We start from the raw sequence: 72,089 nt of genomic DNA on the forward strand, positions 1-72,089 counted from the left end.
TGCACCTATTAAACACTGTGGATATATATCAAACTAATTCTCCAGAACTCAGTTGAATATAAAGAGGCAATATGGAGGATTCTAGGGCTTGTAAAAGAGTTGGACATGACTTAGCAACTAAATGACAACAACACAACAACTAGTAGTGAACGTTTAGGAAATTTTGAAATTATTTTTGAAATTTTGTCATGGCCCATAGGCCAATTAGCTCAGTGAATGTAGTTGCAAATATACATATATCCTCACATATATTTTACATGTGTGTGTATGTATGTGTGTGTGTATACCTGTATACACATAAGGTTGTCAGCTTAGATTTTTCTTTTAGAAAATGAGAAGTACTAATGATGTCATCTAGCTGCTGGGAACACAACAAAGATAAAGGCATCCACTGACTGATCTGCTCTCAGCTTTTCCTTTTGTTTGCCTGGGCACTGACTGATCTGCTCTCAGCTTTTCCTTTCCTTTGCCTGTGTCACATGCCCCATGTGGTAAAAGAAAGGGCAAAGCAGCTGTGCTGAGATGGTAGACATTTATCTCATGCAGAAATCATTTTCTCTGAGTGGCATGATGGAAAAGGACTTCTATTTTGTTTCAGAATGAGCCTTTCAAAGAAACACATCCTGAACCCAGTTAAATACAAAAATTTATATGTGCAATCATGACTACAGTCCTTAATAAAAGAAGGGGAAAGTTCAACTGTTAAGTCTCATAAATAGATACATTTGACGTCATTTGAATGAAGAAGCATCACAGAATGTTTAGAATATTGACACTGGAGATGGAGTGAATGACTTCAATCCTACCAACTGTGGTCACATTTCTTAACTCTCTACAAATATCCATCATCTGTAAACTTGGGGAAAACTTACCCTTAAGTATAGAGAATGAAATCTTAATTATAGAAAATTAAATAAGCATATATGTTCAACCTTAGAGAATTAATAAGTATATATATTAAACTTAATTCACAATATAGTACTCAAACCAAAGCCTGCTACATAATAAGTTCTCATTGCTGTTTTATTTATAAAAATATGTAGATTTGTCCATTTATGACATTTTAAATCTCTTAACCCTTGTGAGGGTTCTAACTGTTCCAGATCCAATCACCTACTACATATCTGGAAACTGATGAGAGTAAAACATTAGTAGAAAAATATGAAGTATATTTTATGAAGTATAATATATGAAGTATATATTATGAAGTAAAAATATGAAGCATATTATTTCTATTTGTGTTTGTTATTAACATTTCAAGTATATCCTGAAGTAATTAAAGTTTCATCTTAAAAGAGAAACTGAATTTATATAATTTGATATCTAGTTGATATCTAAGATTGAATATCATATATCTACAATTTAATTTTTACTAATATAATGGTACTGCATTTTTTTCCATTTGGGGGCTTATAGAAAGGATATCTTTCTTCATCTATGAATTTTAATAGATATTTACATCAAAGAGCTCCTCAGAAATACTGCCTATTGGGAAACAAATTTGAAAGATTGTAAAATTAATCCAGTAGGTTCCCTATATCTCTTCTTTCTTCATATGCAATTTGCATACCAAAAATGATTATTAAATTCCACACAAATGTCAAACATTTAATATAGCTGTAATTGTAATCCTGATTAAGTATCTCACATGATGCACAGTTCGTAATGTTCATACATATATAAACATATATACGCAATATGCAGTATAACACAAAAGAATAAGAGAAGTCAAAAAATATACAATTCTAGATCCAGATGAGATGGAATAAGCACACTGCTCCCTGTGCTTAACACAGCTATAAAGCCTGGGTTGGCAAGAGATCTGCTATTTAAGGACTCCAAAAATTTAATACTAAATTGCAGATTAAGTGAAGACCCCAAAGAGCTTTCATTTATGCATGTTTTTATCTCCTGATACTTACTGTATTAGAAATTAAAACTAAGAAATTGTTAAAACACAAGTTATATTCCATCAGAACTATGGAATGTAGCTAATATTCCATAGCTATCAGATTAGTTATGTTATCACCACATATCACAAGCTTCTGGAAATGTTCACTGTGATTTCATATAAAAAAAGAGTAAAAAGTGCAGGTAACATCTTAATGATACAGGAAACTATATCCACCACACTTTGAGAACTGCTGTCTTGCATGTGATGGATAAAGAATACATATTATTTTGATACATACATGCAATATTCACCTGTGAAACAAAGATTCACACATATTTTAAATACTAATTTCATACTAAAAATTTAAAAAGAATACTCTATGTAAAAGCTAAAAAAAAATTTTTTTTTAAATGACATTTCTAAGTAATACAGACACATGTCATTTGATGTCTTTTCCCCAGTTCTGGTTCCCAGCATTCCTTTCTAAGGCTTTCCATTTACAGAGGATCATGGTAAAGTTAAGGAAGATATAAAACCCTTTTACAATTGGGATTACATTGCCATTGAGAAAGAACTCACTTTAATCAGTTAGGTTGTTTATATATAAAAAATTCTACATCAGGTTCCCCTAATTTAGGGACCAAATTCAATACTAACAAGGCCATGTCTGGGATGGTAGAGATGACTAAAATCAGTATTCAGATATCCTTGAACAGTCTCAAGTTTTCTAGAGTTAAATTTCTAGTTATCCAATGACTATTCGGAAAAAGACAAATGGTTCAGCATTTATTGAGGAACATCTGTGAGAAGATAGCAGATATTATGTCTATTAAAAATTACAGACTTAAGATGACCTATCTAGAGTAATATTTTTGAAACCTGCTGGAAAGAATATTATGTAGATTACCTTTGATTTTTTTAAGAAAGCATTGATTTTTAATATTTTTTTAAAAATCAGTAAAAATCATTTTCCTCACTTGGCTTTAAAAATGTCAGGGGCTAGAAATTTTCAATACTCAAATAATACTTCTGATTTTTTTCAAAGAAAATTTAACTTCAGCAGAAGAGAAATTATACATGTATAACCATTTTAGAATTTTGAACAATATAAACAAATATAGCATACATGATAGAACATAAGTGGATTTGGAAAATATTAAAATATAAATGTTAATTTATGACTTTAAAAGATCTTAAGATATTTTAGGCATGGTCATGGACTTTGGCATCAAGGGAAGGTATAATCTCTTCAATAAATGATGCTAGAAAAATTGGATCTCCAATTTTTTTTGAAAGGATGAAACTGGACCCTGATACTGTACACAAAAATCAATATAAAATGGACTAAAGAGTTGAACAAAAGTTCTGTAATCAGAAAACTACTGGAAAAAAACAAAGGCAAGCTTCTTGAGGTTGGTCTTGGAATTCATTTCTTGGCTATGTCACCAAAAGTATAGGAAACAGCAGCAAAAATTAAAAAGCCGGACTTGTATCACACTAAAAACTTCTGCAAAGCAAAGAAGTAACAAAATGAAATGGCAACCTACAGAATGAGAGAAAATATTTGCAAAATATATATCTCATAATGGGTTAATATTCAAAATATATTTTTAAATTATACAACTCAATTAAATAATAATCCAGTTTAAAAATGGGCACAGGAAATGAATAGCTATTTCTACAAAGAAAGCATACAATTAACAGGCATACAAAAAGATGCTCAGTGTTACTGCTGCTGCTGCTGCTGCTGCTGCTAAGTCGCTTCAGTCATGTCCGACTCTGTGCGACCCCATAGACGGCAGCCCATCAGGCTCCACCGTCCATGGGATTTTCCAGGCAAGAGTACTGGAGTGGGGTGCCATTGCTAACATCAGGGAAATGCAATGAGTTATCTCACCTTACATCTGTTAGAATGGCTAATATGAAAAAGACAAAAGAGAACAAGTTTGGCAGGTTATGAAGAAAAGGGAACACTCGTACACTGTTAGCTGAAATGTAAATTAATGCAACCACTAGGAAAAACATTATGAAGACGCCTCAGAAAAATTAAAAATAGAAGTGTCATATGATCCAGCAATTCCACTTCTGGGTTTATACCAAAAGGAGTGAAATAAGGATCTCTAAAAGATATCCGCACCTCTATGTTCATTGCAGCATTTCTCCCAATGGCCAAGAAATGGATGCAGCCTAAATGTTTCTTGATGATAGAGAAAATGTGGCATATAAACATATGGACTATTATTCACCTTTAAAAAAGAAGGAATTTTTGCCCTTTGCAACAATATAGATGAACCTAGAGGACATATGCTAAGTGAAATTAGCCAGACACAGGTGGATAAATACTAGGTGATACCACTTACATGAGAAGTCTAAATAGTCAAACCAGTAAATGCAGAGTAGGTGCTGGGGTAGTGGGGGAAATAGGGAGGTATTAGTCAAGGAGTACAAGTTTCAGTTATGTAAGATGAATTAAGTCCTAGAGGTCTACTGTAAAATATAATGTCTACAGTACACAATACTGTAGTATATATTTAAAAATTCACTGAAAGTAGTACTATATTAAGTGTTCCTATAAAAATTGATAATGATAAATAAAGAGGGCAGAGTGAGATATTGTAGGCAATGAATATGTTTATGATATTGATTTTGGTGGTTCTTTCACAAATGTATGGTTGTGTGCTAAGCTGCTTCAGTTGTGTCCTACACTTTTGTGACCCCAAGGACTTCAGCTGCTAGGCTCCTCTGCCCCTGGGATTCTCTAGGCAAGAATACTGGAGAGGGTTGCCATGCCCTCCTCCAGGGGATTTAGGTGAGATATTTCAGGTAATGAATAAGTTTATGATATTGATTTTGGTGGTCCTTTCACAAAGGTATACTTAGGTATATACTTAAACACTTGGATACATTAATTATATACAGTTTTTTATATGTCAATTATACCTCAATAAAGCAACTTAAAAAACATATTTTAACTGCCTAATTTTGTTTCTAATCAAACAGGTAAGTTATTGGTTCACTGTCATACAGGAGGACTAAATGATATGTACTCACTAATCTGATAATAATTCCAGAGGACAGGAAAAATCAAAACTGGTAGTATGACTATAGTCCTGTTTTGCCAGGTTAAGTAGTAGAAATAGGGAAGAAAGGAATCGAAGTCCAAACACATTACATATCTTATCTTGGTTATCTTTGTTATCCTCAGTGAAGAGAGTCATGTCACTTTTGGCATCGTTTTTGCAATTTGATAGTAATATTAATAGTTTGCACAAAGTCAAATGCAGACATCCCCAAAATATTTTCAGTTCAGTTCAGTTGCTCAGTCATGTCTGACTCTTTGTGACCCTATGAATTGCAGCATGCCAGGCCTCCTTGTCCATCAGCAACTCCCGGAGTTCACCCAAACTCATGTCCATCGAGTCGGTGATGCCATTCAGCCATCTCATCCTCTGTTGTCCCCTTCTCCTCCTGCCCCCAATCCCTCCCAGCATCAGAGTCTTTTCCAATGAGTCAACTCTTCGCATGAGGTGGCCAAAGTACTGGAGTTTCAGCTTTAGCATCATTCCTTCCAAAGAAATCCCAGGGCTGACCTCCTTCAGAATGGACTGGTTGGATCTCCTTGCAGTCCAAGGGACTCTCAAGAGTATTCTCCAACACCACAGTTCAAAAGCATCAATTCTTTGGCACTCAGCCTTCTTCACAGTCCAACTCTCACATCCATACATGACCACTGGAAAAACCATAGCCTTGACTAGAGGGACCTTTGTTGGCAAAGTATTGTCTCTGCTTCTGAATATGCTATCTAGGTTGGTCATAACTTTCCTTCCAAGGAGTAAGCATCTTTTAATTTCATGGCTGCAGTCACTATGTGCAATGATTTTGGAACCCCCCAAAATAAAGTCTGACATTGTTTCCACTGTTTCCACATCTATTTCCTATGAAGTGATGGGACCAGGTGCCATGGTCTTAGTTTTCTGAATATTGAGCTTTAAGCCAACTTTTTCATTCTCCTTTTTCAATTTCATCAAGAGGCCCTCTAGCTCCTCTTCACTTTCTGCCATAAGGGTGGTGTCATCTGCATATCTGAGGTTACTGATATTTCTCCTGGAAATCTTGATTCCAGCTTGTGCTTCCTCCAGCCCAGCATTTCTCATGATGTACTCTGCATGTAAGTTAAATAAGCAGGGTGACAATATACAGCTTTGATGTACTCCTTTTCCTATTTGGAATCAGTCTGTTGTTCCATGTCCAGTTCCAACTGTTGCTTCCTGATCTGCATACAGGTTTCTCAAGAGGCAGATCAGGTGGTCTGGTATTCCCATCTCTTTCAGTTTATTTTGCACAGTTTATTGTGATCCACACAGTCAAAGGCTTTGGCATAGTCAATAAAGCAGAAATAGATGTTTTTCTGGAACTCTCTTGCTTTTTCGATGTCCAGCGGATGTTGGCAATTTGATCTCTGGTTCCTCTGCCTTTTCTAAACCCAGCTTGAACATCTGGAAGTTCATGGTTCACGTATTGCTGAAGCCTGGCTTGGAGAATTTTGAGCATCACTTTACTATTTAGCTAGTTTCAAACACTTTGAACATGAACAGGGACCAATCTAGCTTGAGGCTGTTCAGTGAGAAAATCATTCCTGGAGAAACTGAATAGTCAAAGGGAAAAAACAAAAAACTCTAGATTTTTGGGGTATCTGCAAAAAAAAGTTCAGTTACAATGCATTAACCCTACGGTGAGGCACACAGATCAACAAAGCCTGTTGCTGAAATCTGCTACTTCACTGCATCTTAAATATATAAAAACAGGCTATCTAAGAATCACCAGATACCTAGGGGAGGTCTCAGGCAACAGAGACAAAAACAAGAGAAAAGCAAATCATGGAAAAAATAGATGATAAAATGGAAAAAATAAAGTGGAAAAGATAGTTGATAAAATATTGGGAAAAAATAAAAACCCATAATTAATATCCTCCGAGACATAAAAAACTATTTATAAAACATGAATATAAAACTGTAAGAAAAAGTATTTGGGGTGGTGGGCAGGAGTTGAAGACATAAATAGCAAAAATTTTAAATCAAGTTTAGGTATGAAAGATAAATTGAGGAAAATCTCTCGAAAATTAAAAAAAAAAAATACCAAGAGGGGAAATAAGGAACAAAAGGTATGAAAGGCTAGAGGGGAAGGAAGAGGGAGAGAATTGAAATGAAGAGAAAGGTGAATTTTGAATACTCTATTAAGAAGGAATAAAGGTTTACTTTGGCTATTGTCAAAAGTTCAGAAATAAAATAAGTAAAACCAGTTCATCACCAAAGTAGTAAAAGTTTTCTGTGCACACACTGGAAAGACAGTTTGAAAACTGGACACACTCAAATACTGAATGAAGCTCTGGGTAAATGATTAAAGACAATGACTATTTTTTATTCACAGTGATTGGTTACAATCTTAGAATTTTCTTAAAGAATAGAGAATAGGTTAGTGGCTACCTCATATCAATTTTGGGAAACACACTATGTTGTCCTTATGATATCAAGACACATAAACAAGAAATTAAATGACCTAGACAACCATCATGATGTGGTCACTCATCTAGAGCCAGACATCCTGGAGTATGAAGTTAGGTGGGCCTTAGGAAGCATTACTACCAACAAAGCTAATGGAGGAGACAGAATTCCAGCTTGAGTTATTTATAATCTTAAATGATGATTCTGTTAAAGTGCTGCACTCAATATATCAGCAAATTTGGGAAACTCAGAAGTGGTCACAGGACTGGAAAAGGTCAGTGTTCATTCCAATCCCAGAGAAAGGCAATGCCAAAGAATGTTCAAACTACTGCACAATTGTGCTCATTTCATATGCTAGCAAAGTTATGCTCAAAATCCTTCAAGTTAGGCTTCAGCAGTACATGAACCTAGAACTTGCAGGTGTACAAGCTGGGCTTCAGAGTGGTAGAGAAATCATAGATCAAATTGCCAACATTTGTTGGATCATGGAGAAGGCAAGGCAATTCCAGAAAAAACACATCTACTTCTGCTTCATTGACTATGCGAAAGCCTTTGACTGTGTGTTTCAAAACAAACTGGAAAATTCTTAAAGAGATGGGAATACCAGGTCACCTTACCTGATTCCTGAGAAACCTCTATGCGGCTCAAAAAGCAACAGACACCCAGACATGGAACAACTAAGTGGTTCAAAATTGGGAAACGAGTACGACAAGGCGGTATGTTGTCACCCTGCTTTTAACTCATATGCAGAGTACATTTGGGCTTCCCTGGTGGCTCAGTGGTAAAGAATTCATCTACAGTGTAGGAGATGCAAGAGACGGCAGTTTGATCTTTGGATGGGAAATATCCCCTGGAAGAGGAGATGGCAATGCACTCCAGTATTTTTGCCTGGGAAGTCCCATGAACAGAGGCGCCTGGTGGGCTACAGAACCATGGGGTGGCAAAGAGTCAAACAAGACTTGGCAAGTAAACAACAGCAACAAAGCAAGAAACGACCCGGGTCAAGTTAATATCATGAAACAAGATAAATTAAGCTTTGTAAAACTAAACTGACTTTGTTTGCTCTGGAATTTTCAAGGCTGCTTTTCCATTTGTGCTTAACATTATTGAAAAGAGACATTATACGTGCAGCCAATGTTGGGCTCACTAAACACCAAGGCCTCTATAGTCTAGAGGAAACTAACTAAGGAGGTTATTATATATTTTCTAAGAATGAAGGAAGAATAAAGGGAAAGGGAAAACTGAAGCATGCCTACTGAATCTCTATGTTCAGTTTCACAGCTCATGAGTGCTAACCATCTCTTCTATGTAATACAGACAATTTTTTGAGAGAGTCCTGAAAGTACGATTTGCTAAGTTTGGTTCAGTTTTAATTACAAATGGAGATAATGCTCTTATTTTGAGAGACCACTCTGTATCCCAAATTAATCAACCCAACTCTATGGTTATTCCAGGCCTCAAAACTTCTCTAAAGAATGGATTGTGAATCTTCAAACTCTAATCCAAAACAGCTGGTGCTGGGAAAGATTGAAGGCAGGAGGAGAAGGGGATTACAGAGGATGAGCTGGTTGGATGGCATCACCGACTCGATGGACATGAGTTTGAGTAAGCTCTGGGAATTGGTGATGGATAGGGAAGCCTGGTGTGCTGCAGTCTACGGTCGCAAAGAGTTGGACACAACTGAGTGATTGAACTGAACTGAACTGAATTCAAAACAGGTCTCTCCATCATATACCATATTGAAACATCTTGATATCATTTGAAGCTAAAACAGACCTGTATATTTTAAAATTTTTTATGAGTCCAAGCTTACATGCTCAATTGCTTCAGTAGTGTCCAACTCTTTGAAACCCTATGGACTGTAGTCCACCAGACTCCTCTGTCCGTGGGATTCTCCAGGCAAGAATACTGAAAAGGGTAGGGTAGCCCAAGGATACCACCAAATAAACAAGCAGCTTTCTTTCAAATCTCAAAGCTTTTTTTTTTATAGGCACAAGAGATGATAAAGTTTAATGTGATTGATCTCTGACAATTTGGTCTCTCAATGAGGGAGTTAACCTTGCAGAACTGCTGGGAGGGTGCTATGGGGTGGGAGGTGATCAAGAATGGTTCACAAGATAAACTAGCTATGGCTACTAAATTTGGATCCCATTATGATAACCAACAGAGAAGGCAATGGCACCCCACTCCAGTACGCTTGCCTGGAAAATCCCATGGACGGAGGAGCCTGGTAGGCTGCAGTCCATGGGGTTGCGAAGAGTCAGACATGACCACACGACTTCACTTTCACTTTTCACTTTCATGCATTGGAAAAGGAAATGGCAACCCACTCCAGTGTTCTTGCCTGGAGAGTCCCGGGGACGGGGGAGCCTGGTGGCTGCCATCTATTGGGTCGAACAGAGTCAGACTTAGCAGCAGCAGCAGCATGATAACCAACCATGGCGGAGGAATAAGTGGTGCTTCCTCAACCAAGATTAATGAGAAAAGGAATAGGGCTGACCACCAAGATTATGACACCTCTCACTGCATGACAATCAAAAGTTTAACTGGTATGGCATGAGGCCAATGTAATCAGAATAGATGCTGCAAATAGAAAGAATTCTAAAGATTTCTCCTCCAGTTGGCCCTATTTGGCGGATCAAGCCCAAACACTTGTCTTGGTACTGCCATGAAAGTTATTAAGGTTACTAATTAGCTAAACTTAACATAGGGATATTTATAATCAAATAAAGTATAAACTGGGGCTTCCCTTGTGGCTCAGATGGTAAAGAATCTGCCTGCAATGTGGGAGACCTGGGTTCAGTCCCTGGGTTGGGAAGATCCCCTGGAGAAGGGAAAGGCTATCCACTCCAGTGTTCTGGCCTAGAGAATTCCAGGGACTGTATAGTCCATGGGGTTGCAAAGAGTTGGACACAACTGAGTGACTTTCACTTTCCATCACACTTTACAAAGCGTAAATACCTGAATATTCACAATGCATGTAGATTGGTCCCATTTTGTACAGGTATTTAGTGGCAAGGGCCAATAGTACTGATACATAATTCACTACATACCTAGGAGTCTAACACATCTAAAACATTCTAGACACTTATATGTTTGATATAAGACCCTTCACAGCATTTTATATAATAGAAAGAGTAAATAAAATATATCATGACACAATTATCATATGAAGTATTATGCAGCCCTCAAATAAATTTTTGAATGAAATAATTTCTATATGAAAGCAGGATACTAAATTATGTCAATGATCTGAGTCTAATTTTATTAAAATTACAAATACACATGGACATACTAGAAAGAAATATGTTATGTTATAGTGTTCATTAATGTGTGGTAGGTTATTAGTAACTTTTACATATTTTATTTGTATTATCAAAATCCTAAGTATTATTATTTTGCAATTTGATATTTTTTAGAAACACTGAACATTAATTTATACAATTAGTTTGCTATTTATACATATGGCACTAATTCTATATGTTACTTTGCCAAATTGACCTTTTAGTACATTGGTTCCCTCATCTTCAAAAATCATTTGACTTAAAGGATCTAATATCTCTTTAAACACAAAAATTCTCAGAATATCTAAATATAGAAGTGTCAAGAAAGCCCTAGGTTTATAATGTATTGCCCTAGAATCACTGCTTGGACTTGGCACTTTGCTATTTTGAACTCTGAACATGATCATGTCTTAAGTCATAATAAATGATCTTATTTTTCATCCTATCATTACATGAGTTTTGAACACAGCTAAGAAAGTACAAACAAGAGCACAAACTGTTGGGCAGTTGCTCTCTTAATTTTTCTTTATATTATTTTAAGTAATATTCTCATATAAAAGTCCATATTGTCAAAGCTATGATTTTTCCAGTAGTCATGTAGGGATGTGACAGCTGGACCATAAAGAAAACTAAGCACCAAGTAATTAATGTTTTTTGAACTGTGGTGCTGGTGAAGACTCTTGAGAGTCCCTTTGATGTCAAGAAGATCAAAGCAGTCAATCCTAAAGGAAATCAACCCTGAATATTCATGGGAAGGACTGATGCTGATGCTGAAGCTCCAATACTTTGGCCACCTGATGCAAAGAGCTGATGAAACTTTTTTCTTCACCATTATCTGATTACAAATGAATATACTTGTGATCACGCTAATTCACTTCAGTTGTGTCTGACTCTGTGACCCCCCCCCCCCCCATTGACTTGACTCTGTAGCCCATCAAGCTCCTCTGTCCATGGATTTCCCAGGCAAGAATACTGGATTGCGTTGCCATTTCCTCCTGCAGGGGATCTTCCCGACCCAGGGATAGAGCCCACATCTCTTGTCTCCTGTATTGGCAGGTGGGTTCTTTAGCACTAGTGCCACTAGCTTCCCCAAAATTCTGGTGCAAGAGTTCCCATGTGTCCAAGGGCAGGCTGGTAGAGTACGATCTTCCCAGAAGAATAGAGACCACACAAATAAATGCAACTCCTGATCTGGTATGATTTTAAGTGATACTACTTTGCAAATGAATTCAGTTCACCATCTGAGTTTGCAAATATGTTTCTTTGCATATTTCTTCAATACCAAGCAGTTTCTTCCTTGTACCACAAAACAAGCAAAAACAAAGAAAACAAAACAAACAGAACTAAGTGCACATCATTACTGGAAAGATTAATACTAAAGTTTTCTTTTTTAAAAAATGTACATAAAATGTTGAATTACCATGAATACTAAACTAATGAAAGTAGAGGTAACATCTAACAGAATCATAAGTAGCTGCCATATGTTATGTTTTCAATGTTGAATTCATTGGTGACTTGACTGCAGGTGATAACAAGCAAGCAGTAATGTGATCAGAGGAGAAAGCAAGCAAAGGGCAAACATGATAAAGTGTAATTAAGTAATTGAGATTTTTCTCTATTGACCTTATATGCTATCAATAATGAACTCAGATTAACATGTGACATTCTTACTATAATGATTCACTGAGAAGAGGAAGATATTATTGACCTTCTGTGGGGTTTTGTTTGTAATGAGTTACTTTATTTTGTTTAAATTTGGGATTCATAAAGGGGTATAACACTCGAGCTCACCCTCTGACTCAGTAATAAAAAATTTGTTTTTCGTAAGCATGAGACCTTATAACCTGAATATGAAGTTCCTCCATTAACAGGGCTTCAAATTGTTCTTGGAGTTTATTCAAGTGTCTCTTCTCTTGTTTTTGCTTGTGATACATCCAAAAAAGTTAATGTTTTCTATTAAAAACTGTTAGTCTAATGAACTTGATTCCTTTTAGGGCTTTTCATTATATCTTCTTGGTTAGTAATCTTATAATTGCTTGTGCTTACTTTTAAGTAAGCTTGATTAGCAGTCATGTTATTTACTTTTAAAAAAGTCCTAAAGTTGTCTATATTTCATTACTGCTACTGCTGCTAAGTTGCTTCAGTCGTGTCCGACTCTGCGACCCCATAGACAGCAGCCCACCAGGCTCCCCTGTCCCTGGGATTCTCCAGGCAAGAACACTGGAGTGGGTTGCCATTTCCCTCTCCAATGCATGAAAGTGAAAAGGGAAAGTGAAGTCGCTCAGTCGTGTCTGACTCTTAGCAACCCCATGGACTGTAGCCCACCAGGCTCCTCCGTCCATGGGATTTTCCAGGCAAGAGTACTGGAGTGGGGTGCCATTGCCTTCTCCACTATATTTCATTACTTCCTTTTTATTCTGTAAACCACTGAAATATGGTGTCCATTCCTAGCATTTCAATAAAATTGTCCTTTCTAAGATTGGTAATGGGTTTTTTACTTACTAGACCCTCCGGAAACTGTTAAATATTTAACTGATAGCAAGAACAAATGTATATTAAAATGTCTCTTGTGCTCAGATTTCCTGGATTTTCTTTGAAACCTAATAATTATCTCTCTAGATAATTGTTTGATATTGGCCAAATAAGTAGAAATTTTATGCCCTAAATTTAACTCTTTTGTTTTGTTGGTTTAGATTTGGGGTAAGTAAAAATTGTTTGACTTGTGCAAAGTGAAGAATCAAAACAGATAAGCTCATCAGATGGTGACTGATAAAGCTGTAGCTCCAAGTTTAAACCTCAGGAAAAGATTTAGCAAGATTTAGCCCTGTGCCTCCTCCCAGGGCGACAGTAGCCAGGGATGCAGCAGCCTGGTCACTCCCTTCCTGCTCACTGAAACAGAGCTCTGGAGCACTCCTTCTCTCTCTTTCTTGTCTACTTGTCCCTCACTGCTCCCCCCAAAAAAGGGAACTACTGTACCACAGGGCCCTGAAACTACATAGCGCAATACTACTTTACTTCCACTTAACTCACATCCACCACTAGGCTTCGGGTTGCAGTTAAGATTATGGGATATATTTTCTGTTCAGTGACTTCCTTTCCCTTCTAGGATAGGGAAGTAGAGGTCATAATAAATTAGACATGGTATTGAACTCGAAGGTCTGGGTGAGTACTCCTTTCCTTGTCATTAGATGCAAAAAATAAGACAGGATCTTATGACCTAAGTGCTAAGTGCAAGACTCTGCCCCACAACCACAATTTCTCACACCTCTTACAGCTATAACACCACTGATCACATCCTCATTAAAAGTCTCTCCCTCCTTAGTTTTAGAAATATTACACTTCTGTTATACATGGTGCTCTTTGTCCTTTCCCACTTTCAGTCTCACTAGTGTTTAATGAGCTCATTAAACACTGGGGTCTCTTATTTCCATGCTTGACCCACTCCTCATGCTCCAAACTCAATACTGTAAGTCTGTTTCAATATATTCAACTTTTGTGCATATTTCAAGTTTTCTCAACAGGTATGTAGGATCCACTGTCTCAGGTTTGATACCCCCAGGCATCTCACACTTGCCTAATCTAACTAGACTTTACTCCTAATCTCATTCTGTGATGTCTATATGTATGCACTGTCATCTATCCAGGTTTTCAAAATGAAGCCATTCTTAAAATAATCCCCTCCCTTTTTCCTCCCCCAAATCTGCTGTCACCAAGCAACATCTATATTTTTACTTTTTCCTATCTCTGGAATGCCTCTTCTCCTTGCCGATTCCACTAAACACGATCTCTCTCGTTATTTTTCAGGAAAGTATTTTTGTCACTAAAATATCTCCTTTCTCTTCCTACTCTACAAATCACTCTGTCACAATTTAGTCCTTCTTAAAGCAAGAAGTGACTTAGTATGCATGCAAAGCAAGAGCTTAATAGTGTCTTTTTCATACTTAAAATTGTATCATACTTCAGTCTCCAAGATCAAACCCAATCTCTTCAGCACAGTGTATGACCTTTAACTTGTGGTTCCTGCCCAACTTTTCCAGAATTGATTAGTCTAGATGCTGATAGCTCCTGTAACAAATTGTAATGACTTTTCTCACTCCAACTTTCTTTCTCTTCCCCGTAACTGACAAGGTGAAAATTTCTAATCCATGGGCAGCTTTCATTCACACAGTGTTTCAGGGCCACAAAACCTCTGTTTTGTAGTTCTGTCATCTCTTAGGGTCTCAGCATAAACCAATGGAAGAGAAACAGTATGGTGAAGGCCCACCTGCTGCTTAAGATTCTTAGCTTGGAAGTAATAACATTTGTTTCTTCTCAAACTCTGTTGGCTGAAATTCAGTCACATGTTAGTTGGCCAGTTCTCAGTAACAGTTCTATACCAAGGAAGAAAGAACACAAACTTTGGTGAACAGTTTACTTTTTCTGCGTTAACACAGACTGTCTCTTTCCATTCCGTGTCTTGCTCCCTCGTGCACTGCAGCCATGCTTAACCCTCATAATCCTGAAATACACTATGTCTCTTGGCATATATTGCTGCCTTTTGCTCATGGCTATCCTCTACTCATCTTTAAAAAACATAGCTGAGAAATCTTTTTGTGTAGAAAACTGTTACGGAACTCTTATTTTTGGATTAACAACCTCCTCATGTATTCTATATTTTTTTGTTGCAATAGGTTCTTGGAAAATCTTGATAGATGCAGTTATGTACATCATAATTTCAAAAATGTCCATTTCTCTTCTCAGTGGGACCTGAAAAAATATGAGTATTAAAAATGAAGCCTGACTCATTTAGACCATATTAAAAATTTATGAAAATATTTTTTGGTAAAGTCAAATTTATGATTTTATAAGTAGCTGTTATCATACATCTGGCAATATACAGTTTGTTAAACAGAAGCTTTTTGTTATTTTTAATCATATGTAAAAAACCTATAGAAGATGGTATAAAAATCACTTCCTTAGTAACTCATTACTTATCTTTCTGAAGAGATACAAGTGAGGCCATATAATTGAGTTCTGCCCAAGGAAATGTAGACAGAAATATGTGTATCAATTTCAAACCTGGCCCATAAAAACCTTTCATAGGCAACAACTTCTCCTTTCTTCTGCAAACTCAATGTCAAAGCCCAGAAAAATCTCAAAAACCGTACATGAAATTTCCATGAGCCTGGGTCCTTGAGTGATGCTGTAAAACAGAGCCCCAAGTCCACCAATAGGGAACATTTCCATTTGGCTGTTGTGTCATGAAAAAACAAAACAAAACTATGTCATTGATATTTTGAGGTTGATAATACCATCAGCATTATCCAAAATTATGCCCAGAGTTAATGACTAAAGAATTCATATATGGTGACCTCTTGGAAAATTAAAAATCTTTGCTTACATTAATAACTCAAAATAGAAAATTTTGTCTAATGGTGAGCCTGAGGTACCCATATTTCAAGACCTCCTTATGCTGTTTCCCAGGAAATCTATTATACCAACTTCACCTTGGGGCTGCGGCACTCTCTTGGAGCTACTGGTTACAGCAGCTGGCCTAAACAGGAAAACAAAGAGCAAAAGAGAGGATTTTAGAATATGTTTAAGATTTTCAGCGGTACAATGCTAAGATTACTTCATATTAATGCTGTGCCATGCTAAGTTGCTTCAGTCACATCCAACTCTTTGTGACCCTATGGACTGCAGCCCACCAGGCTCCTCTGTCCATGGGATTCTCCAGGCAAGAATACTGGAGTGGGTTGCCATGCCCTCCTCCAGAGGATCTTCCTGACCCAGGGATTTGAACCCATGTCTCTTAAGTCTCCTGCATTGGCAGATGGGTTCTTTACCACTAGTGCCATATGGGAAGCACACTTTTTATTAATACTCTTCAACAGCTTAAACAGAAAGCAAGAATCATGAAGAGTTACAACCATGGTGTAAAATTATTAAGACATAAACCCCATCCAGGTAGAAGGGGACAGCAATATAGAAACTTGCTCATTTTGAGTAAGAAATCAGGTGAAAAACAAAAATAAATACTCTTGGTGAGTCCACAACCACAGGCCAGACTTCATAAAATAAAACATCTGGACTATGTAAGTCAGGGTCAGTGCTACAACTCAAAGGGGTCATCAAGTTCTTGGGATCTTCCCACAAGTCCTATATGTGTGTGTATATATGTGTGTATATGTAAGTGTGTATTCTTTGGAGGGAATGATGAAAGCTGAAGCTCTAGTACTTTGGCCACCTCATGCGAAGAGTTGACTCATTGGAAAAGACTCTGATGCTGGGAGGGATTGGGGGCAGGAGGAAAAGGGGATGATAGAGGATGAGATGGCTGGATGGCATCACCGACTCCATGGATATGAGTTTGAGTGAACTCCGGGAGTTGGTGATGGACAGGGAGGCCTGGTGTGCTGTGATTCATGGGGTCACAAAGAGTTGGATATGACTGAGCGACTGAAATGAACTGAACTGAACTGATATATGTATTTGTGTATGTATATACAGGCTTCCCTGGTAGCTCAGCTCAGTTCAGTCGCTTAGTCATATCCAACTCTGCGACCCCACGGACTGTAGCACGCCAGGCTTCCCTGTCCTTCACCAACTCCTGGAGCTTGCTCAAACTCATGTCCATCGAGTCAGTGATGCCATCCAACCATCTCATCCTCTGTCGTCCCCTTCCCTTCCTGCCTTCAATCTTTCCCAGCATCTGGGTCTTTTCCAATGAGTCAGTTCTTCGCATCAGGTGGCCAAAGTATTGGAGTTTCAGCACCAACATCAGTCCTTCCAATGAATATTCAGGACTGATTTCCTTTAGGATTGACTGGTTTGATCTCCCTGCAGTCCAAGGGACTCTCAAGAGTCTTCTCCAACACCACAGTTCAAAAGCATTGATTCATCAGTTCTTGGCGTTCTTTATAGGCCAACTCTCACATCCATACATGACTACTGGAAAAACCATAGCTTAGTAGACAGAGCACATATATATATGTATGTGTGTGTATATATACATGTAAATATGTATATACACACAATTATATTTAAAATTAGGTAGGAATGCTTTTCTAGAAATCTTCAAGATTTTTCCTCAGCCAAATCTGAGAAATATGCCAACATGTGCACCAATAACAGGCAAAAGAGACAGGCTGGTGTCACCATGATTGTCCACCAATCAAAATTCATACTTCAGACTAGGACCCTTGTTCCATGAATGCACTGCTCCCCAATATCTGACCAAAATAGGATATCTTAACCAAGTGGTTCTTAAAGTGAGGTCCGTAGGATAACATTATCAACATCACATTTGAATTTATCAGAAAAGCACATTCCAGGCTCAATCCCAAACTACTGACTCAGAAAATTGAAAATAGTGCTTCACAAATTGAGTTTTAACAAGAATTTCAGGTGGTTCTGATGCACATTAAAGCTTGAGAACCACTAGTTTACCCTATAAAAGCAGATGCTGAGTTTTGGATAGGCAACTAATAATTTATGCTATGCATAGACATTTTCTAATTAAAGATATTTTCTAATTAAAAGTACTTTTCTTTAGAGATCATAATAAAATGAAAGCAAATGTAGTTAAAACAAAACAAAAACCAAAGCTATTAAAAGTACAAGAACAACAAGAAAATGTTAATGTACAGAGGGGAATAAAATCTTAACATGTTTGAGAAAATAGGAAGAGGCAGATGTAACTATTTTATAATAGGAAGTTATAGTGTGTAAAGAGGGGTGTAAGAAGAAAGAGATTCAACTTAGCACCACAGAATCTCCGAGAGACTGTCCTAGAGACTGAAGACTTCCTGATTTCAAACAAAAGGGGGAATAAAGCTGAAATTATAGATCAAAATGAGAAATTCTTGGAAATCCATATTCAAGAGGCTGAAGCACCAACCCTCATTCTCTATTGCCATGGAGAGAATGTGGCAATGGTATAAACCAACCGTAAGCAAGATGATGGAGACAGAAATGGCAACCCACTCCAGTATTCTTACCTAGAGATTCCACGGACGGAGGAGGCTGGTGGGCTGCCGTCTGTGGAGTAGCACAGAGTCGGACACGACTGAAGCGACTTAGCAGCAGCAAGAGCAGTAAGCAGATGAAGGAGATATCTTCTGTTAAAAGAAAACAGAACGTCTAGAGATTCAAGAACAATATTCATAGAAGAGGGGAGATTGAAAAATAACATTGTAATGCAACGTACTGGATCTCTACAGTTTTCCTATTCCTTCTGCAATAGATAATTAGCAATCAGAGAGCTAAAAGGCAAGGTACATCTCACTTCTTTTCTCCATATTCGGCTTTAATTGTTTAGAAGGTCATGTGTCACTTTGGTAAATGAAAGTGTGAATTGAAAAACAACAATGAATCTTTTATTTTAACAAATATTTTCTTGGTGTGCCTGTTTGCTAGTAGGAGCGCTGTAAACAGTAAACATTCTAAAGGGCTCTTCAAAGGAGTTAAACGCCATTTAGTGGAAAGAGAGAGACAGGAGCAGAGAGAGCAGAGACCAAAACAGAAAAAGGCTTGTTGCAGGAGATAAACAATCGCAACTCGTTGCCCTGTGTACTCTACTGCTCTCAGCTTCCCGGCTGGAAAGCTACTGGACTCTAAAGGACAGAGGTCGGTCAAGGCAACCGTAAAGGAAACTCCGCGGAACTCCGCACCCAGAGTGCCCCCGGAGGCGGCCACTCCCTGTTAATGACTTTGTAAGTTTCCAGCTGATTTCGATCTCCCAGTTCCTCGCGGACCTGAACCTCAAGACCTAAGTATTTGGAGCCGCTCTAGGGGCAAGGAAAGCAGCCTACAGCCTCTCCTCGCCGCACCGGGGCGTCGGTCCAGCCCCCAGGTCTCGCGCAGAGACGCGGAAGTGCCCAAGTGAGGAAGAAGGCGGGAAGCCCTTTTGTTACCCAGAATTTAGGAAACGAAAGTAGAAACCACGGGTTTCGTCACCGACGTCGCTCAGAAGACTGGGTAACTCCAGCCAAGGTTGTGTGTAAGGAGCACGCTCGATCGCCAAGCGTTGGAAGCAGAGCACAGGCTCCGCTCCCGGGTTCCCGCAGCTCCTCTCACCGCAGGTAGCGCCGGATCAGCTGTGCAGACAGGTGGGCGGGCACCCGGCGCGGGGCAGCGAGGGTTCCCAGGGTGGGGCGGAGGGGCGCTGGGGCACTTGGGAGCGAGGGGCGCGAGCGCAGGCGGGTTGCGTTTGCGCTGAGATTGGGGGTAGAGGGTGGGGGTTGGGGCCCCAGCGGCCTAGAAAAGCGACCGCCGAAGCTGAGCAGGAACTGAGCCCGGGGTCCGGGCGTCCCAGTCCCATCCTGGCCAGTCTCAGAGTCTTTCCAAGGTCAAGGTATTTTCTTCTTGAAACCTCCTTGTAGGTTCGAATTAGCTTAGTCCATCTCTTAACTTTGGCCACCTCATGCGAAGAGTTGACTCATTGGAAAAGACTCTGATGCTGGGAGGGATTGGGGACAGGAGGAGAAGGGGACGACAGAGGATGAGATGGCTGGATGGCATCACTGACTCGATGGACGTGAGTCTGGGTGAACTCCGGGAGTTGGTGATGGACAGGGAGGCCTGGCGTGCTGCGATTCATGGGGTCGCAGAGTCGGACACTACTGTGCGACTGAACTGATCTCTTAACGAGCGGAGCAGCGCTGGGTCGTGACCAGAACCTGAACTCAAGGGTTATCTCCCAGCATTTGAGGGAAATCAAAGGGACGATTAATAGAGCCTGCTAGCTGTCTTTGAACAGGAAGTATTAATCAGGATTGTGGATGGAGGCAAAACTATGCTAGGCACCCGGAAACACAGGAAGAATTGCCAAGACAGGTGGTTTATCACGTAGAAGGTAAAGTAGGAATCCACCTGCCTGACTTGAACGTGTCTCTACTACTTGATATCTGTGGACTCCTGGGCACTTTCCTCCTACACATTCCTTTCTTGGCTCATATCTGAAATTGGGTAACGATCAAAAGTTACAAGAGTTAGAGTATGATGTATAACTTTGGCACTGCAGAATATGCTCAGTAACGTTAGATTTATTACATTTAATATCTGACCAAGCCCCTGCTTCTCCAGGCTCACTGTCTGGTTCCCATGTGATTTATTCAGACAGCTCTTCCAGCAAGTCCTGGCACAGCCACTTTCCAGTTCCAGGAACAGGCAGGCAGTATTTCTCTTAGTTTAGCAGTCTGAGATACATGGTCAATGTATGTGTCACTTGCTTAGTGGAAAGTATCAGGCGATTCAGGATACCCTTCTTCCTGGAACTTTCTTGACAATAGAACTTTCTCTTAATAGTGCCCTGGCAAGTATTAGGATTGTAGGGCTTTGAACGCTGAACAAGCACAAAGAAATGGAAAGGGAAATGAGTAGGTTTCTGCATTTGGATAGAAGTATCAGGTAAGATGGCTGAGTCACAGGTTAGCCAACCTTCACATCTGATTGGTAACTGTTCTTTCTGACCAAAGGGAATGAAATAATACTGAACACACTTTTGAATCAATCAACAAGCACCAATTAAGTGTCTTATCCTGACAGTCCATGTGCTGGCTTTTGAAAGTTTAGAGAGACAGAAAACCTGTAAGAACTGCTCCCTGTCCACCTCTCCATTTTCTTGTCTAATGATCTCTTTCTTTGCTCTGCCACCCACAGATCTTCATAACCTTGAATGAGCCAAGCTCTCTCACTCCAGCCACAGGACTTCTACCCATACAGTTCCCCCTGCCTCCCTGCCTCAATGCCTCGCCCCCCAAACACACACACATACACACACACACACACACACACACACACCTCCCTAACCTGGTTGATTTTAAACTGCCTTTGGCACTCAGATCTCACTTTTTGACAACCCACCACCACCATCTAAATTAGTGCCCCCATAACTCTTTTTATAGAGCCATTATTTTTATTCATAACACTATTATTTGTAATAATATGTTAATTGTCCATCATTTTGTCCTAATGATTGTTATAGTGCCTTCCATGCTCTGTGCCTTCCAGCAATATTCCTGGAAAACGGGCACAAACTTTATACTGAGTGAGTATTTACAGACATATGTATACATATATATATGTGTGTGTGTGTGGATTTATTTATGTGTGCATGTGTGTGTATGCTCTTGCATTTTCTTTCATAGTGCTAACTTTAAAAACCAAAGCATTGTAGTTAAACAGTGCTAACTACTGTGTTTACATTTTTCAAATTTTGAAAATAAGTGTTTACAGAAAAACTCTTGCATGCTATCCACCTTACCTAAGAAAGATACCATAAAGAAAGTCTTTTAACAAATTTCACTGGAACTTGGCAATTTGGGAGAATGTCCTTTTTTTTTTTTTTTTTTTCTCAATGAGTCAAGGACATAATGGCAAAGGAAATGAATCATGAATCATTTAAATGAGCTAGATGAGTGAGTGAGTGAAGTTGCTCAGTCGTGTCCGACTCTTTGTGACCCCATGGACAGTAGCCTACCAGGCTCTGCCGTCCATGGGATTTTTCCAGGCAAGAATACTGGAGTGGGCTGCCATTTCCTTCTCCAGGGGATCTTCCCAACCCAGGGATCGAACCCAGGTCTCCTGCATTGCAGACAGACGCTTTACCATTTGAGCCACCAGCTAGATAGTGAGGTATATAACATTAAGTAACTATCTGTGCCGGGGTCCAGCCCCAGCAGGATCCAGGGGTATCCTCAGGATGATGGTATAGGCGATAAGGAAAGTAAAAAGAGAGAGAGAAGCTTGATCTTCTTGGTTTACACAGAAAGCCAATAAAGCTCCTGTGTTCCAAGGAGTCATCCTGAAAGAAGAACAGAAAGAGAAAAGGAGAGAAAAGGAAAAAGGAATGATACGGGGAGACCAAGCTTCGGTGAGCGAGGCCCATAACTTTATTTTCAAAAGGAACTTTTATATCTTGACTTGTACATAGAGGGAAATGAAAGATGCAAAGTCATACAGAGTCAGCCCAAACATTACATCTGTTTTGTCTTTATCAAAACCAGGATTTTTTCTGCATACCTTTCCCACAAACAATGTTGTGTACAATATCTTCTGGCCTTGGAGGCCTGTGGACATTTTATGACCCTTTTTTGATAAAGGCTGATCAGCCAGAAAACTTGTTTTCCCTTAAAGTGTTTCTTCTTTATTTCTCCCAGCCTCAGAAAGTACTAAACAGAGTTACATTCTCACTGAGCAAAGGTGCAGTGGGTCACAACAAAGAAAGAACCAATTAGCTCAAAGGTCTGTTGTGGTTAATTCCAAGGCTGCTACTTGTTTTTCTTACATTCCAACTACGTTAACTAATGCACTCCCAGGTACACAGTGGATAAGGGGTATGGGCACTTGGCAGCAAGCTTTGGCCCAATAATGAAGCCCTTTACCAGTACTATCTATTCTAATAATTTTTCATCCCTTAAAGGACTCTATGCTCATTAGGACTTTTAGAATGTTTTGGCCTCCCGTGCCTTTCAAGGTTGGGGAAGAGTATGGATAAACCTGTCAGGCAAGCTATAATGCCAACAGAAGGGTGAAAATAGAAATATTCCTTTCATGCCCAGGAGACTTATTAATTAAAGCCCTAAGTTGACTTTTTCCAGAGAAAGGTGGTTGGGGATAGCCCCCTGTTAATGACAGAAGAATTGGTGAAAGGCACAAAATAGTAAGACAGACAGATTCTAGTTTTGGGGTAGATGCTCGAGCAGATTCAGGGGGTCCCTTGAGGCCTGATCCGCCTTTGCCTGTCAGATTCTCTCCGCATGACCTTTGTCATGGGTGGGATCTCCCGTGGTGGCTTCCGGCATATCTGGGCTTAGTTTCCTCATTTATAATCTTTCCGGACTTTGTTTCCTCATTTATAAGGAGGAAAGGAAACAAAACAAATTTGTGAGGGAGCTATAAGTTGCCAGGGAAAGGTTTTTCAGGAGTAATAAAGCAACCAAACTAGGATAACTAACATAAAGATTAGTTTATGTGTCTTTGGTCTCTTTGGTTTAGTTGTTTTGTAGGACACTTGACCACCTGTCAGATGGCACCAATTGATGTAATGCCTATGATTTTCTTCAAGGTTTACTGTTAAATGCTATTCCAATGTGGTTCTAAGTATATTTGTTTTCATTTCTTGAATCTAAAATACCGCAGTGGTATTTTATAGATAGGGTTCTTCCCTGGTGGCTCAGTGGTAAAGAATCTGCCAGCTAAATGCAGGGGATGCAGATTTGATCCCTGAGTTGGGAAGATCCCCTGAAGAAGGAAATGGCAACCCACTCCAGGATTCTTGCCTGGAAATCCCATGGACAGAGGAGCCCGGCAGGTTGCAGTACGTGGGGCTGCAAAGGAATCGGACATGACTTAGTGATTAAAAAACAAAACACATTTTATAGATAGACTCCTTCTCATCAGGTTCCTTGCGTTGATAATAGCCTCAGCCATCCCACTCTGTGCCATCTTGGATGCGCATGTTCTGATGTACTCAAATCCACACCAACATCTTGGCTACCTATTTGTGTGAACCAACCCATCTGTGTTTGCTCCATTTGCCCTTTACTAAAACTACAGTTCAACAAATGAAATGCTTTCCCTTTAGATGTTAACCTTTTAAATGTGTAAATTTTACCTGCAAACATAGCTGAGCAACATGGAAATTGCTTGATTTGTGACTTACCTCAGCAAGTACTGAGTTCTCCACTACCTCTGTGTAATTCCTTGCCTCTCCCTTAGTCTAGTACCTGATTTTCACTTATTCATAGGAAGTTAAGGATATAGAATTCTGGGATTGTGCTTAGAACAGTAATGTTTTCCTAAAATAATAACACATATTCCCATCCTGGGACTTGGAGAAAAATGTCAACTGGCTTGGTTTTAGGCAATTAAGAAGTAGATTTGGATAAGTAATCCAAATCTAGTTAATACCTAGTTTATAGGCATAGTAGTTTCAGAATCTTTCAAAAGTTAGGGATATTTACCCTTTGAATTGCAGGTTATATTTTAATATTTCTTGACACAATAAGATAAAAACTTCAGAACCCCAAGAGATGGGTCAAAGGGTTTCCTGGAATATGAATTGTGGGAACATAACTGTATATGACCTGCACTATTTCTCCTTCTCCCTGGTAGAAGTTTATGATTAATATCCCAGAGCATCAATAGAATAGGTCTGATAGACTAAATCTGACAGAGATATGCTTATATGTGTATAGTATATGATGCTTTAATTTTCTCAGATGCTCTCATTGAACAGGTTAGGAGTGTGTAGTAATCCAATTATAATTTGAAGTTCTGTATTTGTCCTGAAGCAGTTATGATTCCAGTGGTACAGTATATAATATGATTTCATTAGAGATCTTTTTCTACTACTACAAGATAAATATGATTTTCTTGGAAGTCTTTCTGTGATTTGTTTCTTACTAGGAGCAGTGGAAGACATGATTTAAAAGTTATATTGAATTAAGTAACTAATTAATTATTCCAGGACACAGCCCAGTCATTTCTAAAACTGAGTGATGTTATTTATATCTTGTAATAGACCCATTAAGTCTGTCGTTTTACCTTGAAACAGCAAAGGAGACCAGACAGGGATGAACATGGGGGATGTCTTTAGTCCACAAGTACGTTGTTGTACCTGGCACATGTACAGGTTCCACTGTTACTTCACATTTTATACCAGAGCTTATGATATACCATTTTTCCTGCTTGAGATATTATGAAATTGTGAAAATTCTAAAACCTACAGAAAATTGAGGACCCAGATTTTGTTCTGTCGTTTTACCAACAGATATTCATCCTCACAAAGCTATAGGTTAAGACTCAGAGTAATGTGACCTGGTGAAAGTGAAAGTAAAGTCACTCAGTCGTGTCCCACTCTTTGCGACCCCATGGACGGTAGCCTACCAGGCTCCGCTGTCCATGGGATTTTCCAGGCAAGAATGCTGGAGTGGGCTGCCATTTCCTTCTCCAGGGGATCTTCCCAACCCAGGGACCGAACCCGGGTCTCCTGCATTGCAGACAGACGCTTTACCATCTGAGCCACCAGGGAAGCCCAAATGTGACCTGGTAGGAAGGGAAAATGTAAGTATGAGCAAATTAGCTCTGAGTCTATTTAGTTTCCCTTCCTTGGATTTCTGTGTAAGGAGGGAATTATCTCTGGCTTCATGAAAGGTAAACACCCTTATATTCACAGTTAGTACCCATTTAGCAAGGATTTGGGAACTTATTTCTCTGTTATTTAAGAGCCTCCACCTATTCCTAATGTGATGCACAGCATTTGTGTATAAATTTCCTCTCTTTGTAGCACATTCTTTATTTCTGATGACACTGGATTTCCCAGGATCAAACAACAAAATGATAAGAAATACACTGTAAATTAAAACAATTTTTTCCATTTCAAATGGATAGACTTGCCCTCCAGAAACAATGAATTTTTTTTTTTACTAATTTAGTGATTTTCTCATAAAAATAAATTATTTAATTCTAAAAATAATATCTCCAGGTATTATTTGAGATTTTTCCTTGAACTGAGTTTCCTTCTGGCCCTTTAGGAAAGGGAAGAATGACTGAAACAATACTTCCTTAAAATTACTTAGTTGATTAAAGAGCCATAAAACATTTTTTAAAGACTAATCATACTTATAAAGTGATCCTATGAGAAACAGTGGTAAAGTAAAAACTTGAGCTGTTTAGACTAGTGTGTTAACTAAGGGATACTACCCATTTCTACTCCAGAATGTATTAGGTTTTAAATTTTTGTATATGTTAAGGAACTCTTAGTACATTTGAAGATAATGAGTATGAATTTCAATATACACTCTTTGATCACAGAAATGAATGTTGACAAAAGTAATCATGGCTTATTGTATATAAGAATTTAGTCTTCTTTTTTAGTTCATGTGATAGAACATAAAACACTAATATGGCCTTTGAAAATTTTTGGCATACGTTGGTACTTGTGTTTTTTAGTTTATTGTTCACTGTTCTAGAATAACTGCAGAAAAGCATAAGATGTTATTTTTTTGTTCTTTTGGCCTGAGGAGGTCCATAGCACTTGGTTTCTGACCAGTTAATGCTAACAGGAGTTATTATTGTTCTAAAAAAATCCAAAAAATCAACACTACAACAAGAAACATATTTTTTTAACTTTTCCAAAGCTAAGAAAACCCATTACTGAACTTCTTGAGTATATATAATTAAGAGGTGACTATAATTGGAATATATTTAAGAGCTTTGCTGTATTATTAAAATTTACGCTTATGACAGGCAATGACAAATCAATAATTTGGAAGAGAGGAAGGATGCGGTTTCTTCTCGGGAACACCAGATTTTAGTTAAGGATATGGAAGGATCAGTTGGCTTTTACTTATCATTTAGGGTAACACAGTAGTTGGAGTTATTAAAGGGGCAGCAAAGACTGGAGAGGGCCTGGAAAGGGCTGAGCTGATTCATATTAGTGTGCAGGTCCCAGAGAAAACAGTCAAGTAGCAAGTTTTTGCCTAAGGTGTTAATTATAATTAACATGCATACCGGGATTGGGATTTAAGGTAGAGAGGTGGAAAAAGTAGTGACTAGGTAATAGTGGGAAAAACTAGGATGGATCAAGTCACTAGAAGACAAAAACAGCTTCTACAACCTCTGGGTGTACGTTTTTAGGCTAAAAATCATTAATTGATATACAAACAGGGGGCCAGGCCTTCTCAAATTTGCTATTCAAGCTGGGCAGAAAATATCCTCAGGGCCTGGGATTTCCAGAGATATCTGCAATAGTGTGACCCGATAGCTAACCTTTCTCCCTTTCATGGTGGACCACAGCTGGAGCCCAGCACTGTGGCTCGGTCCTGGATTACATGCTCCCTGTAGGTTGTGTAGATTGGAAGGCTCAAGTTTTTAACTGGAGGGCCTTGGGCTCACAGTGTTTCTTTTCTGTCTTCCTTCCTCTTTGGACCCTCTCCTCCCAAGATTTTTAGAAATCGTTCACCATCCTGGACTGACCCACAATTTCTAAAATCCTACTCAGAAACACAGCAGTGGGAAACAAAGTCAAGACCGAAGGGTTCAAATGACCAGATTCTCAATGGTTAGATAAATAGAGGAGTATCTTGTGTGTACATAGTTTCCGGGTATCCTTTTACATATATTTGACCTATATATTTATATCAGGTCTTCTTTTTCAGAACTGTTTAAATCATGGACAAGCAAAGTAAGTAATCTGTTTATTTTCCTCCTATAATATTAAATCTCTTGTTAATGTATTACTTGTCAAAATGTTTTATTCAGTTTCTGAAAGAATAGAATTTGATTTGTGTTGTTTATGTTCCAGAACCCTCAGTCTGGGGCAGTGTTTTGACTATAGAGAAGATGTACACAAATATCCACTACCACTAACTTTCCCTTTAAAAATAAAAAAGCCTTAGATAAACCTATGAAATTTTAGGCTTAAAAAAAATGAAATCTTAGGTTTACTGGAAAATATATAATTTAATATTACACTTCATCTGAATCAGGTTTCCCTTTTCTTTGTACATTTTATATACAAAAAAAAAGACTATTCAAGTCATATTATTTAATAAACAATGGACTTAATATGCCAGGGCATTGTAATAAAATGCTCAGGTACATCCCCAATATATATCTCATAAAATACACATTTGAATAGGTTTAAATAAATATGTCTTTATTTTCTGGCTTTTTTATTTCCTCAAGAAAATTCTAAGATGAGTATTGGCCAAACATGTAATAAAAGACTTTGTCTTTCAAAAAATCTAAGTTTCTGAAGAGAAAAAAAATCAAATTGGGAAAAAAAATCCTGTCTTCAGAAGGATCTCTATTCTCTATCTTTACTTAGATAACCAAAGAGATGTTTATCTCTACCACAATGCCAGCCTTGCTACATATATCAGATCCTCTTTAGGGCCAGAAACCTTGACTTTCTTTCACAAAGTTTCATGATTTTTCTTAATATATGCTATATTAATTTAATTAACAATACTAAAAACTTTCAGAATGTAAATTCATATAAAATTAAGCTATTTTCTTTGCTGTAAGCTTTAAGATGCTTCAAGTCACTTAAATAATTGATTGGGTCATGGTCATAATTACCTTTTAACTCTTCAGCTTCATATATACAAATGTATGAATTTGTGTGTATACATGTACATAAGTAGAATGTATATGTATGTGTGTGTGTATATATATATATATATATATATATATATATATATATATACACTGATACAGAGAAATAACAATAAAATAACTTGTTGACAATATGAAAGTCCTATGATTTTTTAAGTTATTCTAAGTTACATTGCACAAATGCAGAAATACATCCATAATTCATTTGTTCTTTGATCTACTTGAGCACTTGCCCATTCACTTATTGTTTTTCTTTGTATAACTCCCCCCTGGAATTCCTGAAACTGGGATTGTTGCTCTGATACTGAAACCCCAGAGATCAGAGCCTCCTAATTTCTTGACTCTGTCAGCTCCTTGATTTGTGTGTGTATTTACTGTTGTTCAAACAGCGGTACCTGGTAAGAAGTGCCAAAATGTGACATACCATTTAAGGATGGGTCTCGAAGTCACACTTGTAGTGTGTTTCCTTGAGATCTGTTGAGTCTTACTCTGTGAGGGGGCTGTGGGCAGAGCCTGAGGAGCTAGAGAACTGGAGCTGGCCCACTCACCTGAAGCCAAGACAAGCAAAGAAGAGATGGTTATGACAGAATGACTTGTGATATTGCAGTGATGTGTAATAATTTGGGGTATGCTGTGGTCCATATGGGGAAAAGCCCTAACTCAAGTAGAGGATTTTCTGTTGCCTGAATTTGCACAGTATCCATGGACTCCATTCAGCTGAAGTTATTATAAAGCCAATAATGGGAAAAAAAAAAAGAGGGTAGGAGTAGGGCATAACCCAGTCTTCCTGTGATATCATATGACTTGAGTGGTCTTTCAAGGCACATGATAGAGAAATATACAGGAAATGTGTCAGATTGAAAGTCTGGTCAACTTTTTATTCTACATTCATGCTATGTTCCCATTATTCAAAAACAAACTATTTTGAATTTACAGTTAATAAGCCATAGGAAAGAAAGGAGAACATTGCATAAACGGAGTGTCTGAAAGTGAAAGTGAAGTCGCTCAGTCGTGTCCAACTCTTTGCGACCCCGTTGACTAGCCTACCAGGCTCCTCTGTCCATGGGATTCTCCAGGCAAGAATACTGGAGTGGGTTGCCATTTCCTTCTCCAGGAGATCTTCCCAACCCAGGGATTGAACCCGAGTCTCCCACATTGCAGGCAGACACTTTAGCCGAGTGTCTACTAGACCATAAATTCCATAAAGGCAGAGCCAGTGTAGCCATTGAACCTAACTGAGGGCTGACACATGACATGCTAATAAATACTTATTTTCTGGCCAAGGTGGTTGCTAAAGGAATGACTAGACAAATGCAGATATGAAGAAATAGGAAACTGAAAAATTTGTACATACATTGAGATTATTGAAAGCACACTGATTCGCATATAGCAAAATGTAATATGTTTGTTTATTGTAATTAACTCAGTTATGATTTTTGTCAGTCAAAATCAGTCAAATACTAGGAATTTCCTATGGTATAAACTTAATGGGATAGTTCCAGAGTAAGTATTAAAAGGATATTTAAATACTGAAGTACATGTAAATATTTAAAACATAATTCTTCAAGCAACAATTAACAGATTAGATCAGTCGCTCAGTCATGTCCAACTCTTTGCGACCCCATGAATCGCAGCACTCCAGGCCTCCCTGTCCATCACCAACTCCTGGAGTTCACTGAAACTCACGTCCATCGAGTCAGTGATGTCATCCAGCCATTTCATCCTCCGTCGTCCCCTTCTCCTCCTGCCCCCAATCCCTCCCAGCATCAGAGTCTTTTCCAATGAGTCAACTCTTCGCATGAGGTGGCCAAAGTACTGGAGTTTCAGCTTTAACATCATTCCTTCCAAAGAAATCCTGGGGCTGATCTCCTTCAGAATGGACTGGTCGGATCTCCTTGCAGTCCAAGGGACTCTCAAGAGTCTTCTCGAACACCACAGTTCAAAAGCATCAATTCTTTGGCGCTCAGCCTTCTTCACAGTCCAACTCTCACATCCATACATGACCACAGGAAAAACCATAGCCTTGACTAGACGGACCTTTGTTGGCAAAGTAATGTCTCTACTTACCAAACCCACATCCAACTAGTGTCATTTATCTGTTTCTCCAGTCTATATGTGGTTTTAAAACAATCTATTTTTTCCTCATAACAAAATCAAAATATGGAAGAGAACACTCATCAGACTTTTTTGAGACATAGAAATTCAGTACCAGTAACTTAGCTGCCTATTTTATTCAAAGAGAATTTGAATCAGGATTCTACTGCAAATTACCTTTGATAACAGGCACCACTTTTGTTAAGTGAAGAATCCACACGGTTTCAATACAACACGAAAGCATGTAAATGAAATTATCTAAGAACTATGCATTTTTCTGATATGTATATATATTTTTAAGAAGATATATGTTTACCTTTTGTTGAATTACAGATGTGCAAATGAATCCTCCACACCCAGGAACAAATTTAACAGGTGAGTATCCCCTTGAATATCCATCAGCAGCATTCCCAGGTAAACATTGGCTTAAAGAATAAAAAAAAAAAAATTTATCAGTTATGGACATTCCCCAAAGGATGTGTGTGTGTGTGTGTGTGTCTGTATGTGTGTGCCTATCTCTGTGTGTATTTTAGTAGTGTCTTTTATTAAAGGGGCAATAATGAAATTGACAGTGTAGTTCTTGATTTTTTCTTTGATTATATGTTTTCATAAAGATCATTAAAATATTTTTTCTATACAGGATAGTAAAAATATAGTGTTAATAAAAACAGTAGTGAGTTGACAGTAAATGAAATACAAGGTTGCACATAAATTAAAAACCAAAATACACATATTAAGTAACAGATTTTATTCATTCTCCATTTGTTCTGAAAAATATGGTTATTCAATCACATGTAGGAGATTTGTCTATGGGTATTTCTGAGTTATTTATTATCTGGAGTTAATTGTGTTCGGTGATTGTCATGCAAAAGAGATGACTGCTTAAGCATGGAAGCTTCACTCAACTGAAACATAGCTACCCGGGATAATTCTCACTTTCATTTTGAAACACAAGAATGTGAAAGCTTTACTTTTATATACATACTCAACTGTGCCTTGCCTTTCTAAGAAAGGTAACTGAGTCATATCACTACATACACCAAGGAATATATTATTTCTTTTGAACCATTGCCTAGAAGGCTTCAGAGATTTTCGTTTAGACAAACGCAGTCATCAACATTTCCAGAACTTTACCAGATGGCAGAGTTCATTTGCAAGTAGGCAGGCTACATCTTGAGAGACCAGGACTTAGGATCAAAAGGGATCCAGTTTGGCCACAAGGGTTTATGCATTTTGTATTCTACTCTGAGCAAGCACATCTCCTTGGAGCTGAGTGACTTGTTTAGCTGTCTAGCCAGGAACCTCTCAGTGGAGCCTGGATCTCCTCCAGATGTTTGTGTTTAAAAAAATGTGAAGTAGAAAGACTGCCAAGGTTCTAAGATAATAGTTCTCAGAGGTGCCTAGGCTTAAGTATTACTTGTTAACTGTTGAAAACCCTAGTACCGGGGCACCATCCCAGGAAAATTGAAGCAGAAGCTCTGGTTGTGGCACCCTGGGATTAGTAACTTTTTAATTTCCCAGGTGATTCTAATGTGCAGCCAGGGCTGAGAACTGCTACTTGAAAATTTTATATGGTTGGTGTTTAGAGAATTATTAGCACTTGGGGGATATTTTAATCCACCCATGGCTAAATAACAGTAGATGGTACATAATTAGGTTCTAACCAGACTGGCGAGCTTGTGAGAAAAATAGCTCAACTTTATTTCTCAAGTCTAAGGCTCATGTAGCACAGGTCTTTTATGATAATGATGCTAACAACAGTGATGGATTAAAATTGAGAGCTAATCATGCCGACTGTGGATTAACTCATTTAATTGTCAGACAATATTAACAGGGTAAATACTATTAATTATCACCATTATGCAAGTGCAAAAACAGGCATAGAGAGACTGGATCAGGCTTCAAGTTCTGGCTTCTATATTTAATCACTGTGTAGTGGTTTTAAGCAAGTTGCTGTGCCTCCAAGCCTCAGTTCTTGTGTATAAAATGGGCATAATATTTTCTAATTCAGGTGGTCTGAGGATTAAATGAGACTATGTGTAAAACACCCAGCACAATGCTTTACAATTAATAAATGACAAATATTTGCTATTATATTAGTAATATATTAAATCAGTTGGGCTTTAAGTAAATCAAATATTATTTCAGGTAATTCCATATGCCTATTTAATCCATTGATTTGGAAAATAACTATTCTCTCAAAGAATCCTGTGAAGATTTAATAATGCTAATAATGTAACCAATTAATTCACATCTCTCCCTCACTGGCTTCCTATGGTTTGATCTTTGCACTATAGTCAGTGCTGTTTAAAAATAGATATGTTAATGTTACAGACAGTACCTAATGGGTGAGGCTTCCCTGGTGGCTGGCTCAATGGTAAAGATACCACCTGACAATGCAGATGATATGGGTTCAATCTCTGGGTTGAGAAGATCCCCTGGAGAAGGAAATGGCAATCCACTAAGTATTCCTGCCTGGGAAACCCCACGGACAGAGGGGCTTGGTTGGTACAGTCCATGGGGTTGCAAAAAAGTTGGACACAGGAACTGAAAACAACCAACAACTATTAAAATATTGTAGGACACAATTTTCTTCGAAGTTATATTCCATTCCTATGGAACAGTTCCTCTGTGGACTATTCATTTAAATTATAAAGTTACAAAGCTTCATATTTGTAATCACAAATTCATGTGGAATAGAATAAATACTTATTGAATTTCTTCCATGACTGTGCTTAATAAATACTTGAGGCAATTTTGCCTGCTAGAAGTTTTTACCTTCCTTGATTCTCAAGTTATATTTTCCAGAGAGTTGCTAAATTGTGAAATTTAAATTTGGAATGTAAGTATCATAATTAAACTTTTTTTTTTTTTTTGTCTATGTGGAGGGTTTTAGGAATGGAATATACCATGGGTTAAAACTTCAGGCAAAACTGTTAACCCAAGGGAGTATCTTGACAGTAGTGGAAGGAATGACATGCATTTACCTCTTTATGAGGGTTTCTCAACAAAGGCACCATAATATTTTCAGAGGGATAATTCTTTTTTTTTCAGGGCACTGTTCTGGTGCTTTTAGGCTATTTAGCAACATCCCTGGCTTTCACCCACCTGATGCTAATTCTACCCTCTAATTGTAACAGCCAGAAGGGTCTCCAGATGTTGTCGAGTATGCAACGAAGGGACAAAACTACTGTGAGAGCTATACATATTGGAAATGTCACTTGTTAGAATTCTAGAATCATTTTTTCACAAGGTGGTTTGGCCATAGAAATGCTGACTCAGAGCCTCTATTTGGGGCTTTCTACTCAATGCCATCCCTCTTTTTCAAGAAGCTGTTTCAGAAGTTTTATGTACCTGACTCCAGATTGTTGTTGACTTTCTTTTACTTCCTTAGTTTTCAGGCATATTTTCTTCTGAGTTTTGAATGATAAGGGTAAGTCTGTGTGGCAACTCTGTACACAGAGCCTAAAATCCTCAAAATAGGAGTGGACATGAAACCACAGATATCTCATTGAAAAATCACTGAAAGATAAAAATATCTTAGAATCCTAAGAATCTTAAATATCTTAAGATTTAAAAATATCTTAGAATCCTGTTTCTTACGGGATTTCTGAGTAGAAATTGTAGTTTGTAGACAACTGGGGTGATCCTAAAAGACTTGGTTTGCATTTTTCTGTGCAGTTACGAATTATTTCACATGTCCATATTTCAGGACCTCCAGGACATATTGGCTATCCTGGCCCCCAGGCTGGCTATGCGGTGCCACCACCTGGCTATGCAAGTCCTGGCCCAGTCGGCTTTCCTGTCCAACACCAGCCAGTGACTGGTCACCCAGGAGCGCCCACACAGGTACCGTGGATGCCAGCACCACTACCTCCATTAAACTGCCCGCCAGGACTGGAATATTTAACTCAGGTAATTCAATGCCTAAAACACTCATTAAAAACAAAACAGTGCTCCCAGTTTACTTAATGAGATTAACAATTAACTAATTCACAAAAGTGTGAAACAGTAAACAACTTTACTAACAAATTACTCTAATTCTTCTAGGTCAGGTTTACTTTTACAGCAAAATGCAAATGTCTTAGGAAATTGTGTGTTCTATGATCTGGAATATAATCTGCAGTAACAACCAGTAGCAAACCTTTAGTAAGCACTGTTTTCCATGCTTTATTCCTAAGTATAATACATGCATTAATTCATTTAATTCTTATGAAAAATTCTGTGATATGTAAGCATTATAATTATCACCATTTTACAGAAGAAGACACTTAGGTACAGAGAAGTTACATAATTTGCTCAACATCAAAATGCACAGGAGTAGGAACAGATTTTTACTTCCGGGACCTTGGCTCTGAAAACTGTGCCCTTTAATCCCAACACTGAATAATTTCCCAGGAGTTGGAAAGAAACGTCAAACTCAATTTAGTGTTCGTTTTCCACAAGTGGTACTAAGAAAGGAGTTAATAATCTGTGTATGATATGACCTACCTTTTATAATAATTAGAAAAATACATTTTTATGTTGCTTTTGTTCTTTGGAAGACCCAATTTTATTAATGCTACCAATAAGGAAAAAACATTCCTGGGTTTTAATGTACAGCATAATGGCTTACCTCAGCAATATGAGGTTTAGTATTTGTTTGCCATTAGAAATCTGGTAAGTTAGTTTTCAGCAAATGAGCTCTCTATTGCACTCTGCACTAATTTAATTTCCCATAATGCACTTGGGCAGCATATAATATAAGAATTTGGTAGTTCCTAAATTCTCTAAGAAATACCCTAAGTATGTATTTTTTAAAAGAAAAATTAAGCCCTTACAATATATTTGGGGAAGTCATCACCTACTACAAATGATATTAAGCACACTTAAAAAGAAAAATATTTTTATTTGTAGAAAAAAGCTCTTTAAATGGATGAAAAGGTCTTAATATTTCTTAGGCCCTTTCTGGAAGGAACATTTTTTTCTAATCTTATAGGGATTCCAGTGTAAGTCAATTTTGCTTGACTTGAATTTGCCCACATTAAAAATAAACACGTTTCAGTAGTTGTTAAAAATATACTAACTTTAGTTTTATACCTAGAAGTGATATAAACAGTTATGAACTATTGATAGTATTGATAAATGTTGATAACTGATTATATACGTTCTTTTAAAACATACAAACACTGATGTTAATTTGTTTGGCTTAATAACATGGTTACAGCTCTTTTTTTTTTTTTTTTTTTTTTACTATAATAGATAGATCAGCTATTGATTCATCAGCAAATTGAACTTCTGGAAGGTATGTATTCATTGTATTTATCATATTTCTAGGAAGAGAGGACATTTATGCAGATAAAAGCGTATCATCAAACACAGATATAACACCTTCAATGATGTTGAAATTAAACTTGGTTTTAAAAATATCTCTGTGATAATGATAATCCTGATAAGGATTATCAGCAGCTCATTTTTTGAAATTAATAGTCAAGTGGTAAAATACCATTAAGCTGGACATCTGTCCTCATGATACAGACCATGACTTGGGAGGAAACCAATCAAAACTTACTTTTGTTCAGTCTTCTCTCTAGAAATCACTTCAGTGATTTTATCACTAACCCACCCTAACCTCTAACTTTTCTTTCTGCAGTTTGTGATGAGCTTGAGATTGTTGAAGAGTCACAAGCAGTAGTTCAGTTACCTTACTACATTTCCAAAGTAAATGAACACTGAATTTGGATGGATGGGGATGTTTTGGAAAACCTCATTATTGTTCATGGTTTTTCTTGGGAGTTCAGATGAACCCTATAAAACCTTGGTTCCATGGGCTATGAATTATCACCTTGGGCACAGGGCCACTGCACTGAAGGGTGCTGACCAGTCAGCCAAAACACCTGACTTCCTAGAATATCACTGCTGTTCCTATGAATGGGGCCTGACTCCTACAGTTGTTTCCTTTGGTCCAGGGCTCCTCAGGTGCAAAGTAAACTTAAGAAAGCCAGTAGATGTTTTAGGACTGCTGCCAGGGAAAGAGAACCTGGGTAAATTCATGAACCAACGTATTTTCCTTATAGACAATTCAGTGAAAACTCTAATGGATTTTAGAATATATCTATTAAATCTTTCTTCACGTCTCTGCAAAGTTCTTTACCACTGATAGGAATAATAAAGTGAATTGTACTACTATAGTAATATGGTTAATATTTGGTTAGAATATATAACTGTTTATTCCACTTAAATTACTTGTGATGTTCACTGTTAGAAATTTAATGTTCTCTTTTTTTGGGCGGGGGGGTCCTGCTGCCCAGCTTGTGGGATCTCAGTTCCCTGACCAGGGATTGAACCCAGGCCCTCGGCAGTTGGAGCGTGAGATCCTAACAACTAGAGCACCAGGGAATTCTCTGTGGGGAGTTTTATTTGTTTTATTTTTTAGTGTCTGGTCATGTCTCTCAGTATGGGCGATCTAAGTTACCCAACCAGGGATCGAACCCACACCCCCTGAATTGGAAATGTAGTCTTAACCACTGGACCACCAGGGAGTCTCATCATGTTCTCATTTTTATTAGTTTGTTTATACTATATTTTCTCTGGAAAGGAGTATGATAATTTGAATTTTCATTTTTTTAATGATTCATTTTAGGGTTTATTTTTGATATTATAAAAACCAAAAAATCAGACACTGTACATTATATAGCACTCCATTTATAATTTTCAGATTTATAAGTTTTATATATATTTGAAAAAATATGTATGTATTAGTCATGAAATACAAAGTAAATTTCAAATTTAATAATTATAAATTCTTCAGTTTTTTAAAAAGTGTATCTAATTTTCTTATTTTTGTCTTAAATTGCAAGTTTATATTTTACCATTATAAATAGTATAAAGAAAAGATTACTCAGTTTATTTTTTAGCACCTGAGACGTGTCCCAGTTCAAAACTTAAGAGATAATGAAGACAAAACCATAGAATTCTTTTATTTGTTTTCATTTTTTTATGTAACTAGAAAGAAAGAGATTATGTAAGCTCACTTATCTCACTTTACAGATAAACAAGCTGAAGAATTTTGAGATTAATTTACTTAAGAAGCACTTAGGTAATAGATTCCATTTAGTGATTACTTTAACTTTTTTATGTAAAATATTTGACAGGTGGATATTGAGGTAAAGGGTGGCTCTTTTAAAGGCAGAGTCAGGGTCTGCGTAAGTCATAGCAAAGACACCTAAGGGAGGTCATGGTGACGAAACTTGTGAAGAACGTCTGTATCTAAATCCATCCACACCAATATTAGAGGCTGATTTTTGTCTCTATATGTTTTAATTGCTCCATATTTTGATGACTTCTAATATCCCATGACTCACGTTAAAGAGGGCTGTGGACAAGTGTGTACATGTGTGCTCAGCTGTTCAGCTGTGTGCCACTCTGTGCAACCCCAGGGACGGGAGCCTGCCGGGTTCCTCTGTCCATGGGACTTTCCCAGCAAGAATACTGCAGTAGGGTGCCATTTCCTGCTCCAGGTGATCTTCCTGACCCAGGGATTGAACCCCCATCTCTTGGCTCTCCTGCGTTGGTAGGCACTTTACCTCTGTGCCACCTGAGAAGCCCTTGTATCTCATATAGAAATTCCAAATTTCTCTGTACTCTAATACCCTCTCCTCCATCCCCTTCATTTTTTTCTATATTTAGATCATTTCTAAACACCTTTCCTTTTATTCCTCCTGTGTTAAATGAAGTACCGTCTAAAAATGGTATAGCTAGACACTATAGCATCTTAGGATAGACTGATTATTCTTTTAATGCTGTAGACATAATGAGTCCCTCTTTTTATGTTTTTAGTCCTGATAGGTTTTGAAACTAATAACAAATATGAAATTAAGAACAGCCTTGGACAGAGGATTTACTTTGCAGCAGAGGATACTGATTGCTGTACTCGAAATTGCTGTGGGCCTTCTAGGCCTTTTACCATGAGGATTCTTGATAATATGGGCCGAGAAGTCATAACTCTGGAAAGACCACTACGGTGTACCAGCTGCTGTTTTCCCTGCTGCCTGCAAGAGGTGGGTGAGCGATTAACATGGTAATTTTTACAAATACTTTGCAAAGTAGTTCTGTAGGAATTTTCACCTTATCAGTAAATTTATATAATAAAATGAGATTTAAAGGTGAAGTGGTTCACCAGCTATTAGTTTATGCTTGAGAGTAAATTGTAGGAAGGCAAGCAGGTGGAAAGGAGTGATCAGTTTGGCCCACATTTCTGAGCATTGTGCCCTCTAGGGTGAGATCAGAGATCTCAGAGACCAGACTTCTTGATCTTCAGGGAGAGCTGAGAACGTAGGGTACCTGGGTCAAGGCTCTTACCTGAAATGACCATGAGAGCCTGGCCAAAGCCAGATGAGGGCCCCATAGGGAATACCCTCAAATGCCATCCCAGTAGCAAGTGGACAGAAGAGTGAGGAAAAGAACACATATGTTCATCTCATAATTTTAGCCAACCTGTAGGGATCTAAGGAGGGCTTCCCAGGTGACACTAGCAGTAAAGAACCCTCCTACCAATGCAGGTGGATGTAAGTGACATGGGTTCGATCCCTGGATTGGGAAGATACCCTGAAGGAGGGTACGGCAACCCACTCCAGTATTCTTGCCTGGAGAATCCCATGGAAAGAAGAACCTGGTGGGCTACAGTCCATAGAGTCACAAAGAGTCTGACACAACTGAAGCGACTTAGCACAGGTGGCTTAGTGGTAAAGAATCTGCCTACCAGTGGAAGAGACCCAAGAGATGCAGGTTCAGTCCCTAGGTTGGGAAGATGCCCTGGAATAGGAAATGGCAACCCACTCCAGTATTCTTGCCTGAAAAATCCCATGGACAGAGGAACCTGGTGGACTACAGTCTAGGGACACGCAGAGTCAGACGTGACTGATCATGAATGTACACACAGGGAGCTACCCTAGGGGAGGCTCCCTCTGAGAAATTTCAATTCCTATGTTTTTCAGTTCTCCATTTGAAAGAGTAGTATATTTGAGTTCCTGTAATTCCTATTACAGAATAGTGCAAGTTGTGAGCACCTTCAGGCCCATAAAGATCAGGTGTCTTTTCCATAGCACTTGACAGCCCTATGACAGAGAACATGGATCTTGGGGGGGACACCAGGGCACAGAGTGTTTATAGGAAGTTGATCTTTCCTGTATCTCCACCGGCCTGAGACCAGTGCTGCTTGGGTTGCTCAGTCGTCCTCACGGGTAGCTGTGAGAGCAGGACAGACAGAACTACAAGCACATGGAAATTTGATGTCTAATACTGCACTGATTTTGAAAGGATAACTGAAGTTGTTCACACTGAATTATTTTGTTTTCCATGTCAATTAGTTTAGATATAATAATATTCAAGAATAGCTGAGGTAAAACAGAGTTTGATAGAATATGATTTACAATTTATAGAGCATGTTAGCATATAATTGGCCTTAATAAACAGATCTAGGAAGTCCTCAGTTACAGATGAACATGCCAAGATGCTCTCAAGGTTGCAGAGTTGAGGTTCAGCTTCAAGATTCCAGGCCCCATCTTCTTTCCATGCTGGCACTACTGACCTTATTTGAAGATTGCTCCAGTGATCTGGGCTCTGTCTATACATCTGCTGCTGCTGCTGCTGCTGCTAAGTCGCTTCAGTCGTATCCGACTCTGTGCGACCCCATAGATGGCAGCCCACCAGGCTCTCCGTCCCTGGGATTCTCCAGGCAAGAACACTGGAGTGGGTTGCCATTTCCTTCTCCAATGCATGAAAGTGAAAAGTGAAAGTGAAGTCGCTCAGTCGTGTCCGACTCCTAGCGACCCCATGGACTGCAGCCTACCAGGCTCCTCCATCCATGGGATTTTCCAGGCAAGAGTACTGGAGTGGGTTGCCATTGCCTTCTCTGGTCCATACATCTAAACTCCTATTTTTAAAGGAGTTTAAAAAATAGCTTTTAATAATTTAGACATTTTTCATAAGTATGGAAATTGAAAAATATACGAGACTGACAGAGCAGTACTTCAGAGTAGATACTGGGCATGCAGCCTCCCTGAGTTGGTGTCTCATCTCTTCCACTTTGCAGCTGGGGAATCTGATACAAGTTAATTTACCTCTCTGTTCCTCCCCTTACTTACTGTATAAATAGGGATAATAGTTACAACCTGATAAGAACATAGAGTGAGTTAACTGGTGCTTAGAACAGTGTCTGACAAACGATTTATATATTCTTTTGCTTTTGTAGATAGAAATCCAGGCTCCTCCTGGTGTCCCAGTAGGTTACGTTACTCAGACCTGGCACCCTTGCCTGCCGAAGTTTACAATTCAAAATGAGAGGCGAGAGGATGTGCTAAGAATCTCTGGTCCATGTGTCATCTGCAGCTGTTGTGCAGATATTGATTTTGAGGTAAGACGTGTGATAATGGTTATAGGTTTTGCTTTCCTAGTTAATAAAATAAGCTGGGAGGATGTTACAAATATATTAAATGAATATTTACGTCCTGATATTCCAAGAGGGACTCAGTGTGCTCATACATTTATCTTTGGTCAGAGAGATGGTTATTGCTCTGATTAAGTGTTAGGGCTGATTATGCTAAGTGGAAAAGAGAAGCAGAGATTTGTAGTCAAATAAATATAAACAAAGCATCTAACATTTAAACATGGTGGTTTCTGTGAAGAGGCACTGTATATTATCCCTTTGGAGTAAAACATTAACCTTGTCATTAATGTCTGGTTTCCAAAGCATATGGTCTTTCCTTAGTCTGAAACACAGGCTATCAGTGCTCTAGGCCCTCTTCAGAATCTCTGGCACCTTTGAGTTCCTACAAAAAGCCCAATTACACAGAGAGAATTTTAACAATAATATATTAGGTACAACCCTACCATGCTTCTCTATGATCTGTCCTTTATCTTTGTGTTAAAGTAACTAGAAATCATGATTTATCTGTGTATTTACTACCTCAAAGAACTTCATTTCAGCAATTTTCAACAAATGGGGCCCAGACTTACAGCCCAAATTAATTGGATGCAAATGCTTAAAAGTCAAGCAACTATAAAACTTAATCTTGATAACATAATTCTCTTGTATAAGCATAAAATCTGTTAAACTGGACAATTTCCACAGAAGGGACAAATTCTAAAACTGAGCAGGGCTGGCCCCCTTATGATGAACCTATAGATTTCTTTTTAGAATAGTTTATCAGTTATTTATATTAAATTTATAAGTTAATCAACATAATAGTAATATAAGTTTATTATTTCTAGAAATTGAAATCATTTTATTATTTAGGTTTTTGTTTTTAAGATTTTTTTTTTAGAATTTAGTTAAAAATCATCTAGTCCTATTGACTTTCCAGTTGTATATCCGTATATACTTTTCTGTTCCTTTCCATTAAAAATTTACATATTCTTACATAAATTTTTGGTGAATTTTTAAATTTCTTTCTGTAGGAACAAAAAAAAAGGAAATCTTAATATCTTATAAGTCTAGTAGTAGGATTGTGGTGGCTGATAAATTATTTTTTGTATATTTAATTTAAAATTTTTTCAAAAATCAAAAATATTCAAATTAAAAATAAAATGTAAGGTATAGATGTTTAGATGACAGCTATTAACAGATGAAACATGTAAGTGTGCAATAGGGAATTTGTATTAGTCTATTTTGCCATCGTAGCATAACAAACAGCCCCTAAAACTCATTGGCTTAAGAAAACAGGAATTTATTCTCATGCTTATGGATCTCAAGGTCAGCTGTGTCTGGAGGATATATACCTAGGCTTAGACAGATGGCCCTGATTTAGGCTGTAAGTTGGCCTCAGGTCTGCTCCAGGTATGTTCACTCTGGAGTTGCATCAACAGCAGCTGCCTGGATCATGGTTTTTTAGTGGCTGATCAGTGAAGAGCAGGACCAAGGCCAAGATCTCTGCTGGTGTCACATCCACTAACCCTCCATTGGTTAAACAAGGAACATGGCCAAGTCTTAATTTCAGCGTGCAGGGAAGTATACTGGATTTCAGAGGGAGGACACTGAAATGACTATTTGATGAACAGTAATCCAGGCTATCACAGCATTCATAGTAGAAGTTTATTTCAGGTTTTTAAAGAACTTAACTATCTACATCCAAATAAAATGAGTCAACTGTTTTTAATCTCCCCACATTTATGTAGCTGGTTTCAACCTAAGATAGGGCTTCAAATGTTGTTACCAGCATGTGTGGTACCTTGTGTACATTTGAAAAGCACACTTCTCTTCCTGTTCTGATGCAGCCCTGCCTATAAATACCCTGGCGAGTGTGGGCTACATTCAGCCCCCAAATGTCCACTTTGTGAGGTTCATTCCACTGGCTACAAGCTGTTCCATTCTTTATCATGGGCCTGAGCTTTACTCAGATAGAAAATTAGAAAAATTAGAAAAACTTTACTTTGGAGTCCTTTTGTTTCATACATCCTTCTTCTTTTATTGTTCAGTCCCATTCTGTTGTCCAGTCTTAACCCAAGCCTTGACCTGGGGCATCCCATCAAATTACTTATTGGTTACTTTACTTCACTCAAAACTACCAGTCCTCTTTTCCAGCCTCTTAGCAGTTTATGTTTTCCTGAGTCCTTCCATCACCTTTAAACACTCGACCTATGTCAACTTTCTGTGCTAATCTTAAAGCTGAAGTCAGATTAGAGTTTCATTTACTACCCGCTCCCCCCACCAGATGGCTTCTAGAAATTTCATTCAAATAATCATTTCATAGTTGTATCTTTTCTGCTTGAATTTTATTTTGGATAGATTCAACTAATTTATTACTGTATATCTTAAAGGAGAATAGAAAATGTTAACTATTTCAGCTAAACTACTTTCATATTAGTTCTCTGTAGCAAATAAAGTTTTTAAAATGAATCCGTAAGTAAACATAGGAATCTACCTGCATCTACTGAGTGATATAATGTTCACAGTTATGAATGGCATATAATTTTAATATTGGTTTAATTTTACTTCTACTTGGAAAGTAGCTTTATTAGTTTGCTAGAAGTTTTTGTCCTTTTTCTTTTTTCAATTTAGGTTAAATCTCTTGATGATAAGTATGTGGTTGGCAAGATTTCCAAGCACTGGACTGGCCTTATTAAAGAGTTATTTACAGATGTTGATAACTTTGGCATCCAGTTCCCGTTAGACCTTGATGTGAAAATGAAAGCTGTGATGCTCGGCGCATGTTTCCTCATTGTAAGTTTACTCCTGCCAATCTAGGGTACAGATGGTTTCTGTAGTTTTATTCTGAAATAATTTTTTAAATTTTATATATGTAAATGACCTTAAATTTGTAGGTTTTATTGAAAGTGGTCCTGTTTAATCTTAGCTCTGAAATTCCATTTTCTTCTGCTACTCTTGGTTCACAGGTGACTAGCGTCTCTCTGGAGGGTCTGTGTAGTTTCACACTGTAACAAAAGGATGTTATATGTTAAGGAGAAGTTCTGGTTTTAGTGGTTAAAAAAAAAAAGCCAGCACCACCACCAATAACCAAAAAAAACCCCAAATTGATACTTTGGAGAAGAGTTTGAATCTTCTAGTGTGTTTAAATGAAATAAGTCTCAGTGAAACAAGGAAATTTCTTCCTTATTCATTATTAAACCATCTAATACAGAAATACCAACTGCAATAAGAATCTACATTTGATCAAGTCTTGGATGGAACTATCAATTGAGAGGAAATGTATGGAATACAGCATTGATTCTGAACTTGTCTTCACATTAAATTAGCTAGGAAGTTTTTAGTAGTAAGCCATACCCCAGTTTAACTAAATCAGAAGCACACCATTAAAAGTTTGTGTAGCTCCCCAGATGATTCCTTATGTGGCCAATGTCAAGGTCTCTGGGGACAGAGCAGTGGTTTTCCACCTTAGCTGCACAGTAGAAACACCTGGGTAGCTTTTGCACTCCCTATGTCAAGACTACCCAGATCCAGTAAACTAAATCTGGAGATGGAACCAAGCCATCAAATGTTCAAGCTGTCATATGATTGCAATGCAAGTGAGGTTTGGAGCCACTAGATTAATATCTTAAACACTGACATGCAGAAGCAATCAGAAAAAAAAAACAAAACCAAAAAACACTAAAAAGTGAGAGAACATACAGAAAAGGATTCAGTTACTTCAACAAATAAATATCAGGAAGATAAAAATGAAAAGAGAAATATCAGTTTAATATAGTTTGTAGACTCTGTTTGGATACTGATTTAAACAAACCAGTATAAAAAGACATTTACAAGACCCTCATGCATTTGAGAACACTGGCTATTTGATGATATTAATGAATTATTAAGGTTTTTAAAATGATGTTGTTATTATGGTTATGCAAAAACAAAACAGTCCATATTTATTAAGGGTATATACTGAAGTATTTCAGTATGAAATGATATGGTTATTTATCACAGATTTGCTTTTAAATAAGGGAGATGAAGCCAGGGGGACATAAGGGGTGGATTAATTGGTGAACTAAGCTGGGTGAGTAGTCACTGGAACTTTATTATGCTATTCTATCTAATTTGGGACAATATTTTCTATATAAAATTTTAAAGATAACTACAATTCTGTTTAAAAACTGTGCTTTCAACAAATGTTTATTTCACATGAGGAGAAAACTGTAATCTTAATCTTGGGGAACTGTTTAACCAATGATTTACACACCATAACCAAAGATATGATGTGTACAGGGCAGAGAGAGTAGTCTGGGATGTCTGGTTAGATGAGATATGGGATTGGATGGTGGTGGTGGGGTTATGAAGTGAAAGTCCCTCAGTCATGTCCAACTCTTTGTGACCCCATGGACTATACAGTCCATGGAATTCTCCAGCCCAGAATACTGGAGTGGGGTTATTAAGTGAATATAGGGTAGATTGGGCAACTTCTTATAGACCTTGGGAAGATACTAAAAATTGTTTCATCAACTGGTTAGTTTTAAGCTACGTATAAATATAAATAATTATAAATCCAAATTTTAGAATGATAAATCCTGATGATGAACTGTATTAGTGCAACTGCAAGTGAATGGTTATAAAGATTCAGTTATTCCTTTATAAAGGGATAAAGGAAAATGACAGATGTGAGAGAACTAAAATCCATACAATTTAGAAGTCATAGGGATGAAGATTTGGTTAGAAACTGATGGAGTAAGACAAACTGAGGAACAGAGAGACAGGCTTGGAAGAGAAGTCATAAAATTGGGCCCCAAAATTCTAAGATGTTATTCCAAGTCTAAGATGGCTGTCATTCTCCTGAAACAATCTAAAGATTGTACATGGAACTCCATGTACAGTCACAACACAAGTTATATTACTAGAGAAGTTCAAAAAGTTGAGGAAGAAATATTGAAAGAGGAACATTCTAAGAAACATGAAAAAAAAGTGAAACTTACAGAAATTACCTGATCATTACTTAAGTTCATGCAGGTATCAATAAGTTAACAGAATTGTAGGATTTAATTGACATTAAACTGGAAAGTTGAAGCTATCAATTTTTCCTGGATCTACCTATTACAGTTGATTTTTCTTGTTTAGCAAGTATGTTATTGTGTTTCATCAGATCCCTTAGCATTTATGCATCTGAGAGCTGATCTCTGCTTGGTGCTGAAAACTCATTTCTATATTTTGTTTTTCTCTAGGACTTCATGTTCTTTGAAATGACTAGAGGTGAACAGAGAGCAGGAGTGTGGTAGTACATTCATGAAAGTCTCAGAAAATCTGAAGTCCGTATATCGATTGGGACTATGTAAAAAAAAATTGGGTGGATTTTTTCTTTATGTAAATGACTTATTACAGCATGTGTAAATTATACTAGGATACCTGAAGCTTCAGGATTAATGATTTTACTTTTCAAATTAAAGAGTCTATTTTCTATATCACTTACTTATAAATGTTTTTATACATTTTCTTTTTCATAGTGCATTTTGGAGAAAGGATATAGAAATTTTTACATTTAAACATAACTTCCTACGATGAATTGCTTTAAACTAGAGTTTCTGCTTTGTTTTCAATATGTACAGCAAAATTAATTAAAGTCTTTTTAAAGTAATACTAATATAAACATACATTATTTTATTAAATCTAGTTATTTCCTATGTAACAACTGTTATTTTGCAAAAATGATATATTCAAAAAAGTTCAAAATGAACATAATTTTCAGTGTTTATTTTTATAATTATGCTCAAATAATACTCAATATTCATATTATCAAGTGTATTTTTTTGTTCAGAAAATCACACTACGTTTAACTTCTATAATCTGCAGCTATTAACATTTTTATATTGACAATACTATAAATTACCAAATTTTGATGATTTTTCATGAATAAAAGAATGATTGTGTACCAAAGAAGGACACACTTAGAGATTCACTCACTCTAAAACTGGGATACTATAATATTTTGAAGTAATTATTTATATATGGAATAATTAGCTTCTGTTCTATATTCTTTCATTCATGGAATGTAGTAGTTTTCAGATCACTCAAGTGTTAATTAAATAGAACATATATATTCTGTCTGACTATAAATGTTTATAATGGTCTATTAGATTATTTTTGCCAACAATTAAATAACTAAAATAAAACATTGCTGATATAGTTCTTTGAATGTTTGGTTTTTGTTTTTAAACAAACTGTGAACAGTCAGTTCACATGATATTCTGAACTTTACACATTTACCTCACTTTCCCTTTCACATCTTTAAAGAGCTAAAGCATATGATAATCTTTGGTAAAATACATATATACCTATGCTGGAAACTGAGTTTTCTTCCTGTCAGAAAGTTAGTGCAATTTTTATACACTGTTTCGTAGGGAAAACTGAATCTTGTGAGAGATGTGCAACCCACCATTTACCTCATGGGAAGGAAAAGTGTGTTTAGGAAATAAAGAGCTTAGGGGAGATTCTCTTTTATCCACAGCAGAACTCCAGCACCACTAGCTCCTAAGGATGGCAGAGGAGCTGGAGGAGGAGTCACGGCTAGACCACCTTTCACCAGCCTAAATAACTCACCAGTTGTCACATCCAATGATGAGGTGTAACCAGGCACTAACATTCAGTTTATAGCTGGTACAGACAGCATGCCAGATACAGTGAGGTATTTGCACAGCTGGATTCTAGTGGCATTAGTTATGCCAGTTAGAGAAGGGAGGCTTTCCAAGCCAGCTGTAATGCCACAGTCAACCCAAAATGAGGCTAAAAGGACTAACGTTATCCCTGTGAGAGCTATATCTGGCTTTCACTTTCCCCTTCCTCCTCCCAATCTCCCCTAATCCTCCTCCTTCTTCGGATAGAACTCAAGATCTCTGGGTAAGCAAAGTAAAACTACAGCTTATCTGAACAGTTCCTTCCTTCTTCAACTACACAAAGAAGATCTGAGCAGAAACCCACACTTTATCTGTAGAACCCATATAAGTTTAAATACTAGAAGAATATGCTCTCATTAAATATTTACAAAGAGAAGACTCATGATACATGGAAAGCTGCAAATTTATGAAAAACACTAGGACTTGCAACAAATGTCTTCATTGGTAATCTCAATGAGATTTGAAGGAATGTTGCAGATTTATTTCTGGAACAGGCAGGAGAGAAAAAGGAACACTCTGATGAGGAAAAGTTTTAATAAAGTTGAAAAGTATGATAACCACCCTTTAAAGTATGATGGAGACACTGGAACAATAGATTGAATTCGGTAGAAAGATAACACGATACAATAAAAGATATTTTAAAGAATAATCCCAGAAGTCAGATTAACACAAAGTACAGAGAGCAAAGGTAATTCCTGAGGAACACATAAATCCACGTCAAGTTACACACAACATAAATTCCAGAAGCAGAAATTAAATGGAGCGAAGAGAATACTTTATTTCCAATCAAAACAGACTGCTGTCTCTAGGTTAATGGATTTATCATATACAAGAAAAATTAATGAAAATGACCTATTTGTTTATAACTTTTGAAGAATAATTTCATCTATACAAAATTCCAGGTTATTGGTTTTTTCTCTCACTAAATATTTCACTCCACTCTCTTCTTGCTTGCATGGTTTCCAAACAGAAGTCAGATATTATTCTGATCTTTGTTTTTCAATAGGTATGGTGTTTTCCCCTGGCTCCTTTCACAATCTTTTTTACTCTTTGATTTTATGTAGCTTAAAAATAATATGCTAGGGTAGGTTTTTTTTTTTTTTCCCTCCTCATTTTTTTCCTGCCTCATGTTTGCTAAGCGCTCTGAACCTGTGGGTGGGTGTCTGACAATATGAGAAAATTCTCAGTTATTATTATTTCAAACATTTCTTCTGTTTGTTCATCTCTTTATCTTTCTTCTGGTATTCATATTACATTTCAGTTCAGTCACTCAGTCGTGTCCGACTGTTTGCAACCCCATGAATTGCAGCACGCAAGGCCTCCCTGTCCATCACCAACTCCCGGAGTTCACTCAGACTCACGTCCATTGAGTCAGTGATGCCATCCAGCCATCTCATCCTCTGTCGTCCCCTTCTCCTCCTGCTCCCAATCCCTCCCAGCATCAGAGTCTTTTCCAATGAGTCAACTCTTCGCATGAGGTGGTCAAAGTACTGGAGTTTCAGCTTTAGCATCATTCATTTTATGTTACACTTTTGTATTTTTCCCACAGTCCCTGAATTCTTTTTTTTTTTTTTTCTAGTCTTTGATCTGCTTGCTTTTCAGTTTTGGAGCTTCCTATTGAGACATCCTCAGGTTATATCTTCAGCTGTGTCTAGCCTACTAATAAGCTCATCAAAGACATTCTTCATTTCCGTCGCAATGTTTTTGATCTACAGAATTTCCTTTTGGTTCTTTCTTAAGGTTTCCATCACTTTGTTACCTTCCTCTCCTATGTTTGCACGCTGTCTACTTTATCCATTAGAGACCTTAGCATTTTAATCAGAGTTGTTTTAAATTCCTAGTGGTAATTCCAATACCCCTTCCATATCTATTTCTGATGCTCGTCTCTTCAAATGTGTTTTTTGACTTTTGGTATGCATTGTAATTTATCCTGATAGCTGGGCATGATATACGAGATAAAAGGAATATTGTAAATAGGGATTTTGTACTGTGATGGTGACATGGGGGAGAATGGAAAGTGTTCTGTACTCCAGTGATTACATCTCCGTCTTTTACTGAGCTTTCCCCTGTGGACTGGAAACTTCACAAGTGTTTTTTTCAGTTTTTTTTTCTCCCTTCTTTGATGGGTCAGTTTTGGAGCTTCAGCTTTATGCCTCATATCTATAATATCACAGATTTCTTAGCTATAAAACAGATACCATAATTATATAATTCTCATAGAGGTGTTATAAGAGTTAAGTCACAACACGTTAAGCTCTTAAAATATGTTCTGCCACACTCTAAACACTATAAAAATGCTAGATAATATTATCATTATTATTCCTCCAAAGGGTTGAACAAGGACCAATGATTACTCATTGGAGAAGGGCATGGCAACCCACTCCAGTATTCTTGCCTGGAGAATTCCATGGACAGAGGAGCCTAGTGGCTATAGTCCATGGGGTTGCAAAGAGTTGGACAAGACTGAGTGACTCACACTAACGCAATGATTACACATAGAGAGATTTTTCTTTGTATAAGAAAGAGCTTCAGCATAAATAGAATTTTACAACCTCTCAAAATAGTGAGATAGTTCATCTTTCAGCTTAAAGGCTTCGAGGTCAGATATAGAGAGAGTTTCAGTCGTGTGAAGAAGTCAAACTGCACAACCTCCCAAACTCTATATAGGAACTACTGATGAGCTGAATACAGCTATAATCATAAATGACAAATGTCTTGGAAAGTCAGGAGTGAGGAGTCTGCAAGATGGTCAAGAGCATTCCAAGCTGCCCTCCTGGCACTAAGCTGCAATTACTTACACTTTCAGTCAGCAATGTCTTCATGTTGGTGAGTATATTTTCATGATGAAATGTATGGCCATATGTACAGAACACTAAAATTAGGATTCTTTAGACATAAAGAACAATAAGAGTATGGGTTTAGGAGAAAAAGAGAATAAGTCAGGCATTGGCAAAGTGTCCACTTCATGACTCTAAAATACATCTTTTTTAAAAAATAGAGGGTAGTCAGTTCAGTCACCCAGTCGTGTCTGACTCTTTGTGACTCCTTGGACTGCAGCAACCAGGCTTCCCTGTCTATTGCCATCTCCCAGAGCTTACTCAAACTCATGTCCATCAAGTCGGTGATGCCATCTAATCTTCTCGTCCTCTGTCATCCCCTTCAATCGTTCCCAGCACCAGAGGAAAGATTTGGTCAAGATATTCCACCCAGTAATCTTGACCCAGACTTGCCAGTGAGTGTCCAGGAGTCTCTGGCAGAGGCATGAGTCTGTGGAGACACTGGTCAGAGGTGGCCTAGTACAAGGTCAGGGTAACTGAATGCAGCAATGCCTGCATGGGACCTTTTGAAGGAGGTTGCCACTATCTTCATTACCTCCACCATAGTTTGGCCTCAGGTCAAACAATAGGGAGGGAACACAGAACCACCCATCAACAGAAAATTGGATTAAGGATTTACTGAGCATGGCCTTGCCCATCAGAACAAGACCCAAATTCCCCCTCAGTCAGTCTCTCCCATCAGGAAGCTCCCATAAGCCTCTTATCATTATCCAGCAGAGGACAGACAAAATGAAAACCACAGTCACAGAAAACTAATCAAAATAATCACATTGACTACAGCCTTGTCTAATTCAATGAAACCATGAGCCATGAGTGTAGGGCCACCCAAGACAGTCAGGTCATAGGGGAGAGCTCTGTCAAAATTGTCCACTGGAGAAGGGAATGGCAAACCAATTCAGTATTCTTGCCTTGAGAACCTCATGAACAGTATGAAAAGGCAAAAATAGAGGGTAAGCAAAGGTATTAATTGGAGAATATACCATCGAAAGCATAATGTCCCCAATGAGCATGGCGTGCTCTGATCATCGATAGGAGATAGCCAACTAGAGCACCTGCCAGTGTTTTGTGTCTACCGGGGAAAATCCACAAAGTCACGTAGAGGACTGTCTATGTACTATTGTGCATCATTTGTATGTGGGTGCATGTATGTGTATGTATTATAGTTACTAGGAACTAGGAGAGAACATGTTCTTTTTCCATATTCCTAATTCTATAGTTACAAAGGATGACCTGAGAGACTCTAGGATTTGATTCAGCACCAAGAAGTTCAGCCCTAATTTTTCGTAAGGAAATAGTTTATATCATAGGCTCAATATTTACCTAATAATATTGATTATAGGTAATAATACTCAATAATGATCTAAAGTCATTAATTCCACTTAGGTAGCTCAGTCAGTAAAGAATCTGCCTGCAATGCAGGAGACCCGGGTTTGATTCTTGAGTGGGAAAGATTCTCTGGAGAAGGAAATGGCAACCCACTCCAGTATTCTTGCTTGGAGAATCCCATGGACATAAGTTTGAGCAAACTGAGGAAGATACTGAAGGACAGAGAAGCCTGGTAGGCGACAGTCTATAGGGTCTCAAAGAGTTGGAAACAACTGACGTGACTTAGATGCTTGCACAGTCATTATAGACATACTACTTGTGTGTCCTAGTCACTAGGTTCTGCACTACTTTCAGAGAAGAACAGAGAGCCCCTTTCAATTTTTATTCCCTAGTGCAAGGCACAGTTCCTGATGAGATAAAAGAAGTCTGATAAATAGCTACCAAATGAAAGTCAATCTTAGCTTCTGACTCAGAAATATGCACCAAATTTTCATTATATTCACTCCCTACAATATAAATGGAACAGATCCCACAGATTTATTATTGGATTATGTAATAGTGGAGATATATATATATATATATATATATGTACACATATATATTAGTTGTTAAGTCACTAAGTTATGTCTGACTCTGCAACCCCATGAACTGCAGCACACCAGGATTCCCCGTCCTTCACTATCTCCCTGAGTTTGCTCAAACTCATGTCCATCAAGTCAGTGATGCCATCCAACCTGATGTCATCACCCCCTGATGTCCCTTTCTCCTCCTGCCTTCAATCTTTCCCAGTATCAGGGTCTTTTCCAGTGAGTCAGTTTTTTGCATCAGGTGGCCAAAGTACTGGAATTTCAGCTTCAGCACCAGTCCTTCCAATGAATATTCAAGGTTGGTTTTGTTTAGGATTGACTGGTTTGATATCCTTGCTGTCCAAGGGACTCTCAAGAGTCTTATCCAGTACCACAGTTCAAAAGCATCAATTCTTTGGTACACAGTCTTTTTTATGGTCCAATTCTCACCTGCATATATATGTATATAACTCACATAATATAATATATGACTATTGGAAAAACCACAGCTTTGATTATAAAGACCTTAGTCAGCAAAGTAATGTCTCTGTTTTTTAATACACTGTCTAGGTGTTTTATAGTTTTTCTTCCAAGGAGCAAGCATCTTTTAATTTCGTGGCTACAGTCACCATTCACAGTGATTTTGGAGTCCAAGAAAATGAAATCTGACACTGTTTCCATGTTTTCCCCATCTACTTGTCATGAAGTGATGGGACTGAATACCATAGTCTTCATTTTTTGAATGTTGAGTTTTAAGCCAGCTTTTTCATTCTCTGTCACGTTTGTCAAGAGACTCTTTAGTTCCTCTTTACTTTAGGCCATTAAAATGGTATCATCTGCCTATATGAGGTAGTTGATATTTCTCTCGGTAATCTTGATTCCAGCTTGTGATTCATCTAGTTCAGCACTTCATGTGATGTACTCTGCACAGCAGTTAAATAAGAAGGTGACAATATACAGCCTTTACATACTCCTTTCCCAATTTGGAACCAGTCATTGTCATGTCTGGTTTTAACTGTTGCTTCTTGACCTGCATAAAAGTTTCTCAGGAGGCAGGTAAGGTGGTCTGCTATTCCCATCTCTTTAAGAATTTTCCACAGTTTGCTGTGATCCACATAGTCAAAGTCTTTAGTGCAGTCAACGAAGCAGAAGTTGATGTTTTTCTGGAATTCTCTTGCTTTTTCTACGGTCCAACAGATGTTGGCAATTTGATCTCTGGTTCCTCTGCCTTTTCTAAATCCAGCTTGTACCTCTGGAAGTTCTTGGTTAAGTGCTGCTGAAGCCTAGCCTGAAGGATTTTGAGCATTACTTTGCTAGTATGTGAAATGAGTGCAGTTGTCTGGTAGTTTGAACATTCTTTGGTATTGCCTTTCTTTGAGATTGCAATGAAAACTGACCTTCTCCATATAGATGGAATAGATATACATACATCTATACATATATGTGCATGAGTGTGTACTCATGTATGTATCAGGTCTTCAACTTCCTTTTTTTTTTTTTTTTTTTAGAATGAGGGTGGAGAAGCACTGATGATGCCATCTAGTTGCTCAGGCCACAGCAGAAATTATGGCATCCGCTGACTGATCTGACCTCAGTCTTTCCATTCCTTTCCTATGTCACATTCCCCTTGTGGTAAAGGAAAAGGCAAAGCCCTATGCCGAGATGGTGGACATCTGTCTCACATAGAAATTACTCACTCTAACTGATATTATGAAAGAGGGGTTATTTTACATTCTGTTGCACCTGAGATTTTCAAATAAACACATGCCATATCCAATTAAATCAATAATTATACTCTGGAATCATGGCTAATTTCCTTAGTAAAACAAGGAAAAGTTGACCTTGCAGGTCTTATAAATGGATATATCTGATGTCATTTGAGCCAATAAGAAAAATATAATATTTAAGAATGCTGGTCCTGAAGGTAGACTGCCTGGCCTCAATTCTACCTGCTGTGGTCCCATTCCTTAACTTTCTACAAACATCCATCATCTGTCAAACTGTGGTAAAATTTAACTAAAATGCAAGGAATTAAATTTTTATAATCAACTTAGCACTTAAACTTAGGTTTGGCATGTAGTAAGTGCTCAGCTGTTATTTTATTTACAAAAATTTACAGATTATTTCCTTTACAGTATTTCTAATCTCTTAATCTTTATAAGGTTCTGCTTCACTTAACTAGAACCAAGAACCTAATATGTCTGGAAACTTATAAGAGTAAGACATTAGGAGAAAACTATGAAGTTCATATTATTTCTATCTGCATCTGCTGTTAGCATTCCACAGTTACTCTGAAATTATTAAAATCTCAGCCCTGAAAGAGAATTCTGCGAGTTCATTTACTTTGACATCTAGTTGATACCTAAGGCTGAATATCACATATTTACAATTTTTTAAAAAATAATGTATATATAAATTGCATTGCATTTTTTTTTCAGTTTTGGAGCTCATAGATATCATTTTTCATATATGGATTTAAATTAACATTTACATTAAGGAACATTATAGAAATACTGCTTAAGAAATATGATATTTATTGGGAAACAAATTTGAAATATTGAACCAGTCCAGTAGATTCCCTCTATCTATTCTCTCTTTTTATGTAATTTGCATATGAAAAAATGATTATCAGAGTACAATTGCCTACAAATGTTGAATATTAATATTTAACATATCTATAATTGTAATTAATCCTGGTTAAAGACATCACATGATACAAAGTTAATAATATTCATATATCAGTTCAGTTCAGTTGCTCATTTGTGTCCGACTCTTTGTGACCCCATGAACTAACTGCAGCACACCAGGCCTCCCTGTCCATCACCAACTCCCAGTGTCCACCCAAACCCAGATGGTCAACACCAAAATCAGGTTGATTATATTCTTTGCAGCCAAAGATGGAGAGCTCTATACAGTCAGCAAAAACAAGACCGGAGCTGACTGTGGCTCAGATCATGAACTCCTTATTGCCAAATTCAGACTGAAATTGAAGAAAGTGGAGAAAACCATACACCATTCAGGTATGACTTAAATCAAATCCCTTATGATTATACAGTGGAAGTGAGAAATAGATTTAAGGGACTAGATCTGACAGACAGAGTGCCTGAGGAACTCTGGATAGAGGTTCATGACATTGTACATGAGACAGGGATCAAGACCATCCCCAAGAAAAATAAATGCAAAAAAAGCAAAATGGCTGTCTCAGGAGGCCTTACAAATAGCTGTGAAAAGAAGGGAAGCAAAAAGCAAAGGAGAAAAGGAAAGATATACCCATTTGAATGCAGAGTTCCAAAGAATAGCAAGGAGAGATAAGAAAGCTTTCCTCAGTGACCAGTGCAAAGAAATAGAGGAAAACAATAGAATGGGAAAGACTAGAGATCTCTTCAAGAAAATTAGAGATACCAAGGGAACATTTCATCAAAGATGGGCTCAATAAAGGACAGAAATGGTATGGACCTAACACATGCAGAAGATATTAACAAGAGGTGGCAAGAATACACAGAAGAAGTGTACAAAAAAGATCTTCATGACCCAGATAATCATGATGGTGTGATCACTGACCTAGAGCGAGCATCCTGGAATGTGAAGTCAAGTGGGCCTTAGAAAGCATCACTATGAACAAAGCTTGTGGAGGTGATGGAATTCCAGTTGAGCTATTTAAAATCCTGGAAGATGCTGCTGTGAAAGTGCTGCACTCAATATGCCAGCAAATTTGGAAAACTCAGCAGTGGCCACAGGACTGGAAAAGGTCAGTTTTCATTCCAATATCAAAGAAAGGCAATGCCAAAGAATGCCCAAACTACTGCACAATTGCACTCATCTCACACACTAGTAAAGAAATGCTCAAAATTCTCTAAGCCAGGCTTTAGCAATACGTGAACCATGAACTTCTAGATGTTCAAGCTGGTTTTAGAAAAGGCAGAGGAACCTGAGACCAAATTGCCCCATCTGCTGGCTCATGGAAAAAGCAAGAGAATTCCAGAAAAACATCTATTTCTGCTTTATTGACTATGCCAAAGCCTTTGACTGTGTGGATCACAATAAACTGTGGAAAATTCTGAAAGAGATGGGAATACCAGAGCACCTGACCTGCCTCTTGAGAAACCTGTATGCAGGTCAGGAAGCAACAGTTAGAACTGGACATGGAACAACAGACTGGTTCCAGATAGGAAAAGGGGTACGTCAAGGCTGTATATTGTCACCCTGCTTATTTAACTTATATGCAGAGTACATCATGAGAAATGCTGGGCTGGAGGAAGCACAAGCTGGAATCAAATATTCATATATAAATGAACATATATACACATATTCAGTAAAATATAAAAAGAATAGGAGAATTCAAAAAAGAACCAAAGATTCCAGATCTTGGTGAGATGGAGTAAGCATATTGCTCCCTGTCTCTCCCACTTAACCTAACTATAAAGTCTGGATTGGACATAGAGCTGCTATTTAAGGAATATGAAAATGTAGCAGAAGGCAGATTATGTTAACATCCCAAAAGCTTTTGTTTATGTGGATCATATCTAGTGATATTTACTAGAATTAGAAATCAAAACTGAGATGTTTTTAAAAGACAGCTCACACTCAGTATTAACTGTCAGAGCAGTGACCACATATCACAAAACTTTGGAAATTTCCACTGCGCACTCATAGAAAAAAGAATGAAAAAGGCAATAGCATCTTAGTGATATAGTGAATAGCTTTTTTTTTAATTTATTTTTTATTGAAGGATAATTGCTTTAAAGAATTTTGTTGTTTTCTGTCAAACCTCAACATGTATCAGCCATAGGTATACACATATATCCTCCCTTTTGAACCTCCCTCTCATCTCCCTCCCCATTCTACTCCTCTAGGTTGATACAGACACCCTGTTTGAGTTTCCTGAGCCATACAGCAAATTCCAGTTGGCTATCTATTTTGCATATGATAATGTAAGTTTCCATGTTACTCTTTCCATACACCTCACCCTCTCTTTCCCTCTCCTTATGTCCATAAGTCTATTCTCTATGTCTATTTCTCCATTGTTGTCCTGTAAATAAGTTCTTCAGTACCATTCTTCTAGATTCCATATATATGTGTTAGAATACGATATTTATCTTCTCTTTCTGATTCACTTCACTCTGTATGATAGGTTCTAGTTTCATCCACCTCATCAGAACTGACTCAAATGCATTCCTTTTTATGGCTGAGTAATATTCCATTGTGTATATGTATCACAACTTCTTTATACATTCATCTGTCGATAGGCATCTAGGTTGCTTCCATGTTCTAGCTATTGTAAATAGTACTTCAATGAACAATGGGATACATGTGTCTTTTTCAATTTTGGTTTTCTCAGAGTATATGCCTAGAATGGGATTGGTGGGTCATATGGTGGTTTTATTCCTAGTTTTTAAAGGAATCTCCATACCGTCTTCCATAATGGCTGTATCAATTTACATTCCCACCAACAGTGCAAGAGCATTCCCTTTTCTCCACACCCTTTCCAGCATTTATTGTTTGTAGACTTTCTGATGATAGCCATTCTGACCAGTATGAGGGGATATCTCATTGTAGTTTTGATTTGCATTTCTCTAAAAATAAATGATGTTGAGCATCTTTTCATGTGTTTGTTAACCATCTGTATGTCTTCTTTGGAGAAATGTCTGTTTAGGTCTTTTTCCCACTTTTTCATTCAGCTGTTTGTTTTTCTGACATTGAGTTGTATGAGCCTGCTTGTATATTTTGGAAATTAATTCTTTGTCAGTTGTTTCATTTGCTATTATTTTCTCCCATTCTGAGGATTGTCTTTTACCTTGCTTATAGTTTCCTTTGCTGTGCAAAAGCTTTTAAGTTTAATCAGGTCCCACTTCTTTACTTTTGTTTTTATTTCCATTACTCTAGGAGGTGGGTCATAGAGGTTCTTGCTTTGATTTATGTCATCGAGTGTTCTGCCTATGTTTTCCTCTAAGAGTTTTATAGTTTCTGGTCTTATGTTTAAGACTTTAATAATTCATTTTGAATTTAGCTTTGTGTGTGGTGTTAGGAAGTGTTCTAATTTCATTCTTTTACATGTAGCTTTCCAGTTTTCCCAGCACCATTTATTGAAGTAGCTGTCTTTGCCCCATTGTATATTCTTTCTTCCTTTGTCAAAAATAAGGTAGCCATAGGTGCATGGGTTTATTTCTGGGCTTTTTATATTGTTCCATTGGTCTATATTTCTCTTTTTGTGCAGTACCATACTGTCTTGATGACTGTAGCTTTGTAGTATAATCTGAAGTCAGGAAGGTTGATTCCTCCAGCTCCATTCTTCTTTCTCAAGACTGCTTTGGCTGTTCTGGGTCTTTTGTTTTTCCGTATGAATTGTGAAATTTTTTGTTCTAGTTCTGTGAAAAATGCCATTGGTAATTTGATAGGGATCACATTGAATCTGTAGATTGCATTTTGTAGTATAGTTATTTTCACAGTATTGATTCTTCCTACCCAGGAACATGGAATATCTTACCATCTGTTTACATTCATTGTCTTTGATTTCTTTCATTAGTGCCTCATAATTCTCTGTGTACAGTTCTTTTGTCCCCTTAGGTAAGTTTATTCTTAGATATTTAATTCTTTTTTGTTGCAATGGTGAATGGGATTGATTCTTTAATTTCTCTTTCTGATTTTTCATTATAAGTATATAGAAATGCAAGTGATTTCTGGGTATTAATTTTGTATCCTGCAACTTTGCTAAATTCACTGATTAGCTCTAGTAATTTTCTGATACTATCTTTAGGGTTTTCTATATACAATATCATGTCATCTGCAAACAGTGAGAGCATTAGTTCTTCTTTTCCAAACTGGATTCCTTTTATTTCTTTTCTTCTCTGATTTCTGTAGCTAGGACTTCCAGAACTATGTTGAATAATAGTGGCAAAAGTGGACACTCTTGTCTTGTTCCTGATCTTAGAGCAAATGCTTTCAGTTTTTCACCATTAGGAATAACGTTTCCTATAGGCTTATCATAAATGGACTTTACTATGTTGAGGTAGGTTCCTTCTATGCACATTTTTCTGAAGAGTTTAATCATAAATGGGTGCAGAATTTTGTCAAAAGCTTTTTCTACTTCTATTGAGATTATCATATGGTGGTTTTTTGTCTTTCAATTTGTTAATATGAACTTCCAGATGTTCAAGCTGGTTTTAGAAAAGGCAGAGGAACCAGAGATCAAATTGCCAACATCTGCTGGATCATCAAAAAAGCAAGAGAGTTCCAGAAAAACATTTATTTCTGCTTTATTGACTATGCTAAAGCCATTGACTGTGTGGATCACAATAAACTGTGGAAAATCCTGAAGGAAATGGGAATACCAGACCACCTGACCTGCCTCTTGAGAAACCTATATGCAGGTTAGGAAGCAACAGTTAGAACTGGACATGGAACAACAGACTGGCTCCAAATGGGGAAAAGAGTACATCAAGGCTGTATATTGTCACCCTGGTTATTTAACTTATATGCAGACTACATTATGAGAAATGTTGGGCTGGAGGAAGCACAAGCTAGAATCAAGTTTGCCAGGAGAAATATCAATAACCTCAGATATGCAGATGACACCATCCTTATGGCAGAAGTGAAGAAGAACTAAAGAGCTTCTTGATGAAAGTGAAAGAGGAGAGTTAATGTTGGCTTAAAGCTCAACATTCAGAAAACTAGGATCATGGCATCTGTTTCCATCACTTCATGGGAAATAGATGGGGAAACAGTGGAAACAGTGTCAGACTTTATTTTTTTGGGCTCCAAAATCACTGCAGATGGTGACTACAGCCATGAAATTAAAAGACGCTTACTCCTTGAAAGCAAAGTTATGACCAACCTAGATAGTATATTGAAAAGCAGAGACACTATTTTGCCAATAAAGATTCATCTAGTCAAGGCTACGGTTTTTCCAGTGGTCATGTATGGATGTGAGAGTTGGACTGTGAACAAACCTGAGTGCAGAAGAATTGATGGTTTTGAACTGTGGTGTTGGAAAAGACTCTTGAGAGTCCCTTGGACTACAATGAGGTCCAACCAGTCCATCCTAAAGGAGATCAGTCTTGAGTGTTCATTGGAAGGACTGATATTGAAGCTGAAACTCCAATACTTTGGCCACCTGATGTGAAGTGTCGACTCATTGGAAAAGACCCTGATGATGGGAAAGATTGAGGGCAGGAGGAGACGAGAACGACAGAGGATGAGATGGTTGGATGGTATCGCTGACTCAATGGACATGGGTTTGGGTGGACTCCGGGAGTTGGTGATGGACAGGGAGGCCTGGCGTGCTGCAGTTCATGGGGTCACAAAGAGTCGGACACAACTGAGCGACTAAATTGAACTGAACTTTTAATATGGTGTGTCACGTTTATTTATTTCTGTATACTGAAGAATCCTTGCATTCCTGGAATAAACCAAACTTGATCATGGTGTATGAGCTTTTTGATGTGTTGCATCAGAATTTGCTGAATTCTGTGCGCTGAAATTTTGTTGAGGATTTGTGCATATATGTTTATCAGTGATATTGGCCTGTAGTTTTCTTTTTTTGTGTTGTCTTTTTCTGGTTTTGGTATCAGGGTAATGGTGGCATCGTAGAATGAGTTTGGAAGTGTTCCTTCCTCTGCAACTTTTTGAAAGAGTTTTAGAAGGGTAGGCATTAGCTCTTCTCTAAATGTTTGACAGAATTATCCTCTGATACCATCGGGTCCTGGACTTTTGTCTTTTGGGACATTTTAGATAACAGCTTAAATTTCAGTTCTTGTATTGGTTGTTCATAATTTCTATTTCTTCCTGGTTTAGTCTTGGAAGATTGAACTTTTCTAAGAATCTGTCCATTTCTTCCAGGTTATCCATGCTATTGCCACATAGCTGTTCATAATAGTCTCTTATAATCCTTTGTATTTCTACATTGTTTGTTGTAACCACTCATTTTTCATTTCTAATTTTGTTGATTTGATTCTTCTCTCTTTTTCTTGATGAGTCTGGCTAAATAAAGGTTTGTCAACTTTGTTTATCTTCTCAAATTACCAGCTTTTAGTTTGATTAATCTTTACTATTCTTTCTTTCATTTGTTTTTCACTTATTTCTACTTGGCTCTTTATGATTTCTTTCCTTCTACTAATTTTGGGGGTTTTTTTGTTCTTCTTTCTCCAGTTGTTTTAGGTATAAATTTAGATTGTATATTCAATATTTTTCTTATTTCTTGAGGTAGGATTGTAGTGCTATAAATTTCCCTCTTAGAATTGCTTTTTCTGCATCCCATAGATTTTGAGTTGTCATGTTTTCATTGTCATTTATTTCTAGAAATTTTGTGATTTCCCTTTTGATTTCTTCAGTAATCTGTTGGTTATTTAGAAATGTGTGGTTTAATCTCCATTTGTTTGTGTTTCTTACAGCTTTTTTCTTGCAATTGCCATCTAGTCTCATAGAGCTGTGGTCAGAGAAGATGCTTGATATGATTTCAATTTTCTTAAATATACTGAGGTTTGATTCATGATCCAAGATGTGGTCCCACCTGGAGAATGTTCCATGTGTACTTGACAAGAAGGTGTATTCATCTGCATTTGGATGGAATGTCCTGAATATCAATAGGTATCAATGAGATCCATCTCATCTAATGCATAATTTAAGACTTGTGTTTCCTTATTAATTTTATGTTGTGATGATCTGATAATTGGTGCAAGTGGTGTGTTAAAATCTCTTACTATTATTATGTTACTGACAATTTCTCCTTTTCTGTCTGTTAGTATTTGTCTTATATATTGAGGTGCTCCTATGTTGGATGCATAGATATTTACAATTGCTATGTTTTCCTGTTGGCTTGATCCCTTGATCATCATGTAGTGTCCTTCCTTATTTCTTGTAATATTCTTTATTCTTTTGTCTGATATGAGGATTGCTACTCCAGCTTTCTTTTGATTCCCATTTGCATAGAATATATTTTTCCATCCTCTCACCTTCAGTCTATGTGTCTTGAGGTCTGAAGTGGGTTTCTTGTAGACAGCATATATGGGTTTTGGTTTTGTATCCATTCAGCCAGTCTGTGACTTTTAGTTGGAGCATTTAATCCATTTACATTTAAAGTAATTATTGATATATATGTTCCTATTGCCATTTTCTTAATTGTTTGGGTTAATTTTGTAGATCTTTTTTCTTGTCTTGTATCTCTTGACTATATAAGTCCCTTTAACATTTGTGGTAAAGCTGGTTTGGTGGTACTGAATTCTCTTAACTTTTGCTTGTCTGAAAACTTTTTATTTCTCCATCAATTTTGAATGAGATCTTTGCTGGGTACAGTAATCTTGGTTGTATATTTTTCCCTTTCAGTACTTCAAATATATCCTGCCATTCCCTTCTGGCCTGCAGAGTTTCTGCTGAGAGATCAGCTGTTAAGTGTATGGGGTTTCCCTTGTATGTTACTTGCTTCTCCCTTCTGCTTTTAATATTGTTTCTTTGTGTTTAGTCTTTGTTAGTTTGGTTAGTATGTGTCTTGGCATGTTTCTCCTTGGGTTTATCCTGTAAGGGACTTTTGGTGTCTCTTGGATTTGATTGACTATTTCCCTTTCCATGTTGGGGAATTTTTCAACTATAATCTCTTCAAAAATTTTCTCATACCCTTTTTTTTTTTCCTCTTCTTCTTCTGCGACCCTTATAATTCAAATGTTGGTGCATTTGATATTGTCCCAGTGGTCTCTGGGACTATTCTCAGTTATTTTCATTATTTTTACTGTATTCTGCTCTTCAGACGTTATTTCCAATATTTTATCTTCCAGTTCACTGATTTGTTCTTCTGCTTCAGATATTCTGCTATTGATTACTTCTAGAGTATTTTAAATTTCAGCCATTATGTTGTTTGTCTCTGTGTGTTTATCCTTTAATTCTTCTCTGTCTTTTTAATTGATTCTTCATTTATTCCATTTGTTTTCAAAGTTTTTTGATCATTTTTACTATCGTTATTCTGAATTATTTTTCAGGTAGTTTGCCTATTTCCTCTTCATCTCTTTGGACTTCTGTGTTTCTAATTTGTTCCTTCATTTGTATAGTATTTCTCTGCCTTTTCATTATTTTTTTTTTAAACTTATTGTGTTTGAGGTCTCCTTTTCCCAGGCTTCAAGGCTGAATTCTTTCTTCCTTTTGGTTTCTGCCCTCCTAAGGTTGGTCCTTGCTTCTATCACTGCTGCTGCTGCGTCACTTCAGTCGTGTCCGACTCTTTGCGACCCCATGGACTGCAGCCTACCAGGTTCCTCCTCCATCCATGGGATTTTCCAGGCAAGAGTACTGGAGTGGGGTACCATTGCCTTCTCCGGTTTCTATCACTAGTCACATCCAAAACTGGGTATTGTTTTTGCTTTGGCTCCATCCCTTCATTCTTTCTGGAGTTATTTCTCCACTGATCTCCAGAAGGATATTGGGCACCTACTGACCTGGGGAGTTCCTCTTTCAGTATCCTATCATTTTTCCTTTTCATACTGTTCATGGGGTTCTCAAGGCAAGAATACTGAAATGGTTTGCCATTCCCTTCTCCAGTGGACATCAAGTTGGCCTTAGAAAGCATCACTATGAACAAAGCTAGTGGAGGTGATGGAATTCCAGTTGAGCTATTTAAAATCCTGAAAGATGATGCTGTGAAAGTGCTGAACTCAATATGCCAGCAAATCTGGAAACTCAGCAGTGGCCACAGGACTGGAAAAGGTCCGTTTTCATTCCAATCCCAAAGAAAGGCAATGCCAAAGAATGCTCAAACTATTGCATATTTGCGCTCATCTCGCACGCTAGTAAAGTAATGCTAAAATTTCTCCAAGCCAGACTTCAGCAATATGTGAACTTCCAGATGTTCAAGCTGGTTTTAGAAAAGGCAGAGGAACCAGAGATCAAATTGTCAACATCTGCTGGATCATCGAAAAAGCAAGAGAGTTCCAGAAAAACATCTATTTCTGCTTTATTGACTATGCCAAAGCCTTTGACTGTATGGATCACAATAAACTGTGGAAAATTCTGGAAGAGATGGGAATACCAGACCACCTGACCTGCCTCTTGAGAAATTTGTATTCAGGTCAGGAAGCAACAGTTAGAACTGGACATGGAACAGCAGACTGGTTCCAAATGGGAAAAGGAGTACGTCAAGGCTGTATATTGTCACCCTGCTTATTTAACTTATATGCAGACTACAAAATGAGAAATGCTGGGCTTGAAGAAGCACAAGCTGGAATCAAGATTGCTGGGAGAAATATCAATAACCTCAGATATGCAGATGACACCACCCTTATGGCAGAAAGTGAAGAGGAACTAAAAAGCCTCTTGATGAAAGTGAAAGAGGAGAGTGAAAAAGTTGGCTTAAAGCTCACCATTCAGAAAACGAAGATCATGGCATCTGGTCCCATCACTTCATGGGAAATAGATGGGGAAACAGTGGAAACAGTGTCACACTTTATTTTGGGGGGCTCCAAAATCACTGAAGATGGTGACTGCAGCCATGAAATTAAAAGATGCTTACTCCTTGGAAAGAAAGTTATGACCAACCTAGATAGCATATTGAAAAGCAGAGACATTACTTTGCCAATAAAGGTCTGTCTAGTGAAGGCTATGGTTTTTCCAGTGATCATGTATGGATGTAAGAGTTGGACTGTGAAGAAAGCTGAGTGCCAAAGAATTGATGCTTTTGAACTGTGGTGTTGGAGAAGACTCTTGAGAGTCCCTTGGACTGCAAGGAGATCCAACCAGTCCATTCTAAAGGAGATCAGTCCTGGTTGTTCTTTGGAAGGACTGATGCTACAGCTGAAACTCCAATACTTTGGCCACCTCATGCGAAGGGTTGACTCGTTGGAACAGACCCTGATGTTGGGATTGATTGGGGCAGGAGGAGAAGGGGACGACAGAGGATGAGATGACTAGATGGCATCTAGTGATGTGAGGGGCAAGCAATTCTCAATACTCAAATGACATGCTGGATTTTTTAAAATACATTTTTAGTTCAAAAGATAATATATGAACTTTAGTTTTAGAACGTATAAACAAGCATATCACATATGGTGGAACATGAAATGGCTTTCAGCCATATTAAAATGTGATGTTAATTTGTAACTATAAAATATGATATTGTAGGTCTGGCCATGAAATCTGAACCTGGGGAAAGGATGTATGTGCTTCGTCACTGAGCTGTGTCCGAGTCTTTTTCGACCCCATGGGCTGTAACCCACCAGACTCCTCTGTCCTTGGAATTTTCAAGGTAAGAATACTGGAGTGGTTTGCCATTTCCTACTACAGGGGATATTCCCAGCCCAGAGATAGAACCCACATCTGCATTGGAGGGTGGGTTCTTTACCAACTGAGCCAGGAGAAAGGATAGTCTTTCCAATAAATCATGTTAGGAAAACTGGATCTTCATATGCAAAAGGATGAAAGTAGACTCTCATATCCTACACAAAATTCAACTTAAAATTTTAATCCATAAAACCCCCAAAGAAAGTATGGGGAAAAGCCTCTTGAGGTTGGGCCTGGCAAAGATTTCACAGCCATTATGACACCAAAAGAAAAGGCAACAAAAGCAAAAATACACAAAAGAGACTATGTCAAGCTAAAAAGACTCTGCAGAGCAAAAGTGAAAGTGAAAGTCACTCAGTTGTATCTGAATCTTTGCGACCCTGTGGACTATATATACAGTCCCTGAAATTCTCTAGGCCAGAATACTGGACTGGGTAGCCTTTCCCTTCTTCAGGGGCTCTTTCCAACCCAGGGATCAAATCAAGTCTCCCACATTGCAGGTGAGTTCTTTACCTGCTGAGCCACCAGGGAAGCCTAAGAATACTGGAATGGGTCAACTCAATTCAGTTGCTCAGTCATGTCTGACTCTTTGTAACCCCATGGACTGCAGCATGCCAGGCTTCCCTGTCCATCACCAACTCTTGGAGATTACTCAAACTCATGTCCATAGAGTTGGTGATGCCATGCAACCATCTCATCTTCTGTCATCCCCTTCTCCTCCTGCCTTCAATCTTTCCCAGCATCAGGATCTTTTCCAATGAGTCAGTCCTTTGCATTAGGTGGCCAAAGTATCAGAGTTTCAGCTTCAGCATCAATTCTTCCAATGAATATTCTGGCCTGATTTCTTTTAGGATGGACTGGTTGGCTCTCCTTTCAGCTACTGGAATGGGTAGCCTATCCCTTCTCCAGTGGATCTTCCCAACCCAGGAATCAAACCAGGGTCTCCTGCATTGCAGGCTGATTCTTTACCAGCTGAGCTCCCAGGGAAGCCCCTGCACAGCAAAGGAAACAAAATGAAAACCTACAGAAAGGGAAAATAAATGTGTAAGCTGTGAATCTGAAAGGGTTGATATTCATAATATACAATTGGTAAAAGTTGGGATATGAGTAGTTAGATGACAAATTATGTTCATTTAAACTATAAACATATAGCTATTAACTATGATAAGTGAGATAACATGAGGAATCACACAAATAAGGAATCTTATCCAGTATCAAGCTTTAGTAGAATTTTTCAATATATAAATAGTCCAGTTGCCACACAGAGGTAAAGCAGCAGAAAGAGGCCCAGGAACACTGACAGAAATCCTTGAGTCCTATCTTGCCATTTCAGGACATACTCGGGCCAAAATTAATATAACTAATTGCTAAATAATTTATGCACCTACATTACTTAACAGAATGGATTTATTTGGGTCTGAAACATCTCCATTTTATACCCAGATGGTTACACAGCTCATTTAATATTTTCCAGGGTAAGTGCTCCCTCAGTCCACAGATTCTAGATTTGCTCACAGTATACATCCTAGACAAGCCAGCTCACAGTATAAATCTTAGACAAGCCAGCTCCATCACCATTAGTTCCTTAGCCAGGAGATCTGTCATTAGAATATTTACATGAAATTTGACCATGTCAGATTTTTTCTTGAGGGCCAAAATGGCAAAGTGAGACACTAAATTACAGAACTGCTAATTATATTTTTCCATCTCAGACTTATTAGGGACTCACAGATAAATATTAGCAACTTTGATCTTGCAGAATTATTAAAACATAACAAAACAAAAACACAATTATCAGCCAAACTCTCAGAATAGCTGTTGGGGGATTTTTTTAATTATTGAATTTTATTAAAGCATTTTATTTTTTATTATTTTGTATTCTATATTTTAATTAAATAATCCTCAAATAATTACTCAAGCAGCCCTGCATTTATTTTCTAGAGCCTTGAAAAAGCTTTTTATATGCTGAAGACCAGTTGAAGTGGTTTTGCTCTTACTTACAAGTCTGGTTTTTCTAATATGTGAACCAAAGCACCTCACAAATTTCCATTTTTCGGTTTCTAATTTTTCAAAATGTTGATTTTAATTGCATTAGACTCTTCTCTAGATTAAGAATCCAACAAATTTTTGTTCCAATGCTGCTGCTGCTAAGTTGCTTCAGTCGTGTCCAACTCTGTGCAACCCCAGAGACGACAGCCCACCAGGCTCCCCTGTCCCTGGGATTCTCCAGGCAAGAACACTGGAGTGGGTTACCATTGATGACATTTCTAATTTCATTGTATTTAGTTAAGATAGGTCCTCTGAATTCATATCAAACTGAGTTAGTAGGGGAAATAGTCATAACAATATTAGTCATGGTAACTGTAGCCATAACAGAAAAAGTAATTTATTGCCATTTCCAAATCTATAAATGTGATTCTCTCTTACATTCCAGTTAGTGGTATCAAACACTAGAGTCTGAGATGAGCCTTTTAAAGTGGGTGAGATGGGAATTATTCTGACTCAGAGTCCTTCCTGGTGGTGCAGCCTTGTCAAGATGGATGCCAGCAGGGATTCTGGGAAGTGGTTGGGCACAATGTGTCATTTTTTGACCTTTCCTGAACTCTCCCAGTTGGCAGTAGCTTATTAGCTCTGTGTTCCTTACCAGGATATCCTGTCATAAAACAACTGATGCAAATGGTTACTATGGTGCCTGGCCAGAGTGGGTAGTTTCAGTCAGTGTGCTTCCCGTAACAGAGGTGTTAGGAAAATAAAATAGAAGTAGTCTTGTTCAGGCTTCAGAGGCAAAAGAGCACAGCAGGCCTCTGACCTTGCTTCTGACCTTCCTGGACTCTCCTGACTATTGCAGTGGATGTCAGCCACACCTGCTGTAAGTTTGGAGAAGAGAAAACAGGGTAGATAGATAGGGAGGGGATTTTGGAATTTGTTAAGTCCCGGGTTGGCAGGTCTGGCCAACCACTCCCTGGACTTAGCAACATTCCAAGATTTGCAGAACAAAGCAAACAGCATTGTAAAAAATTAACATAATACCAGAGCTGCAGTTTTGCTCCCAGACTAATAATGATACCTGTTTGTGATCTGGGGATTATAAACAGAGAGGGCCAGACACAGCAGTCCAAAGTCTCACCCACACAGTGGATGCACTGCCTGGGACTTTTTCCCAACTGGAATTCCAGACTACTGTCACAAGGATACTTCCCAGCACTGTTTAAGTCTGGATGTCGGAAAATTCAATTTGGTGATATATGTACTGGTGGGCTGCAGTCCATGGGGTCGCTAAGAGTCGGATTCGACCGAGCGACTTCACTTTCACTTTTCACTTTCATGCATTGGAGAAGGAAATAGCAACCCACTCCAGTGTTCTTGCCTGGAGAATCCCAGGGACGGGGGAGCCTGGTGGGCTGCCGACTCGGACATGACTGAAACGACTTAGCAGCAGCAGCAGCAGCAGTACTATTGCTCTCCTCTATTGTTTCTATATCGTTTTCCTTTTAATGTTAGTATATATTGAAAGTAGACTAGATAGTTCTGTAATATTTGAATTGTTTATTTGTATATAACGAGTGGCTTATTTTGTTAACAAATCCTTTGGCCTGAGATAAAAGAGGAAACATTTGGTGAAACAGGAGGGCACAATGAATTAGACATTATGTCTAACCAGAAGGTATGTATGAGCACTGTATCTTGTCACTGAGTACAAACAAAAGGACACGATCTTGTGACCTGCGTAGGACCTGGCCACCATAGCCACAACTTCTTTTACTTCCTGCGTCTTATGTCTCATTTGATCACCTCTCATTCAAAGTCACTCTGCCCTTAGTTTCAGAACCATCACACTTCTGTTTTACAAATCTTCTCTTGTCCTCCTTTTCAAGCCTCTTTAGGCAAAAGATGAAGAATCAATACTTGTTGCTTAACAGTTGTCTCTTCTTTGATGCCCCACTAGCATCTAAAATAGCATCTCTGCTTATTAAAAAGCAGAAATGTTACTTTGCCAACAAAGGTCTGTCTAGTCAAAACTATGGTTTTTCCAGTACTCATGTATGGATGTGAGAGTTGGACTATAAAGAAAATCGAGCGCCGAAGAACTCATGCTTTTGAACTGTGGTGTTGGAGAAGACTCTTGAGAGTCCCTTGGACTGCAAGGAGATCCAACCAGTCCATCCTAAAGGAAATCAATCCTGAATATTCATTGGAAGGACTGATGCTGAAGCTGAAACTCCAGTACTTTGGCCACCTGATGCGAAGAACTGACTCATCTGAAAAGACCTTGATGCTAGGAAAGATTGAAGGTGGGAGGAGAAGGGGATGACAGAGGATGAGATGGTTGCATGGCATCACCAACTCAATGGACATGAGTTTGAATAAGCACCAGGAGTTGGTGATGGACAGGGAAACCTGGCGTGCTGCAGACCATGGGATCACAGAGTCAGACACGAAAGACTGAACTGAACTGAGCATCTAAAATTCATTAATCTAACTGGAATTTACCCCAAATCACATCCTGTGATCCTTCCTTATATTTGTGCACTGCCACTCATACAACTGCTTCCCTGGTGGCTCAGAAGGTAAAGAATCCGTCTACAATGTGGGAGACCTGGGTTCGAACCCTGGGTTGGGAAGATCCCCTGTGACTCTGTTATCTGGAGAGGGAAATGGCAACCCACTCCAGTATTCTTTCCTGGAGAATACCATGGACAGAGGAGCCTGGTGGGTCCATGGGGTCGCAAGAGTTGGACATGACTTAGCAATTAAACCAACACCACCCATATAGCTGCTCAGTTGAAAACCTTCTTAAAATAATCCTCTTCCCTTTCTCTCTCCCAAACCTTTTTATTCACCAAACATCACTTTGCTTCTATTCCTATTTCTCCCCCTCTACTTCCTCCCTGTTCATCTCTGAAACCCCTCCCCTTCTGATTTTGCTAAACAATATCTATATTTTTAGGATTACATGATTTCATGTCTGGAATTGTCACTACATGATCTCTCAGCTGCTGTTTTACAAATCATCCTTCACCCTGTCACTAATTTAGTTTTTCTAAAGCCAAAGTCATTCTCACACTAAAAGTGTATCATTCTTCAACCCATCCTCCAAAATAAAACCCAACCTCTCCAGTACAGTGTATGACCTTTTATAAATGTTGCCTGCCTGACTTTTTCAAGACTGATTATGTTGAACAGTGGTGGCTACAGCAAGAAAATTTCAAAGGCTTCTCCTAATAGCGTTGTATGTCTCTACTACAAACTATCAAGGTGGGGTTTCTGATCTGTGGATAGCTTTTATTGACATGGCTTCAGGACCACAATAACCTTTGGTTTTGTTTTCTCTTTCTGTACATCTCATCACCTTCTGCATTAAGGCAACAGTGGGGAGACAGCACGGTGAAGGCTCAGTTACTTCTTTAATATTATTTATTTATTTACTTACTTTTGGCTGTGCTGGGTCTTTGTTGTTATGTTCAGGCTCTCTCTAGCTGTGGGCTTCTCATTAAGAGGGACTCTCTTGTTGCAGAGCACACACTCTAGGGCCTGAGGGCTTCAGCAGTTGAGGCTCAAGGGCAGGCTCAGTGGTTGTGGCACACAAGTTTAGCTGTATTGAGGCAAGTGAAATCTTCCTGGACCAGGATCAATCCCATGTCCATGTCCCCTGTGTTGGCAGGCAGATTCTTAATAACTGGACCACCAGGGAAGTCCTTCATCTACTCCATAAGAACCCTGGCCTCAAGGTTATATATTTGATGCATCTCACATCAGTTACCAGAAATGCAATCACATGTCTAATCTAAACACAAGACACTGTAGTTCTAAGCTAGACATCAAATTCTCAGCAACAATTCTATACCATGGAAGAAGGAACACAAATGATCCTAGTTACCATGCAATTTATATTTGACCAACAGAATGTGAAGAGCAATGATGTGTGTGTGTGTCAATTCCAGGCCTGGCCCATAAAACCCTTCCATAGGCAACTCTCTCCTCCCTTCTTCTCTCTGCAGACTCATTGTTAAAGCCCAGAAAACTTTGGAAATCACATACTAAACATGCTAGTGCTTCCATTACCCTGGGTCCCAAATAATGCTGGCAAGCAGAGCCCCAGTGCACCAGAAGGTAACATTTCCATTTGGCTTTTATGTCATGAAATAACAACAAGA

The 72,089-nt window shown here is 38.0% G+C and overlaps 1 protein-coding gene and 1 long non-coding RNA gene across 11 annotated transcripts; one reads left to right on the forward strand and one right to left on the reverse strand.

Moving 5' to 3' along the window:
- Positions 1 to 1,594: 1,594 nt before the first annotated feature.
- LOC102390086 lies at positions 1,595 to 19,134 on the reverse strand. 3 transcript variants are annotated; one of them, XR_003110688.3, is made up of 6 exons: positions 18,868 to 19,134; positions 18,659 to 18,778; positions 16,166 to 16,212; positions 15,827 to 15,909; positions 14,944 to 15,425; positions 1,595 to 3,401 (listed from the first exon to the last, which is right to left on the reverse strand). It is a non-coding gene; the product is annotated as an uncharacterized LOC102390086 (long non-coding RNA). The 3 variants fall into 3 exon arrangements; XR_006552526.2 differs by lacking the exon at positions 1,595 to 3,401 and adding an exon at positions 11,854 to 11,975; XR_006552525.2 differs by lacking the exons at positions 1,595 to 3,401; positions 15,827 to 15,909 and having other exon boundaries at positions 15,077 to 15,425.
- A 204-nt stretch (positions 19,135 to 19,338) lies between these two features.
- Positions 19,339 to 47,466, forward strand: LOC102389096 (phospholipid scramblase 2). 8 transcript variants are annotated; one of them, XM_045166324.1, is made up of 9 exons: positions 19,339 to 19,768; positions 27,810 to 27,849; positions 31,212 to 31,253; positions 34,591 to 34,793; positions 36,120 to 36,162; positions 38,697 to 38,917; positions 41,110 to 41,271; positions 43,915 to 44,076; positions 46,509 to 47,466. In XM_045166324.1, the coding sequence occupies exons 2-9, from the start codon at positions 27,837 to 27,839 to the stop codon at positions 46,560 to 46,562; spliced, it is 900 nt and encodes a 299-aa protein (XP_045022259.1). In that variant the 5' UTR covers positions 19,339 to 19,768; positions 27,810 to 27,836; the 3' UTR covers positions 46,563 to 47,466. The 8 variants fall into 8 exon arrangements, with proteins under 8 accessions (XP_045022259.1, XP_045022260.1, XP_045022257.1 ...); XM_045166325.1 differs by having other exon boundaries at positions 19,339 to 19,741; positions 27,824 to 27,849; XM_045166322.1 differs by having other exon boundaries at positions 19,348 to 19,768; positions 27,824 to 27,849.
- The last annotated feature ends 24,623 nt before the right edge of the window (positions 47,467 to 72,089 follow it).

This window comes from Bubalus bubalis, chromosome 1 (genome assembly GCF_019923935.1).
Source record: "Bubalus bubalis isolate 160015118507 breed Murrah chromosome 1, NDDB_SH_1, whole genome shotgun sequence".
Taxonomy (NCBI): domain Eukaryota; kingdom Metazoa; phylum Chordata; class Mammalia; order Artiodactyla; family Bovidae; genus Bubalus; species Bubalus bubalis.

Bases quoted from the DNA above. Each gene is read 5' to 3' on its own strand.
- LOC102389096 (XM_045166324.1), top strand. The intron at 31,254-34,590 runs GTGAGTATCCCC...TCCATATTTCAG, and splicing joins CCCAGGAACAAATTTAACAG to GACCTCCAGGACATATTGGC. The intron at 36,163-38,696 runs GTATGTATTCAT...TTATGTTTTTAG, and splicing joins GCAAATTGAACTTCTGGAAG to TCCTGATAGGTTTTGAAACT.